Source organism: Azolla caroliniana, unplaced genomic scaffold, assembly GCF_043228905.1.
Source record: "Azolla caroliniana isolate FFs.n. ecotype wild unplaced genomic scaffold, voAzoCaro1.0.p SCAF_20, whole genome shotgun sequence".
NCBI classification, from domain to species: domain Eukaryota; kingdom Viridiplantae; phylum Streptophyta; class Polypodiopsida; order Salviniales; family Salviniaceae; genus Azolla; species Azolla caroliniana.
The window spans coordinates 93,344-165,432 of NW_028230455.1; the positions used below are offsets into that span (position 1 = coordinate 93,344).

The 72,089-nt window shown below is 42.5% G+C and overlaps 2 protein-coding genes across 3 annotated transcripts; both read right to left on the minus strand.

Annotated features, from left to right (window-relative positions):
- Positions 1 to 1,978: 1,978 nt before the first annotated feature.
- Positions 1,979 to 18,501, minus strand: LOC147850670 (plant/protein). 2 transcript variants are annotated; one of them, XM_087336021.1, is made up of 11 exons: positions 17,983 to 18,501; positions 17,205 to 17,301; positions 17,086 to 17,099; positions 16,666 to 16,974; positions 16,309 to 16,380; positions 14,708 to 14,812; positions 14,568 to 14,612; positions 3,280 to 3,384; positions 2,975 to 3,140; positions 2,338 to 2,456; positions 1,979 to 2,258 (listed from the first exon to the last, which is right to left on the minus strand). In XM_087336021.1, exons 1-11 carry the CDS (start codon positions 18,418 to 18,420, stop codon positions 2,154 to 2,156), a joined length of 1,575 nt encoding a protein of 524 aa, XP_087192147.1. In that variant the 5' UTR covers positions 18,421 to 18,501; the 3' UTR covers positions 1,979 to 2,153. The 2 variants fall into 2 exon arrangements, with proteins under 2 accessions (XP_087192147.1, XP_087192148.1); XM_087336022.1 differs by lacking the exon at positions 17,983 to 18,501 and adding an exon at positions 17,646 to 17,912.
- A 5,206-nt stretch (positions 18,502 to 23,707) lies between these two features.
- LOC147850671 (PHD finger protein ING1-like) lies at positions 23,708 to 30,311 on the minus strand. Its single transcript, XM_087336030.1, has 7 exons — positions 30,153 to 30,311; positions 25,872 to 25,943; positions 25,308 to 25,486; positions 25,145 to 25,208; positions 24,904 to 25,000; positions 24,684 to 24,807; positions 23,708 to 24,279 (listed from the first exon to the last, which is right to left on the minus strand). The coding sequence occupies exons 1-7, from the start codon at positions 30,178 to 30,180 to the stop codon at positions 24,169 to 24,171; spliced, it is 675 nt and encodes a 224-aa protein (XP_087192156.1). The 5' UTR covers positions 30,181 to 30,311; the 3' UTR covers positions 23,708 to 24,168.
- Positions 30,312 to 72,089: the final 41,778 nt, after the last annotated feature.

Below are 72,089 nucleotides of genomic sequence, written 5' to 3' on the forward strand. Positions count from 1 at the left end.
ATGACCTCACATCTTGTGAATCAACAACAAACATCAGAGAATTTGTGAATCCTTTAGGGTGGTTTTCAATCTTGTGAATAAACAAAAAACATCAGAGAATTTGTGAATCCTTTAGGGTGGTTTTCAATCTTGTGAATAAACAAAAAACATCAGAGAATTTGTGAATCCTTTAGGTTGGTTTTCAAAATGCTCTGATTTTTTTTTGAAACAACAGCCGTTTGGGTGTATCATATGCATATGGCTCTCAATTCGCTTTACATCTGACGAAAGGATGCAGGAAATGCATCCAAGGTGAATTTGCATCAACAATGCAAGAAGGATATCGAAAATGTGTCTCAATGCATCATTTGCGCGATTAGAAGTCTTAGAATTTCAAGAGAACCAGAACAAGTTCTTGGACTTGCTATGCCCCACGAATAATTTGGGTTCATGTTTCTTATAGTTTAGGTAATACATTGTATAAGTATGTTTAGTGAAGGAAAGAAATGAAGGAATAGTGAATGTTGGCTTTGATCTCATTCTTTATACTAGCAACATCAAACATAAAAGAGTAAAATATAGAGAGCTTTTATGCCCTAAATGTGTGTGCCAAGGGTTTATCGAAAACCTATCGTGTCAACCTCTCAAGGTGCTTGCTATGCCAAGATCTTTATCACCATATTTTACTATGATGTTTCTATCTGCACTATGATGAGCATGTGCCTTTGTGCAATATATTAGGTTTGGTTTGTCACAGATTTTTAGGGTTGGAGTTGGGTGTGCACTGTGGAATTAGAAGCCTTGGAAGTGTTTCCTTTAAGCTCAGACCCGAGTGCGAATGGTGGGGATTGTAATAGTGCGCATGTAGACAAACTTGTAGAAATTTATAGGTTGAGTTGAGGACATTTGGAATTCATATTTTAACATGTAGAAATAAACTATTCCTCGCATCTTGTGAACACCATGTGATGTTCAAGTCGATGGAAGGTCACTCAAAACTCTCAACATGATTTCTTATTGTGAAAGTAACATGGGCTTTGCCTAAAGAATAACCTTTTGAAGGATATCTGGAGCTCGAACAAATCATTTTCCCCACACATGATAAATTGCACACATCACTTTCAATGAGACGTCCAAGAGACGACGCCCTTTCAGTGTTATTGGTTCCTTTACTTTTTTGAGACTTCAAATTATTTGGAAAATTTGCATCCACATCGCTATCAATGTAACTCCAAAGGTGCACCCTTTCATTATAATCCCTAGTGCACGTCATTAGCATGGGCAATGTGCCATTAAAGTATGGGCGACATGGTCAAGGAAGAGAGTGAATCAATAAATCATCATTGTCATGTTGGATTAGGTTTTGGGCCCTACAAGATATAATGGAGATTTGATTTAAAGCCATCTCCATCTTTTAACCATGTACCCAACTTCCAAATTTATGAATTTTGTTTAGTACGTAAATTGTTTAATTTTTGTCCAAATTTGCACATGGCTTGTTATAGGTTGAACTTTTGTGAGCACATCTTACAAGAGTGCGATGGAAGACTCTCATCTCAATTGAAGTATAAAAGAATCTCGTTGGGTAGGTGGGGCAGTGGCCCTCATGGTTCCATCCCTCTAACATGGGTCTACATGCATGTACGCATATATGGATATAAGGATGTATGCATGCATGGATGTATTGTAAGGCATCTCATGAACTTTGTATATAAACATGACTATGCTTGTAATAAATAGTACAACATGTTTCTTGTACTACATGATACATCAATGTATTTTACGACATTAACATTTTAAGTGGACAATGCCCTTATTTTTGCTCTTTGTGGGCTTTCTATATGTCGCAGAAAATGATGTTAATTTCAATGTTGTAAAGCCGTTATGTTTATGAGGGAAATTGTTAGTGCGCATAATGTGGAACCAAAATTATGAAAGCGTTCCCTTAATGAACACAACATCAAACCCATTGCTAAAGCCATTAACCAACAACGCGATCTTGCAAAGCACTACCTTGACCACTACACTTTGTAACCAATAATGTAACTTGGCATTGATCTTTAAGCAATAATTGGCCAACCAAAGCCTCTGATGTAATGTATAAAGGCAATGCTTTCAAATTTCAATTATGCTTTAGCATGTAATATAGACAATGTGACACTATTTAATGAGTATTAGGTTTTCTTACTACTAATAGTGCATGGTATAATTGTTGGCTTTGACAACGATGTAATATCATGCATGCACAATAAGCTTGTGGTGTTCACAACACTTTCATCCTAACAAAAGAAAACATAAGTCAATAGGAAACCTCAATAAAAATATTACAGTGCACATGGAGAAACAATCATCACTTACCATGGCCACGTTTCTAAAATATGTTGTATCATATCCATCTTCAATAGTCGTCGGATAGAGAACTTCTATAAGATCACGTAGCACCACTTGAGGTTGTGCAACTGCCCCCTCAAACCAATCTGTTTTAAGAAGAAACTTTAAAGGCCACACACATACACTTCCCTTCTTTTTGTATTGGGTTCACCTTACTAGTAAGTTGTTAGGCTATCAACTCAAGGTAGTAGATTTTCATGCATCTTTGTTACACCCTTGGCAATTTCTTTTTAACCACATGTCACATAGGTGTATACAACTAATGCTTTCATGATCTCTAAACACTTTAGATGGTTGCAATCTCTGCTACGGTTCCATCAATGAGCATGCACACACATACACACTCACTCACTCACCTAGGGCATGTGTTGCCTAATGAGTTTCAAATTCTTACTTTCACCCATCTTTGTTACACCCTATCCTGTTTCTCCTAAACTACATGCCACATTGGTGTATGCAACTAATTATTTCATGACCTCTAGATAATTGATATTTTTGTTATCTCAATTAGGATCCAATTGACTCTCTCTCTCTCTCTCTCTCTCTCTCTAAAAGTAGTGTATATATTAAAACTACTTGACAATGCAACTCCAAATCTTTCTACCTAGTGCATTATTGGAGCCAACACGTTTGTCGTAACGCCAACATCTCTTGTTGAAGATAAAGGGAATTCCACTTGTATTTATGAAATTTGTGGAGCTCATGAAATTTTCAAGCATATACTTTGAAGGATCAGCTGCATATGTCTCATCAATGACAACATCTAATTCCTGTAATGCAATAGCGGGGAATGTATTTAGTTAGTTATTCCATGTTGTAGCCTATGCAAATTATAGTTTTTTTCTTCATAAGATCAACACAAACTCCAAATCCACATAAACTCAACAAGTCGCATACATACATTCATACCATAGCTATATTGTAAAAAGAATTGATGTCTTTGGGGTTTGACATGTTGAAAGTCGTTAGTAAAATAGATTGGTCCACGTTAACTCCACCTGCATCCAAGATGAACTGTAACAAATCCAATGAAACAAATTTTGCTTGTAGTGAATAGAATTATATACATATCAAAACCTTCTTTTTGGGCTATTTCCCTTATATTATCAGTAATGAAGAATTGAAAAATCAAAATCATTTGAGGTAGGACTACTGTAGGGATGATTAGTGTAATTTTTTTCCTGTAAATAATAATTGTATTAAGTACAAAATCTACAATTACATTAGATGTGGGTGCAATAACAAGGAAGCGCCGTCTAATTCTCACTACATCCTTATCACTTAATTCCTTTGGGTGGACCTCCTCCCTCATGTTACCTAAAAACCTGTTGGGAAAATAGGTCCCTCCGGATAGAAAGAGCACAAGTCAAATAAAATGGAATCGATAGGTAAACTTTGCCGAGGCCAAAAATCGACTAATCGACAATCGATTGATAGTCAATTCAGTTATTAGCCAAATCGATCGAAGCTGAATCGGGAGGGGGGCTATAATTGCAAAGAGCCTAAATGTGCCCTTAGTGGGCCATAGTTGTAAATAGCCCATATTGTATATGAGTATATATACACTTAGGGCAAGTAGTTAGTTCAATAGTGTTAATCTATTGTTGTATAGTTACACGGAGTACTTGCCTCTGTAACTAGAGAGTGAGAGAGAGTGTGTGTGATGGGGTAGTATCTCTGCTGCCGTCTGTCAGAGGAAGACGAGCTCGAGGTCGTTTCCTTCGAGTCTCCTTGTATTCCTCTCCATATTTAGTGATTCGTTTCTTGGGGTTTGTGGACCCCTGTGGTTTTTCCCTTTTGGGTTTTCCACGTAAATATTCTGTGTCTTTTCTACTTTCTATTCTTGGTTGTTGTCAAGATTCGAACTCTTGACATGACCATGTTATTATCGAGTGTTATGTGTTAACCACACATCTAGCATATAATCATGTATATACTTCCTCATTGTAGGTTTTAGCTAGCATCATGTGCATAATTTCTCCCTTGTATTATTTACACTTGGCACATGCATGCGTAGCTATTGCCTACATGCTCTATTGTATCACATGCGTGCAACAGGTATGCATGCCACTTTGTATAAATAGTTGGGTTCACCTTGAAGGAATTCAAGGTGAACAACGCCAGTCATGGACATATCAATCTAGTATTCTCGTTTTGCCCATCTTCTCGATCTTTGCACCCGCATACGTATACGTGTTAACCGGTTGTGGCCGGGTCGATTCTCAACACAACCAATGCAAGGGTAGTGCAATTGTACCACATATATCTCACAACACTTGAGGGGACAAAGGTGGCATCCTGCTAAAAAACATTTGACATGTATGTGTTCATTTACCCTTGAGGAATAAATAGTTTAATGAGTGAGAGTGATTATGGGGGTTATACCACATGAGGACGAGATGATTTAGTCACGTGGTACATGCAAAGAAAAATAAAAAGCAAGCATACAAGAATATACTAGATGAAATATTAGATTAACTTTTGCAGTTACTCTTGATCCATAAAGCTGGAACCCTCAAGCCTAATCCTTCATCTCTACTTTATCCAAGGTATTGTTTCACATTTTCTTCGTAATAGAACTCTTAGCTCATATGTATATTATGAAGTAATTGATCGTCCACAACATTGTTCATTCATTATACAATTGTGTTTGATTATCTCCATTTTGTCTTTGTAACTATGTTGTTGTGAGCATGCTTCAACCCTCTTTGAGGCATACACCTTGGGCACACCCACCTTTCGTCACCCCTTTTGTTCAAAAACGTTTTTGGTGGTGTTCTTGCTATATAAAGTTTATAGTTACTTGTACACATGTTTCATCTAAACCCTAGTTTGTCTAGTAACCTTTTATTTGGTGATAGTGGATAGTTTTCGATACTTGGTTCTATAGTTTTTATCCCTTTGAGAGGGTGGTTTTCCACATTAAAAAATGTGGCGTATTGTGCATTATTTTTTCTTTTTTGTTATGTTTGTGTTGTTTACCATAAACAATTGGCATAAAATTATTTGTGTTTCCTTTCATGACATTTCTAATAGGAGGTGCGAATTAGCTAGTGAGGAGAGGAGAGGGAGATAAAATGATAGAAGAAGTGAATATGTATATCACTTGGAGGTTAGGCAAGAGGTCAACTAAACATGTAAGGGGGTGAGTGTTGAGAAGCAACCTCAACATAGGTCAGATCGGTTGAAGGAACTGAGAGCTGGATCACATGAAGATCAATCGGCTAGGCCAAATCGGCTGGAGAAACCAGCAAGCCATTAGCACCGAAATTCCTATTCATAGTAATAGGAATATTTGAGGAGTTAGTGTCATAGGATCTTTATAGGCATTCAAGTACATGTTAGTACTTGTGTCAGCCCTTTTGAGGAATTGTATAAAGAGTGCTCCCTAAGCACATTTTGATGCACAGAGTATTATTATTTTTGTATTGAGTTTACTACTTTTCTGCTCTCTCTGTCTCTCCCTCTACGTACTATGAATCTATCTCTGTGTTTACATATTGTTCTTTCTCCCTATTGTCCGGCAAAGTCGATTGTATTCGGTGTCCATTGTTAAGCTTCCACATAATTTTTGTTTACATGGTATCAGAGCACAAGTGTTGAGAAGAATCCTTTGCAACTGACTTAGCTTTCCGACACGAGTCATCAACAAGGTTCCGAAAAAGGAAAGAACAAGAACATGGACAAAGGAATGGGTAGCACTCTTTCGACAAAGAAGTTGGACAGAAGTAACTACACATCTTGGGAATACAAGATGCACCAGTACCTGCTTGGGCATGGCTACTGGAGTTACATCCATGGAGAAAATGAAGTAGTGCTAGAATCGGCACATAAGGATTTTCCGGTCTAGGAGCAGGCGACAAGTAGATTCTTGTACTACCTTGCATCTTGTGTGCATGACCAGATGTTGGGCTACATTCATAAAGATAAAATGCCGAAGGAGACCTAGGAAAATCTGAAGAAGATTTTTGCCGCGAGTACCATGGCCCACAAGTTGCAGCTTCGGCAAGAGCTTAACAATATCCAACAGAAGGATATGATAGTGACTGACTACACCACAAAGATCAAGGAGATATGTGATGCCTTGGGGTCCATCAATGTGACGGTGGACGAGGAAGAAATGGTACAAATCTGCCTTGGTGGTCTAGCTCAGAGGTACGGGCTGATTAGGACGACAATTTGCATGAGGGAGAAACCGCCGACCTTCTAACCACGCAGGTGTGTCAAGCAGCACACACTCTGATAGCTAGATGTTGTACACGGGGGCAGATAGGCCTCGTGGCCGTGGAGAACGCGTGGATCGACACGCAATGGTAGTGGCCGACAAGAGTAGAAGCAGAGGCACAAAGGAAGTGCCAATTGCAGTGGACCCTCCACAAGCAAGGGGAGTCAAGGTGGTGCCGGATGTCGGCAAAACAAAGCCACCGATTGTTGGTATTGTGGCTGGAAGGATCATAGGGAAAGTGAGTGCTAGAAAAAGAAGGCCGATTCAGAAAAAGTCGAATCAGGTAGAACCGAACAGGGAAATTGGTAATGATCGCACTATGTAGAAGGCTCGAATCGAGTCGGAACGGGTCCAACCTTCATAATGAAGCACAAGGCCAACTTGATGAAGATGAACATTTCGAAACTGAATATGGTGTGGTACGTGGATTTCGCCGTGTCCAATCACATGCTAAACCATGAAGAGTGGTTCTCATACCTCAAGAAGCCTGAACAACTAGGGGTCGTCGAAACCGGCGATGACACCCCTCAGCCCATCGAGCATATCAGAGATGTCCCCTTGAGCCATGTCGCCTAGAAAAGGAGGTTGAGGAACGTCCTACACGTCCTAACGATCACCAAGAACCTGGTGTCAGTCAGACAAATCGTCGATCAAGGCATGCAAGTTTGGTTCACCCACCACGGCCACTTCATCGAGGAAGAAGGTTAGATCATCGTGCAAGGGTGCCGAGAAGGGAGAATGTTCATCCTCAAGACGAACAACGTTGGCACCACAATGTTTTCCATGGGATAGAAGGTCGAATTGTACATCGACTTGTGGCACAAGTGGATCAGCCACGTCAACTTCCAAAGGCTTAAGGAGTCACAAACGAAACAAATTGTGTATGGCTTGCTGAAGTTCAATGGCCGGAAGGCCCAAGTTTGTGAAGCATGTTAGCTAGGGAAGCAACACCAACTTCCATTCCCTAATGAGCGTAATCGGAGCCGAAACAAGCTCGATTTGATCCATTTGTATGTGTTGGGACTGACATAGAATGTGAGCCAAGGCGGGGGTCGATATTTCGTCTCCTTCATCGATGACTATAGCGACACACCTAGATCTACCTCATAGAGAAGAAGAGTGACGTCTTCTCTTGTTTCTTGAACTTAAAAAGCCTAGTGGAAAGGGAAACTGAGAGGAAAATCAAGTGTGTGCAATCGGACGGCGGAAAGGAATACTTTTCTGGCCAGTTCAATTGTGATTTGTAGGAGATGGGAATTTGCCACGAATTCACCTGCAGATATACATCGGAGCAGAATGGCGTAGCCGAAAGAAGAAGTCGATCAATTATGGAAGTGGCACATGCAATGCTGGAAGAGAAGAGCATGCCCAAATTTGACTGGGTTGTAGTTGTTTGGACGGTAGTATACATTTAGAATCGGATTTCTGCACACGGAGAGGTGTCAATGCATGAGTTGTACTTCAGGCGAAAGCCAAACGTGAAACACCTAAGCGTATTCGGCAACATTGCATATGTGCATGTGCTGGATGGGAAGAGGAAGAAGATGGATGCCAAGGCAGAGAAGTGCATCTTGGTCGGCTACTCACATGAGCAGAAGGGGTACACATGCTACAACCCCCGGAAGAAGCAAGTGCGAGTGAGCCCGGACGTCATCTTTGAGGAATCGACGTCTTGGTATTCCCTTTCATCTCTAAGTCCCGAAGACTCTGTGTCGATTGCTGAGTATCAGACCAGTGAGGCCAAGATGATCTTGGAAAAAGAAGAAATCGACACTCAGGAAGTGAGTTTAATTTCATTCCGACTAAGTGGGACGAATGAAGAGTTGGACCGCGACAGTCAGCCAATTGACATGTCGGCAAGTGATGAGGACTCAATCGTGCAATACCCATGGAGAAAGCCAACGAAATGGCTTACCCACAAAGAGAAAGGGAAGAAGAAGATGTCGAAGCTCGGAAATCTTGAAGGCACGTCGGATCTGCACGAGGTTATACGCTCCTCGTAGATCGATTTTTGTAAAAAACTTGGCACCATTAACTCGCTCTAAAAGACTTGATATAAGAGGAAGTGCATACCTATTCCAGATGGTGACCTTATTTAAGCCGCGGTAATCAACGACAAGACGAAGTGAGCCATCTTTCTTCTTGACAAAGAAGATGGGTGCTCCGGCCGGAGATTTCAAATGACAAATAAACCCGTTTGCCAAGTTCTCCTCTATGTAGGCTCGAATGACTTCTAACTCGGTGGGTGACAAGTTGTAGATTGGTCCCCATGGTGGCTCTGCTCCTGGTTGTAAATCGATGGGACAATCGTAGGGACGATGATGAGGAAGAGTACTGGCTTTTACCTTGTCAAATACGTCGGCATAAGGATGATATTTCGCCGGAAGTTGCACTAAGGATTCCTCCTTAATATTGCTGGAAGGATGTACTGATATGGCAAATAGGAACATTGCCTCCTTGTGTCCTTCTTCGCGTAGTTGACGTAATGAAATGGTCGAAACTCGATGAGTAGATTCTTGGGGTTGTCGATACCAGACTTCTCTTGTTCTCCAATCTATGTCTAGATTGTGTAGTTCAAACCAAGGTAATCCCAGGACAATGGGATGCTCTGGACTACAAATAATATTAAATGATACTACACACACAAAACTACCTAGGACAACCTGAATGGGTTCTGACTCCTCTACAATTTTCTCGGAAGCAATGGGACGACCATCAATGACTACTACAGATGCGGGGCAAGGAAGTTTTCTTAAGGATATCTGAGAAGCTTGGGCAAAATTTCGATCCATGAAACAGGAATTGGCTCTGGAATCTAAAAGTGCTAGGACTTGTACTGGGGGAGTACTTTTAGTACTAACTATGACTTGGGCTAGGAACACATTGCTAACTTGCTTGGAGGGAATGGAACCACTAATGGGTTGTACAAATCTAGGGTTGTCCAACCAAACGACTCCTATTTTGGCTGGACTCAATCGTTTAACTCTTCATCTAATTGACTAAGGATTTCAAATTTGTTTGAGATACTTGGGCTATTAGTACTATTAATACTATCAGACACTCTATTAGTACTATTAATACTATCAAACACTCCTAAGGGAAAATTTGACTCGGGTTTAGTACAAGCTACGATTTGATTTACCTGTCTTCTTGGCATATGGGGACAATTGATTGCGATATGCCTTGGTCCACCGCAATACAGACATAATCGATTTGCACGACGTCGTTGATTTTCTTCTTCCGATAACAGGCCACGTCGACGCATGGTGCCAATCTCCATTGGTGTCGGAGTATTTTCTTGGGGTACGTCATGTGTGAACACTTTAGCCGCGATTGAGGCATATGTGGGCTCCGACCTATAGCGTGGTATTTGTAATTGACATTCGGAACGTCGTTCGAAAAGGCGGTTGTCACATCAGACCGCTCGACTGATTGCCTCTGTAAGAGATTTTGGTTCTTTGGGGAAGGTTAAAAGTAAATCTTTTACATTGTTTCACAGGCCGTAGCGAAACTGCTCCATTAGTGCCTGATCATCCCGGGGAATATCAGAGGCGAGTAGACGGAAATCCGCTGCGTAGGTAGAGGCTGGACGATCGCCTTGACTCAATCGTCAGATCTTGTTGATCGTCATCCTGATGTTGTCGGTGTCTCCAAAGCAGGCTTTAAACTCACTAATAAAATCTTCAAAGTTATTAAGCAAGGGCGATTGTTTTTCTAGAAGCAGAGCGAACCATGCTAAGGTTGAGCCGCTAAGCAACGTGCCTATTAGGTCGACTCGGGATGCATCAGTGGGGTATCGGGAAGGATGCATTTGGATAACTAATCGTACTTGATTAAGGAATCCCCTGAATTGTGATCGCGTTCCATCAAATTTCACAGGAAGTCCAATCTTCGACTCTTTATGAAATCCTTGGGGACTTGATCCTTGTTGTTGCAATGCTGCTTCAAGTTGTTGTGCCTGTAACGCTAACTCCCCATGTTGTTGCTGGGTTTGTTGTTTTTCTAGAGCGATTTGTTGCAGATCCCCTATCAGCCGTTGGTTTTCTTGTTCCAAGGCCACACATTTTTCTTTTAGGCACTGTAGCTCAAAGAAAACGGATTGATATTCTTGGGCGCTAATAGTAGCCATAGTATAGGGAAAAGGGTAGGAGGATGAGGGAGAACGACAAGTAGGCTGGAGGAAGAAAATTGGTTCAAACTGTCAGGAATAGTACTAAAGCAAAGAGGGAATTAGTACTAAAGAAGAGAAGTACTATTAGTACTAAGAGGATGGGACTGCGTAAGATTCCCGAGAGAGAGAGAGAGAGAGAGAGAGAGAGAGAGAGAGAAGAGAGAAGAGAGGAGAGAGAGAAGAGAGATAGCGAGGAAGAGAGAGAGAGAGAGATGATGATAACAACTAATATATTATGTGAAGGATAAGTACAAAATGGCTAAGAGGCTTAAGACAGGCGTTGAACCAATTTGGTTCAACATAAATGCCTAGTGCCTTCTTTTATAGTGTTCTCAGGAGTAATCCTGAAGCTTCTAGAATGTTCCAGAGAAATCTCGAATATACATTAATTTCCTATAATAAAACTTAAGTGAAAATAATATCCTACATATTACAATAGATGGTATAATGGTCAAGAGCTCGACCCATATAACATAAGGTCATGGGTTCGAGTCTTGCCATATCATGACAGAAAGTGGTAGAAGTCTATGAGCCAGAGAGCTACACAAAGGCATCACGGGATGCCAAATGGTAATCAACCATGGAGGAAGAAATGTAGGCACTAGCTGCTGCATTTGAACTGAAGGATTTTGGGGGAGCTTCATTACTTCCTCGGGATCAAAGTGATCCACACCCTCGACGGCATATTGCTCACTCAACGACATTATGTCTTGAATATGTTGTACAAATTCGGAATAACGGATTGCCAATCTGTCACCACTCCTCTCGATCGAAACTTGAAGCTTTGTCATGACTCGGGAGCGGCCTGTGATGAGAAACAGTTCTAGCAAATTGACACAATGGATCACCGTTCGACATCAGGATTCGTGTTCTCTCTTCGGAGTACCAATATCATGGAGCAGCAAGAAATAGCCAACAGTCGAGCATTGCGGTTGAATATCGAGGAGCCACTATCGCTACTTGCGAAGCCATATGGCTCAAGCGGCTATTGCAACATCTACAAGTGGTGGTTGTTGATCTGATTCCAATATGTTGTGACAACATCGGTAGCATACAACTAGCAAAGAACCCCGTCTTCTATGCTCGCACGAAGCACATAGAAGTGCATTATCCTTTTGTGCACAAGTGGGTCCTGAGTGGTGAAGTCGAACTGAGGTACGTTCGATCCGATCAACAAGTTGCCAATATTTTCACCAAGGCATTCAGACTAGACAAGTTGCAACAGTTCTCGGAGATGCTTGGGCTCCAACATCTCGACGAGCCACACTTGAGGGGAAGAACAATTGGGAGCTCGGGAGAGAACAACAAACGTGATGAGCTGGAGCAAGACCCAACTGAAGGTAAGAGGAGCGTTGAAGAAGAAGACAAATTGGAGAGGAGAGCTGACGAAGAAGACGAATTGGAAACAACCGGTTCGGGTAATGGAAATGATTCAGACGAGATGAATCATATAGACGCCAAACGAACAAGAAGGCCAAAAACAATGCCGATGCGGGAGTACCGACGGGTCAGGGAGCACCAAAATCGTAAAGGTGAGAAGAAGGCCGACATAGGCCTAAGGAGTAGACAAGCTGACCGAAGAGGTTGAGGAGCATGTGCTAGGAGACAAGCTGTCAAGAGGAGCCAAGGTGAAGAGCCGACAAAGCTTGAGGGGGAGTGTTGAGAAGCAAGCTCAACATAGGCCAGATTGGCTGGAGAAACCAGCAGCACATTAGTGCCGAAATTCCTATTCATAGTAATAAGAATATTTTAGGAGTTAGTGTCATAGGCTCTTTATGAGCATTCAAGTACGTGTCAATACTTGTGTCAGTCCTTTTGAGGACTTGTATAAAGAGTGCTCCCTAAGCACATTTTGATGTACAGAGTATTATTATTTTTGTATTGAGTTTACTACTTTTCTGCTCTCTTTGTCTCTCCCTCTATGTAGTGTGAATCTATCTCTATGTTTACCTACTGTTCTTTCTCCCTGTTGTCCAACAGAGTCGAATGTCTTCGGTGTCCATCGTTAAGCTTCCACATCATTTTTGTTTACAGTGAGAGGATAAGTAGATGGGTGAACGAGGTCATGTGGCTTTGTTAGGAGGATTGGGATATAAGAAAATGGACGGGTGGAATTAGACAAGCATGACTGGAAGAGGTGAGGGAAAGCATAGAGGGGCTAGGTGCAACACACGTGTTTGTGGCGAGAGACAAGGGAATTAGGTAAATTAATGAGGCAAAGAACAAACATTAGCGAGACACATAGGAAGATAATGAATTAACACACCACGATTGATCTTGATCTACTTGAAATCAGTTGGTATGTAACACATGAACTATGCTTACAACTACTCATGATTTTACAATCACACAATTCATATGACTTTACAACCATGCATTAGGTTTACACTACAACCTCACAATCAACCCACCCTCACAACCTTACAATACTCGACAACTTGGTGGCCATGTCATTATTGACCTATGGTGAGTGAGGTTTCCCCTTTTGATCTACAACTATATCTGTTTCTCACCTTACAAATGTAATTGCTTAACTTGCAAGGATATCTAACATCTTATGTAGTTTCCTTAAACTAGTTGTTTCTATTTTGTTATATGCATTGTGAGATGTTCCTAGCCCTGTACGTTTTCATGGTTCATGGTTGAGATACACCTAGAACCAAAACAAATGTCTATAAAAGTGATTCTATCCAATGGCTCATGGTATTTACGCTTCCTTTCTAGCAATTACATTATTAATTTGGAATGTAAATGTCCATGAGTAGGTATCTCATGCCTAGATTTTGGGCATTGTGCACCAACTCCGTTGAGGTGGAGCATATTTTTATGCAAGATCTAAAGAATTCTAATGGGCCAATTGCATGTTTTGTGCAATTAATACAACTCGAATGGAAGATACCATGGTTGTTATTGAGACCCCAACATCCATATGTGGTAGTTTGAGATTCTTGGATCATTGATATATACAAGGCTGTAAAAGTGACTCACACATTTCCAAAGTAATGTGTTCAAATTGTTATACTAGTAAACATTGCCCAAGTAATGTTTTCAAAATGTTCCCTTACACCAACATAGAATACCTAAATTATTTAATTATGTCAAGTGTTATATAACAAACTTAACCGATAGTACAGTTATTACACCTATAGTTCATTGACATTTTATGACCAAGTTCATTAATTTAGTGATTGTAGAATCTTCAACGTTTCTATGTTCAATTTCAAATATATTCCCATATTGTTAGGAATGCCACTATATTAGAATTCAATGATAGTGCATTACAATCATCTTGACTCGATTTCCAAATCTAGGTATGCCACTATGACCGATGAGATTATTGTGAATGATGACATCAACCACATTGAATCACTATCATCTTGGTAATAATGGCCCAAACTCTCTATCGTTGCCATGACCTCCAACTCTCCTTTGTGTGTGAGCTCAACATAAATGAGTAAAACTACATATGACCATGGTACTCAAAACCCTTCAATAATACTACATACAGTTAGAGTCTTGTGTTTGTGTTCAACTTGTGTTAACAACACTACCTATGGCCAAAGTGTCATGTGTGTACGCAACCCAAGTGAGTAACATTGTCTACTAGGACTAGAGTCTCCCATGTGTACACGAAGTCACGTTGGTGACGCTCCCTATTAGGAGTGTCTTGTATACTCTAACCCAAGTCATCAGCAATCGAGCAAAGAATTGGATCACAAATGTTCGAGTAATGTGTGAAGTGTATGGCTAACAAACAGTAGGATGAGAGAAAGACAAATGTATAAGTAAAAGTTGGCATACCTGGAGCTTGTATGGAGTGTCGGAGAAGGTCCACACGCCAAGGTCCTTTTCATATGGGAAGAGAATAAAACTAGAGTTTGAATGGTGGAAGGACATGATATATTGGGCATTGGAAACAAACATCCACATGAATTACTCACCCCATTATATCTCAACCAACCCACCAATGGCTTCTTGGATGGCTTGTTGGTGGACTCATGTAATGACATTATCCTTGAGCTCAAGCACTTGTAATTGCTCTCTATCTGTATCATTCATGTCATACAAATTGAATATAAACAAAATTCAAGTGATTCTAATCCACAACCCAAAGTAGTTTTGAATTTGAATACAATCTACAAGTTACCTAAATTAGTTTTGAATCCAAACCCACAACCCAATTTAGTTTTGAATCCAATCTACAACCTAAATTAGTTTTGAATCCACCCGGAAACGCAATTTAGTTTTGAATCCAATCTACAACCTAAATTTGTTTTGAATACAATCCACAATCCTAAATTACTTTTGAGTCTAACCCACAACCTTAAATTAGTTTTGAATCCAATCCACAACCCACAGTTATTTGAATCCAACTCACAAAACAAATTAGCTTTAAATCCAATCTACAACCTAAGTTAGTTCTGAATCCAATCCACAACCCAAAGTAGTTTGAATCCAACCCGAGACCAAATTTAGTTTTAAATCCAGAACCTAAAGTAATTTGAATCCAAACCACAACCCAATTTAGTTTTAAATCCAATCCACAACCCAAAGTAGTTTGAATCCAACCCACAATCCAAACTAAATTAAATCCAATCCACAACCCACATTAGTTTTGAATCCAATCCACAACCCAAATTAGCTTAAAATCCAATCCACAACCCAATTTAGTTTTAAATCCAATCTACAACCCAAAGTAGTTTGAATCCAACCCACAACCCAAACTAAATCGAATCGAATCCACAACCCAAACTAAATTGAATCCATTCCACAATCCAAATTAGTTTTGAATCCAATCCACAACCCAAATTAGTTTTGAATCCAACCCACAACCCAAATTAGTTTTGAATCCAACCCACAACCCAAATTAGTTTTGAATCCAACCCACAACCCAAATTAGTTTTGAATCCAATCCATAACCCAAATTAGTTTTAAATCCATCCCACAACCCAAACTAAATTGAATCCAATCCACAACCCAAATTAGTTTTGAATCCAATCCACAACCCAAATTAGTTTTGAATCCAACCCACAACCCAAATTAGTTTTGAATCCAATCCATAACCCAAATTAGTTTTGAATCCAACCCACAACCCAAACTAAATTGAATCCAATCCACAGGCCTAATTAGTTTTTAATCCAATCCACAACCCAAATTAGTTTTGAATCCAATGTACAACCCAAATTAGATAGATTTGAATCCAATCTACGACCCAAACGAGATTGAATCCTATCCACGCCCCAAATTAGTTGAATCAATCCAACCCACAAACCCAAACTAATTGGCGTCCATGATCCAATCCCCACCTAGATTAGTTCTACATCAAAATTTAGATATCAGCAGTAGAATCATACTCACAATGGTATGTAATTCCAAAGGACTAGACATTAACTTTTAAGGTTAGCCATTAATGGCGATGGAGTAGTTTTATCTGGTTAGCCATTAACTTAAAATAGTGTGTGAATCCAAAGGATTAGTTTGATTAAGATTGCCACAGTTAATGACAATGGTGGAAGGAAGTAATTAAATTAAGCAGTTTTGCCTGGGAGTAGATAGCATTTGCGGGCGCCTCAAGATCGAAGAATGCAGCCACGAATTTAATCCACTCCGCACGCTGCATCCATTAAACATTCAATCTCATCTGAATCTCTACTCTTCCTTTCATCCAATCTAAATCTGTTCTTGAATTAAAAACTCTACTTAGATTGGGCTGAAGAATTTTGGAGAATTCGGAGGTTAGGGATCGAAAAAAGAGTAGAAATTAAGGGTTCGAAAGACCAATTAATTCCGAATTGGATTTGATTTTTGGATTATGATTTATGATTGATTTTGAATATGAATCGAAGATGGGATCGAAAAATGGATTAATGATGGATAAATCTTTTCTTTTTTTATAAACCTGGAGGGGTCCTCGATCGTCCAAAGCATCGAAGCTAATGAAATTGGATCGATTCAGATCCGAAGAATAAGTGGGCAAATGGATCGAACCGAAGAGGGCATCTAATCGATTCAAATCATCATCATCATCATCATTGTTTTTTTTGTCATCTGATCGAATCATCTGCTTAGATTTAGTAGTGTTGTGAAATTGGGCAATGGTAGCTTCAGAGAGGCCTACTGCAGAGGAGATTATGCAAGCAGAGGCCACTGAGACACTGCCGCCATAGCTCCCCTGAATCAGCTTCAGCTTGCCAAGGCAGCCCAACAACTGCAACAGAAAGAATGATTTAAAGACGAAAATGCAATTAATTATACAATACATTTAAGATGGATGAATTAAAATGAAGCTCTCAGCATAATTTATTTTTTTTGTTTTTACCTCTAAGAATCCCACTGCAAAAGACATAAAAAAAAACAGGAAAAAATTGTCAAAAATTATTTTAATGAGACAGAAAGAATGAATGGATTGAATATATGTATATATAAATTTTGAGTTACCCAGAGAGCTTGTGGCTATGGTGTAATTGGTGAGAGGGTCTGGGAAAGCACTCACATTCATCTCCGGATCCTTACCCCGGTAATCATCCTCCCAACCCTTCACCGATTCCAATCGAATCGAATGAAACACAAATCATTAACAAGATCAAATCACTTGACCATATCATTAAGCTAAGTTTGATTGATTTGCATGAAAATGTATATGTATATGCCCATGATTCTCTAGTACACCTTAATTGCTAGATTACATCACGATGATTAGCAACCCTTAATCACACATATGGAATGAGATTTAATGATGATGGGTGTCCTTAATCATGTATTAAATCTAACGAAGTGGTGATTAGTGAACCTTAATCACATACGACACATTACATATTTGTGAACCGTAATAACCCATATTACATCAAGCTAAGAGATGATTAGTGAGCCTTAAATTACATATGACATCAAACATAATGAAGATTAGTGAACCTTAATCACACATTTGACCATGATGATTAGTGAGACTTAATCACACATTTGCTCATGATGATTAGTGAGCCTTAATCACAAATTTGCCCATGATGATTATAACCTTTAATCACACATTTTCCCATGATTATTAGTGAGCCTTAATCACACATTTGCTCATGGTGATTATATATAAGCCTTAATCACAATTACATATAAAAGAATGATGAGAAATGAGTTTGAAAAGCAATGTTTAAAGGCATTGCTTATAATGTGGACACAATATGTGAGGATTTGTGTGAGAATGCAAGTAAAGTGTGAGTACATGTAGGAGAAGGTAAGTGTAGTCGGAGGCGAGGTTCCTAATGACTTTGAAATCGGTGCCGTAATAGAGGGAGAATGCGGCCCCGGACTCGACAGTGGCCGGGAGGGCGAAGGGTTGGTCCGCGGGATTCCGCGGTTTCACACTTGGACTAGGAACTCTAGCACCAGGACTTGTTTTCTTATTGGGATCATTATAATTGGGATCATTATGGATGAGAGAAGTATGAGGAGCAAGACGAAGAGAATGCTCCTTTATTGCATTTGAATTGGTACCATGACTTATACTAGACTTGTCTCTCGAGGTTATTGGCAAAGCACTCGACACCATGACCATCTCATTCTTAATATTACCATTTGGACGCAATTCATATGTCGGCATTGCCACTAGTAGCCACATATAACACAATGTTGCTCCTAAGGTTTGCTTAAACCATGCCATGGAGAGACTCAACTCAACAAACTGATTAAGCACCTTGTTAAATGTGAAAGCTCAAATGTGTTGGAGATTCATGAGTGATGGGGTTCACAATTCTATCTATTTGTAAGATGAGATGGGAGGAGCTCACTGTACCAAAGGTTGTTACTTGATTGTCGGAGAGTATTGAACTACAGAGGTCTAAGAATATATGGTGGTGAGTGAGTGTGAGCACTAGCTTCAAATGGTTGTGTTCATGTTCATGAGGTTCGATATGATGGTTCCAACTTCCATTATGTCGGTACAAATCTAGAGAAAATAAAGCGAGTTGACAAACCAAGAGAGTGTGAGCACTAGCTTCAAATGGTCGTGTTCATGTTCATGAGATTTGATATGATGTTCCAACTTTCAATGTGTGAAATGTACAAATCAAGTGAACGTAAAGTGCGCCGACAAACCAAGAGAGGCACTGACACTTCACTTTCAGTGCGCACCACGGAGAAAGAAAGCCTTAGTTTTTACTAACCCATTTACACTATCACATGAAGCAAAAGACAAAGCAAGACTTGAGAGAGATAGAGACCATGTGTGTCACACCCACACATTGGATGGTAAATAATTGTCACAAAATGTACCTCGTGAAGAGTTTCATTATTTACTCTCACAATATTCATGAGTACGGAACCAAAGAATAAAACTTCCAATCCTACTTAAAGGAATCCAAAAATATGCAATACCATATAATAGACCTAAAGTCTTCGTACTTCACCGGTAACTTGATAGTTCAATCAAAGAAAGTCCTTTGTAAATCAAGTTCTTTGATTCTTCGAAGTTGAAGTTATTGTCTAGCAAGAAACCGTTTTATAAGAGGATGTAGAGTGTCCCATTTTTATAATTGTTTTACAAGATATTACGAAAATTAACATGCTAATATTTGAGTTATTGGGCCTCTACGATGAATGAAAATTTTACCAACATTGATGAGATCAAGACATATATATTATGGAATGAATCGTGTTTAGCAGACCTAGAGTTAGTCCCCCCAACCCCTCTTATTAAGATAAATCAGGATCCCTTTGTTATATCTCTCATGTTATTCTTTCATAAAGTATCTTAGGTTTTTGTTCTCATTTTCACTTATCTAATAGATTGGTCTTTTGTTGGGAAACAAAAAAAGTATCATGACCAAGGACAAGTTGATTGTCGCAATTGGCACAAACTTCCTAGGTGTGTAATTGCATTGCATTGGCAAGCACGTTTGTGCCCTACTCTATGAGTGCCAATAATCGAGCAAATTCTCTCATGATGCTTTTCATTTTTCTTTGAGGTTTCACACCATTAATATAATGCAATAAGTGTGTGTGTGTGTTGATTGTCTTCAAAGAATCCTAGGTATTGATTATTAATGTTTTTGTTGGATTTGGTTTACTACCTTTTTTCCAAGGGAAGGTATTAGTAGTTAGAGAAGTTGGTTTACTACCTTCACATGGATAGAAATGTGAGAGTTTGTTCTGTACAATGGATTTCCAGTCCAATATGCCCATATCTAGATGGGCTTGAGTCTTGACAAACCCAACTTCCCTATACATCATTGATCTTACCTTCGCAAATAAATGTATGTAGGTGTTAATGGCAAAATGTGGGATTCTTCGCGTATGATATCAACTAGAACAAGCATAACAAAGAGGATGAGCTAAATAAATAAAACGAAGCAACAAAATCTCATGTAAAAAGTGGATTTTTTATTAACAAGTGTACAAATTGATGGATTATATATTATTTTGAATTTTTAAGTTTGAGTAGATAGTGATTAAGAGTGTGAGTGTTAGTGAGATTGTGATAGAAACTCATTTCAATTAAGGAGTATTTGTTTTAAAACTCTCCAATTCATACTTCTGTAGTTAATCTGTTATTTTTCTATGCTCAATAATCATTGTTGATAATGAATAACGAACTAGATGGTGTGTCACATTTTGGTACATACACAACATCTCGTGACATTTCTAATCATCTCCCACAATTTCTATAAACCTTGAATAATCAAATAATCTACCTAGGGTTCACGTGTAACTTAAGCATGGTTACTATTTACACCTTTGAAAACTTGATGTTTTTGGGAGTATGTGTCTGCAGACAAAAATGTACACTTGTGAAGAATCTATATTCTTATTGTCACGAAATCGGTTCTATCAGTTACAATGATAATGTTACGAGACAACTTGGAAGTTTCAAGTTTTTCAACACATTCTATAGGCCATATTTGACCCCTTTCACGGTTGAGAGTCGAATTTAGCATCTTTATTTTAAGTGAGACAATATAGACACTTTGTCAGAGAAGACAAAAGACTCACACATTTGTGTTTAACTAACAAGATACAATGGTATTTGAGTGATACACATACATATGCAGTTGAAGTGATACACATATGCAATAGGAAGGCATTCCTTTGTACAATATCCACTAACAAAATGTTACATGAAAAGCATCACGAGAACTCCATGACCATTAGGTGTCCGTCATCCTCTTTAGATTTAAGTAAACTAATGTGTCTCATCTTGCTATAGGAGCCACATTTGACTATTTTTTATGATTGTTTATATATTAAATAACACTTCTTTCTAAGAAGTCTTCATTACCCTATGTTAAATTTATCATAATAGATGTCATGGGAGTGGTGTTCTTCAATCGTTGACGTTCCAATGTAATATGTTTGAAGACAATGAAAGTGCGACAATGTGGAGTTGATACTAGAAACAAAGTGGACTTTGATTGTTGATGTTCCTAATCCATATGTCTTAAGGCAATGGAAGACCAAATTTGCCTCACATTTAGCTAGTTGGACCAAGGTCAATGTATACTTGTAGGTGGTATGGTTATGGCACTCTCAAGTGGGTTGTCTTTCATACAAAGATAGGTATATGGAACCAACCTATGTGACGATTTAACTTCCACTTCTGTAGATTTGACCTTTCCATGCACTCATTCATTAGCTATATGTTACTAAGAAGCATGAAGAGCTCCAATAAAACATCAAGGACAATAATCATGAGTAAAAAGTGAAGTAAACAATGACAAGATTTCTAATAGACCTCGCACACATATGTAAACATCTTTTATATGTCTTTTATACCTTTCAAACATTTGCAAAGTTGCCTTGGCAATATGTATTGTTCAAAACCGGATTAACACTCTAAACAAATGATATATAAGATGTTGGCAATAAAGAAATGGCCTAAACGTGTGGTGTCTAAACACAATCATGACATGATGAAAAATGTATGGTGTGATGACAATAATGAAAAATGTCAATTAAACACTCTAATGGAACATTGTTAAGAGGCACAACCATAAGGTTTCGATGTTAAAACATAATGTGAGGCATACATAATTTAAAGAATTAATCATTCAAAAAATTGGATAATATTCTATATATCATATAAAGAAAAGTCTTGATCCATTATTATGTTTTACCATAATTTAAATGGAGGCTTGATCCATTATTATGGTATTTGTGCTCTTGTTTCATCATAATCCAACCATGATAGTGTTTGACTCCTTGCATTATTGATGTGATGGTGAATCTATGAGCACAGAGAGTTGAAGAAAACGATGCACAAAACTATCTACATTTTGATATTATTCTCATTGTTTACATCCAAACCATGCTATTCAAGTTATGTTTTAGTTAGTTGGGCCTATCTCTAGGCTTCATTTGAACCTAGAGCATGGTTACTAAACAATTATGTCTTTGTTTGTAACATGGCTAGGGAGAGATCGTAAGTTTGTCATGAGGCCTATGATTATAATAACACAACAAGACAACATACATGGATCTCTACATATGATTCATCTAACAATGCTTGAACTTGCGAGCTAAGTCACATAATGTTCCAATATGAACATGTCCCTACCATGTATGCATCCTCCTACAAATGAGCTTGTAAGCTAGACCACATAAAGATGAAATGATGTAGTTGTCCCAAGTTTAATGACCCCATACACCCAATGGGGTGAGCCAAGAATGTAGTGTCGTGCAAAATTTCACACTAGGAAGCCCAAGCTAGTGTACAAGCTCCAATCCAAGGCCATCATAAGGGTTGACTTAACAAATGCTATTGAATGAAAGAACAACCTAAGACAATTTTGTTGAGGTGTAACCCACAACAACACTAGGATGGTCTGCCCAAGTGTTGATGCATTGACTAGCTTCTATCTATGATTCAACTAACGACACGAAGCACCTAGGAGTGTTACTATCAAGTCCATATTTCTTCAAATGTGCAAGCATGGAGTCATATAACAAAGGGCAACCATAATATCATGAAAATTTTAATGCATGGAACAATCGTTGTTGGACATGAACAAGTACATACCCACCTAAGCTTGACTAAAACTCGATATTGAAAATGGGCTCGAGTCCCATTCATTAGGAATGGCATCAAGATTAACGGTCCATAGCTTGTTATGACATTAGGCATATCAAAGTGAAAACACTTGATTTATTTAGAGGTTCACATGGCATATGGTATCATCTACCTTTATGCATCTAGAGAGGCTTAATAGATAACCAAAGCATATCATGTAGGTGTTGGCAGCCATATTGGGTTCATACATACAATATCAATTTGAGTCAACTAGATCTTAGAGAATCACAATATCATGATTCAAGGTCTGTGTTGCATGAAAAGTCCATTCAAGAGAATTCATCTAGGATATGACCACTTAAAAATATGAATTAATGCAATTAAATCATAAATGATCTTCCACAATATGTGTACTTGTGACTTTTCTGATCTCTCTTTTCCCCCTTTTCGTTCTACTACCCAAGTCCCACCTTTCTATGATACTCAGAAGGATAGAATTGTTTGCATTTTTTTCAGTCTTGAAATTTGGACTGCACATGCACAATATTTGTTTAAATGCCCATCAAAGTAGCTTGGAAGTGATTAAATAGATATGGATAGTTTGTAGTGAGATGGTATTCCAAACTAATTTCCATTTGCCTACATGGCCCCATCATCACAAAGCCCTCTATTCATTATAAGTCAGAACCACCAAAATACTGCAGACTAAAAAATAATCCCTCAATTTCTAAAACTTAACAGAATACCCAGAATACAGTACAAACAGTTGCAAGTTACAACCAGCAAAGGATATTCTAGTATGATGGCTGATGTTTACTAATCAATGGGAGCACGAAAGGAGAAAAATCACAAACTAATCTTGACTTATTAAAATAATACATGAAAAGACCCAGGTGGAACCTAATGAATCTAACAATTGTACACGGTGTCTCATCAACAAAGAGAGAATACAAACACCCATTTCAAGGGATAAACATTTTATATTCGTAAGAGATAGGAACCATATAAACTGGTATCAAATGCGTAATGAATGATACAACTTTTGAGCTTCGGAAGATGAAAGTGTATGTTGGGGTGCCATTTTTCAAACATGATCATTCGGACTGTTGTCTCTAAATTATGACATAAGTGGAATGACAATATCATACCGAATATGGTGCAAATCAACCAAATCCCCTTCTCTCTTCCTAATATAATGTAACGATATACTTTCCGAATCGCTTTCTCTTCTCTTGCAAACAAAACAATGTGATAAATAAAGGCCATTTGCATCGTTCTGAAATCTCTTTTATGAGCCTCCCTTCCCCAACTGAAGAGTTCATATTTACTTGTGACAACGCATCAAAGGCCATGGCTTTTGATTTTGAATTTAATATCTTTTTCCTGCCAATATATATAATACAAACATCATCCTCTTCTACGATGCTTCATTTTTGGTGCACAATCTGGGCAATACCATTTACCCTTTGGTTGGGATGTCATGCCAATGCACTCGAAATGGAACCATTCTATTTTACACTGCAAGACACAAGACGTACCAAGGCCTTAGGGTATAAACTGTTACATCTAATAGCAATTACAATTACATATAAAAGGTATAACATGTCATGGTGTAGTGGTATAATTCATGCTTTGTAGGGTTTAGGGTTTGGGGTTTACGTTAAATTCTTGAGTCTAAACCAAAGGGTTGTTATTTGAAAAAAAGTGGAAGGCTACATTAACAGTTAACTAGCACCTTTCGTCTAAACAAAATAAACAAATAATGCAGGGCAAAATGACTAGCATGCACAAATAAGTCACAAACATGTTTTACTTGTCTTGATACACTCCAAACCTTAATGAACCCTGCCCCTAATAATGTAGTTATGTGTATCATCATATATACCAATACCCTGTAGGATACTAAGGGATAGATAACTTACATTCTCATTGTCACATGCTATCATGTTTCCAAAAGAGACCCGATTACAAATACAATATGTCGGCTCGTTCGGATCGATCGGCAAATCAAGGTCCATGCTTACAGGCTCCTCTACTGCTTGCCTTCTGTATTAATTAATTTAGCAAGGCCAGAAAACAGGCTTTTGTTAATATTCCATTTATTATTATTATTTATATATGAATATGGGAAATAGCATTTACTTTTTACGCTTTGTTTTCATGTCTCCTTCCTTCCCAGTGGTTTCAGAGGTTTTAAGCTTTTGATCAATCACAGATGGAGCTCCCATGTTCTCGCTCTCTGCCATACACTCAAACACAGACATCAGAGAAATATGGGTTTACATGTGATAAGAGTTTTGTGAGGGACACAACAAATTATACTTCTAAATTGATGCAATTAAGATTTTGTTGATGAGTTTTTAAAGGATCATCATGCACACACCACGCTTAAGCTCTTGATCAAATTTACGTAAGTACTTATCCAATCGACGAACATGACCATCCACCTACAATACAAATATAAGAATTTAGTCTCATCATAAACTTATGAATGCTATATCCATAGTGAAACTAATGTATATTAGAGACACAAATTATATACTAACTCTCTCGTAAGTTTGAGTTGCTAATCGAACTTTATGTTCAGCAATTTCTTTGCATCTATTACTCATATCAATTACTTTCCTTGAAAAGGAGAAATCTTGTAGCAAATTGTCAGACCCTGAATTCTTCTTTGCATCTTCCAGCTCCTGTTCATATTGTTCTTCCAATTGTTTTTGGGTCTCTTCATTAACCAGACAGAAGAATCTTTTAGTGCTTCGAAGGAGATTCTCACATATCAACACATACATGAGTATACATTAATGTTGAAAAAATAGCTTCTTTCACATTTTTGGCTTTTGCTAATCATGAAAATACAAAGTTCTATCATTAATATGTCTACCTGGTTGCATGTTATTATCATAAAGTGTTGAGAAATAACCAAAAGGAAAGAATGTAACATAGGGAAATGGAGTGGACTGGAAAATGGCTATTTCTTGTGAAAATTATGTCGATATATTAGAATAGAACACCCCTAATTTCTTTTTATGCACATAATGATCAATGTTACAAATTATAAAACAAATATTTCCATAAATTGGAACCATGTGATCTGAAAAAACAAGTACCTTGAAATTGTTCATCAAGCTTCCATATTTCTCCATAGTTATCCTTCAATTCAGAAGGCAGTGATGCAATGCCTGTTACATATAAATTTATTTAGTAACGAATCAATAGCAAGGTAAGCACAACTTCTATAGAACCTAAAATTGAAATTGAAATGGATTCCATATTTACATAAGTGATTTACAACTTGCCAGAAAAAAACCTAGTTGTATCACATTTTCATATCTCTTGTTAATAGTGCATATGAGCATGCCATGATGCTCCGCACTAACAACACATTGTGCCAAACATGTTGACATCATCACAAGTCTTTTCTTTAAGCTAGACACCCTTTTCTTGAAAACAAATCTCAAAAATTTGGAGAGTATCAAATTTTGAGACTCTTGAAAAGATTGCTACGTGCTCTTGGTATCATATAACAAAAGGAAACTATAAAAGCTTAAATGACGTTAGATGAGTTCTTCCTACTTTGAGGTTACATTGTATTAACAGTAAATGGTAAACCCTATAGGCTAAGGCAAGTTGGAACTTGATTAAAGTACAAAGTGGGTTGGTATCAACTTCCCATCCATTGGCATCAAATCTTTAACAAGAATGACGATGATGACATATTAATGTCCAGAATGCGCCAACGTGGTCCGTAGGACAAACAATTCTTACAACGAACTCTCTCCAGCTAGGGGATTTTTAAATGGTCGATGTATGTTAGGATTGTTTTCTTCTCTAAGTGAACATCTTTACTCTACAACATGCCATCTTGCAAACCATTCCAGACAAGTTGGACACAATTAGATATATGGAATCTACTTCAGTGCTTTGTTGTGAACATCCAATTTACCATGCTGCCTTGGGAAAGGAAACTTTGAGGCATTGTCCTTATTTTTAATATGTACTTCTAAACTCTCTGAAGGGCATAAAACGCTATTGGCCTTCTTCCAATTTGTAGAAGCGCCAGAGGGAACAGGGTTGTGTTCTTGACCCCTAAATGACAGCATAAATTTTCTTTTATATTTTCCCTATTTCATTCCCTGAGTTTGCTGAAATACTGCCTCCCAAAACCTCAAGTTCATAAAGCATAGTTTACACCATGCAATTAAATACTTTTTCTCTGATCTCCCATCCTTGGGTTGTCCTCTAATGGCAAATGTTCTAAGATTCATACTATTGGGCTGTGGCGGCTTCCATTCTCCTAGTTCGACACCAGTTCCAAGTGTGTTAACTAGGTATGTCAATTCAGAGGTATTTCATACTGTGAGCCACGTCAATTGCCTCCACTTCATAGTACACTACTGTCTGCTAACTTTCATAACTTCCAGGTTTGACAGTGCTTATAGCCATGACTTGGGTCTTGGCCACAATGACTGCGAGGCCACATTGTGCACCATATCTATCAGCTTTTGCAATCTAACCTGAGAATATGCCAAAAATACAGATCATCTGATTAAATCAGAAGTAGAACTGTTAGATACCAAATGGATGGTTGTTCCTCATGTTCTCCCAAGGCCTATAGTATCTGTGTTTCACTCCCATCATTCTCATGAACGTTCTACAGAAACTTTCATCTGTCAACATGCATCTCTTACTAGCTGGTATAACCTGTCTACTGTAGCTTTCATGCAAGACCAACACCTATGGTGCTCAACCATTGAGTTGATGATTTATTGACCAGTTCCATTGAATGTTCATTTGTGCATGAGCTGATTTCTACGTTCTCAGCCCAAATTTAAGCCATCACTATTGCACATGTTGGCTGGAAGTGGATGAAGTGTAAGGACAGCTGAGATGAACTAAAAAATGAAAGCTGATCTGAAAGTTTCAACACTCAAGAGTCTAAAACAACGGAATACAGTCGGCAAAAGATCCAAATATGGTCCATGATGAAAACATAGGAATAAGCTGTGACCTATAAAGATAGCACCCAGAACCTCTCACCTTTGTTCAGACAGCAAGCAATACATTATGGTCTATGATGAAAACATAGGAATAAGCTGTGACCTATAAAGATAGCATGCAGAACCTCTCACCTTTATTCAGACAGCAAGCAATACATTATGCGATAGACAGCACACAATTAGCTCCATGCACATTGTCATGCACACATTGAAGAGGGGTGGTCCTAGATTAGGAAGTCAGCATGAGTGCCCAACCAAAGGGGCTGAGACTGAAAGGAATGGGACACAAGGTCTATGGTTACTATACCTTGCTCTCAGACATTAGCCCTAGGACAGGGAACTTACCAGACTGGCTATTTTTGAGCATTTATGCGACTTACATTCTTAGGCAGTCTTGTAGCTAGGAGAACACCTCAGGGTTTCTTTTCATGCAAACATTATTGTGACACCACCACTGCTCACAAAGATGGTTTTTCCAGACTTTGGATTGTCTATGTCGACTACAGCTCAATTTATTTTCTCTCCAGCTCCACCACCCCAGCTTGGTGTAGTACTTCTATGCACTGTCCTATCTTCCAGCTTTTCCTGGAGATGATGTTTTGGAGGAACCATTTGGGATGAATGCTACACTTGGAATTTACACCTTTGATTTTGGGCATGCTCCCATCTATGGAAAGGTACTCTTCCTCCTCTGTTCCCTTATTTTTCTTGTTCATGTGAGCCCAGTCAACATTCAATCCCAGTGTGTCCGTAAACAGCGATGTATTACGGATTACAGGCATCCTATTCAAGGTGTCTGCATCATAGAAGATCTTGATTAGATCTTCTTTACCTTTCCAAATCTGTGAGCAGTTCCAAGTTGACATTTCGCCCTGGTTATAAAGCCGGCTATATGCAACTAAGTTTTGCATCCAAGTTGGCATCTTTGCATCATCAAGTGAGACTTCTCACTTATAATGGTGCCACGCTCAATGAGGTGGGCTACTCCTTTGCTTTCTTGACCTCTTGTTCCATTTCTATCATTCATTTTTTTCTATGCCTTCGGGGCCATAGCTTTTTGCATGGCTAAAATTCATAATTTCACCTTCATTAAAGTGCTCACTCTCTTTGTTGGTCGTTTGGTCTTTTCCAGTTTCGACATCAGTGATTATCAAGGTGTGAAGTGCCCTAGTGATTCACCTAGAATCTGACATTGTTGGTCATTTGCAGTTTTGACATTTGAAAGTACCTGCCAGTGATTACCAAGGTATGAGATACCTCAGTGATTCACATGGCATCTTGTATTACATAGACACATTATTCATTTACTAAAAAGTCATGGTCATTAAAATCCATTTGTCCCAAATGGTAATAAACCTTCAAATTTCGACATATCAGAATTTGAAGGTTATTATTCTAAAACATCTCAAACTTTGGAGGCACTTATACTTCCACTTTCCCAAAATCTAAAGGGAGTTTTCAAACATTGCAAACAGTAATTACAGTGAGCTCAAGTTTGAAGAGAAAGAACTAATGCCTGGCAGTATGAATTTGATGGAACTCAGAAACTTTCATTGATTGCTTACTTTTCCCTTGATGAATGACATGAAATACAATGGAGACAAACTAAACTCTCTCTACCCTGTTACAAAATAATCAATAGTGGTCTCCTCATGAGCTTTCATGGCAATATTTCATCTCATCTCAACCTTTGGAGAGCCTCACTTAACAATTTGAATGTTATATGTCTCTAATACAACATTAACCACATTTTCTGATAAAGAGTCCATGCCAGACGTTATAAATTAGAAATCTAGAGGCATTTCATCTACTCTTTTTTTCACAGTTGGTGAACTATTTGAAAATTCATCAAAAAAATTTGATCTGATTCCTTCCAATAAAATCCTTCACCATATATGAATTTTTTGACCCACTTGTGAATTAAATTGAAAATTCGCAGAAATAAAGAAAAGAAATCTTGCTTCACTTATAAAACAGAAAAATGATCTAAAGAAGCGAGTCTTGCTTCGTCCTAATCTAAGTGTTGTCAGATTGGAAACCCACTTATTTTCTGCATCATTATCCATGTTTAAACAGCACAAACAAGAAGACAAGGTAAAAACAATCAAGGAAAAATACGTTCTCCATATCCAACAACATCAAGGGAAAAAATCTGATAAGCAGGGGCAATAACACAAAGGGAAAAACTTGTTTGGGTATTTACCAGGATACCCCTCAATTTTCTGAAATTAAAAAAATGCCCCCCTGTAGTACAAAATTCATTGAAATTTTTTTCCTAACCAGGGGACCACTCTTGTAAAATACCCAAGAAGCTAGGGTTATCTTTCTGCTCTGCCCTAAAATGAATTATCAGAAAACAGCACAGAGAGAGTGGGGGGGGGGGAGACTTACTCTTCACGAATTCGTCAAGGTAAGGCATTATCTGCAGAAGAAGAAGAAGAAGAAGATCAGAGCCCGCATCAGTAAAGAGGATCTGTTTTCTTGGCACGTGACTTAGTATGTAAATCCTGAATTGCAGATTTCTTGTTTTTTGTTTTTAGCAGATCAAAGAATGAGACCAAACCCTAATCAGGGTCAAAGCCACATGATTGTTATTAGAACACCAAATACATATACATATACTTGATTGACATATTTTCATACTCCAAATTGCTGCATATGGTTGTTGTGTTTTGCAAAATCTCGGCCGATACCCCTCATGTACTCTTTATCAATAATTTCTGTACGATTGCGTGGAAGAGTTGTTGTGGCTACTATTGGAATGGCTACTGAAATGGCTACTCAAAGGCATGCATCTGTAGGCCCCATTGAACCGTATGAGTTGTTGTGGCTACTATTAGAATGGCTACTCGAAGGCATGCATCTGTAGGGCCCATTGAACCGTATGCTCGAGCAAATAGATGTGTGTTCGACAGGCAGTTAAGAGGGCTTCCTTCTATACACCTCCAAGATCAAGGAGATTTGTGACTCCCTTGTCTCCGTCAACGTGAACGTCGAGGAGGACGAAATGGTGCAGGTTTGCCTCGGAGGGTTGGTGTCGAAGTTCGGAGCATTCCGAATGGCGGTCTGCACGAGGGAGAATACGCCTTCATTTTTCGAGCTACAATCGATGTTAGTCGTAGAAGAAAACCACTCGGGTGCATCAACGAGTACGCACACCAACAAGAAGATGTTGTACACAGAGGCGGATCGGCCCCATGGTCGTGGTGGACGAGGCGGGTCGGCGCACAATGGAGGCGACCGACAGGAGTAGAACTCGAGCCATAATCGAAATGCCGACATTAGTTCTGGACCCTCCACGAGTAGGGGGAGTGAAGGCGGCGTCGAAGGTCGGCAAGGAAAGGTCGCGATGTACTGTTGGTATTGTGTAGAAGGGCCACACAAAGAGCGAGTGCTGGAAAAAGCGAGCCGATTCGAACAAAGCCGGATTGAGCCGAGGAGACGCAGATAGGCGTCAAAGATCGCACTACGCCGAAGGCTCAGGGCGAGCCGAAACGGGCCCAGCCTTCGTAATGAAGCACAACGCCAACTCGATGGCGGCGAGCACCTCAAGGTCGAACGAGGCGTGGTATGTGGATTCGGGTGCATCGAACCACATGACGAATCACAAGGAGTGGTTCTCAACTCTGGAGAAGACGAAGCAATCGGGGGTCGTCGAAACTGGCGATGACACCCCTCACCCCATCGAACATATTAGAGATGTCCATTTGAGCCATGTCGATTAGAGAGGAATAATGAGAAATGTCTCGCATGTGCCAACAATCACCAAGAACTTTGTGTTGGTTGGACAAATTGTCAACCAGAGCATGCAAGTTCGATTTACTCACCACGGGTGTTTCATAGAGGATGAAGGTAAGATCATCGCGCAAGGGCACCAAGACGAGAGGATGTTTATCCTCGAAATGAATGACGTATGCACCACTATGCTTGTGAAAGGTCAAAAGGACGTGTCGGACATCGACCTATGGCACAAGCTGTTCGGCCATGTCAACTTCCCCCGGCTTCGGAAGATGCAGACAAAGAACATCATTTTCGGCTTACCGAAAGGGCCAAGTCTACGAAGCCTACCAATTAGGGAAGCATCACCGATTTCCGTTCCCAAATGAGAGAAATCGGAGCCAAAACAGACTCGATTTAATCTATTCGGATGTATGGGGACCAACACAGAACGTGAGCATCGGTGGGAGCCGTTACTTTGTAACCTTCATCGATGACTTCACTCGGCATAGCTAGGCATGTCTGATCAAGAATAAAAGCGAAGTCTTCTCTTGCTTTCAAAGGTGAAGAGCCTTGCCAAACGGGAGACCGGTCCAAAGATCAAGTGCCCAAGGTCTGTTGGCGGAAAAGAGTACTTTTCCGACCAGTTCTCTAGCTATTTGCAGAAGGAGGGAATTTGACGCGAATTCTCTTGCAGATACACACCGGAGCTGAACGGTGTGGCCAAGCGAAAGAATCTGACGATCGAGGAAGCGGCAAGGGCAATGCTCGAGGAGAAGCATATGCCGAAATTCTATTAGGCCGAAGCCGTTAGGACGGCAATATACCTGCAAAATCGGACTTCTGCAAATGGAGGAGTGTCTCCACACGAGCTGTACATTGGGAAGAAGCCGAATTTGGCACACTTGAGGGTATTTGGTAGCATTGCATATGTGCATGTGCCAAAGGAAAAGCAGAGGAAGTCAGACGCGAAAGCCGATAAGTGTATCTTGATCGGCTACTCGGATGAGCAGAAGGGTTGTAAGTGTTATAACCGTCGAACAAAAGATGTCCAAGTAAGCCAAGATATTGTTTTCGACGAGTCGGTTTCGTGGTACTTGCCTTCACCTCCAATCCCCATCCACTCCATTCCGCATTCTGAGGAAGAGGCCAGTGAGGCCGAATTGCCCCTGGATGAGGAGGCAATCAGAGCTCTGGGGGAGAGCCCGATTTCGGCTAAGAGGACTGAATTGAAAGGACTAGTCAAATGAAGAGTCGGCGAGTAGTGGAGAGTTGGTCGTGCAGTCCCCGCGCCAGAAACCAAGCAGACGGTTTACGCACAAGGAGAAGGGGAAGGGAAGATGCCGAAATACGACAGTGAGGCCGATGCATAAGATCGAAGCAAATTCGATATGGCCAGGAGCAAAGAGGGATCTCCAAAAAATAGGTCAAGTTTGTGCGGAAATAGTGCACAGCCACAACAGAGTCTTAAACTCACAATGGAAGAAAACAAAGAATAGGAATAAGACGATTAGTGCACTTACACAGAATGAGACGACATCAGATGTTTACATGGAAAACCCTAATCGGGAAAAACCACGGGATCCCATAGACTCCAACTATCTCTATGAGAAGAGGATACAATCTGAGACACACACTCTCTCTAATGCTCCCTCTTATCAAAATGTAACTAATTTGAAGACATGCAAAGTATGCAATGAAGACATGGTAGAGGATGAATGTCACTTGCTCTTCACATGCTTGACATATTGTGCAATTTGTTCAAGATATGTTGACATACTAAGAGGGAGTGATAACTTAAGTGCCATACTTAAGACACCACCGAGAAGGTTGAGCTCATATGTGTATGCTTTATTCACACATAGAGACTTTGTGCTTCAATGTATGAATACCCCTTCTTAGGAAGGAGACATATATCAAGAACACATGTATACTTTGGTCCCATAGGTCAAAATTGGCCTCTTTATGAAAGATAAAATTTTTAATTCTAATTCTAATTCTCTCTATGTCTATACAACAGTAATAATGACAACAACTCTACCAAAGTGATTGCCCTAAGTCATATTTATACTTATATGAATTTAGGGCTATTTACAAATATGGCCATCACAAGCACACTAGAAACATATTTACAGATATGTCTCTGGATCCGGTTCACACCGGATCCGTCTGATACGTCTCATTCGGATCCCGTCCAGAGGGGCTGAATTCCCAACAAGCTCCCCCTTCACTCCGGCATGGGATATCTTGTCAATCCGGTCCGTCTCGTACACACGTCCAACTTGTCAGCTGACAGCACCTTGGTTAGCATGTCTGACCCGTTCTCCTCCGTGTGGATCTTTAGTAGCGTGAGGTCTTGATCTTCTACTCTCTCTTGGAGCCAGTGGTATCTACACTGAATGTGCTTCGTCCTGGAGTGGTAGGTTGCGTTCTTCGCGAGGTGGATGACACTTTGACTATCGCAGTAGAGCCAGAATTCCTCTTGTCGGATGCCTTGCTCTCCAATGAAGTCCTTCATCTAGATTACCTCTTTGCTGGCTTCCACGGCTGCCATATACTCTGCTTCCATTGTCGACAATGCAATGGACTGCCACGATACGACTCCCCCTGCATAAGTTACGTCCGGATGGTATCCGCATCAGCCGACATATCCGAATCCGTGAATCCTTCAAGTTGGGGTTTTTCTGAGCCGAATCAGAGGCACATACTCGAGGTGCCTTTCAAGTACCAGAGTATCCACTTGACTGTGGTCCAGTGTTCTCTTCCCGGATTGCTCATGAACCGGTTGACCACTCCGACAACATATCTGATATCCGGCCGGGTACATATCATTGTGTACATCAAGCTTCCGATGGTAGAAGCATATGTTATCTTCATCATCTCTGACTTCTCCTTCTTGTTCTTCGGACTTTGCTTTTCGGACAACTTGTAGTTTGCCGAAAGTGTCGACCCGACCAGCTTAGCATTCGACATGTTGAACCTTTGAAGCACCTTTGTCATGTACTTTTCACGTGACAGCCACAACTGCTTCTTTGATCGGTCCCGGATTACGTGCATCCTTAGAAACTGTCTCATTGGACCCATATCTTTCATTGCGAATGACCAACTCAAAGCCTTCTTCAGCATTCCGATTTTGATACGGTCCCGGCCGACGATCAACATGTCGTCCACATATAGTAGTTGTATCAAGAAGTCTCCTCCATCGAACTTCTTCACAAATACGCAGTGGTCGGCCTATGTCTTGTGGTATCCTTAGTCGGTCATGAAGGAGTCGAACTTCCGATACCATTGTCGGGGATCTTGCTTCAGTCCGTATAAGCTCTTCTTCAACCGACATACCAGGTGCTCCTTCCCTTTCTTGATGAATCCTTCTGACTGTCGCATATAGATCTCTTCTTCGAGGTTGCCATGTAGGAACGTTGTCTTGATATCTAGTTGCTCTACCTCGAGGTCCATGCTTGCCATTATGGTCAACACAGTTCGAATGGATGTCATCTTTACTATCGGGGCAAAGATCTCATTGAAATCCACTCCTTTCTTCTACTGGAAGCCCTTCAACACAATGCAAGCTTTGTACCTTGGTGGATTTCTGGTGTCTCCCGGTTTCAGCTTGTACACCCACTTGTTCCAGAGTGCTCTCTTTCCTTTTTGTAGCTCCGTCAATTCATATGTGTGGTTTTCATGCAGTGAATCCATCTCATCCTACATGGCACTTAATCACTTGCGGCGGTGGGTGTCTTTCTTTGCTTCTTCAAAGCTTTCCGACTCCCCCTCGTCGGTCAACAGCACATGCTTTGCATCCGGAAATCTACGGGGGGGCCTTCTCTCTCTCAGAGGGTATCTTCTTCCTTCGTTCACATCCACTAGTTCCTCCGTTTGCTCTTCATCTGAATCCGATTCGGGGTCTTGTCTAGTCCCGATTGGTCTTCTTCTTCAGTCGGTTCGGTTTCTTGTCCAAATTCGACCGATTCTTCGAGTGTCATCCGGCTTCCGACCAGATGGGACCTTGTATCCTTCAACCAATCTCTATCGATTGGCCCGGAGTCCATCGTCTCCTTCTCCGACTCCCAATCGACAATGTTCTTGTCTTCCATAAAGACTATGTCTCGACTCCGGAAGACCTTCTTGTCGACCAAGTCCCACACTCGATATCTGAACTCATCATCACCATATCCCAAGAATATGCATGGCTAGGACTTCGGATTCAACTTTGCTCTCTTGGCCTTTGCAACATGCACGTAGGTGAGACAACCAAACACCTTCAGATGCTAGTAAGACACGTCTTTACCGGTCCATACTTTCTACGGTGAGTCTCCTTCCAAGGGTGCTGAGGGTGATCTATTTATCACATACGCCGCCGTCATCAACGCCTTAGCCCAAAACGTCTTGGGTAACTTGGAATGTGCCAGCATGCTCCAAACTCTCTCCATCACAGTCCAGTTCATCCTTTCGGCCAATCCGTTCAATTACGGCGTCTTCGGCACGGTGAATTTGAGCCGGATTCCCTTTGACCAGCAGTACTCCTCGAACTGCCCCTGGTATTCTCCTCTGTTTTCAGTTCGAACTGCTTTCATCTTCCGGCTGGTTTCCCTTTCCACCCTCGCATGGAATTCCTTGAATATAGACAACACCTGATCCTTCGTCTTCAACGGTGATAGCCAAAACTTCTGACTGTGATCGTCTATGAACGTAATGAAGTACTGCGAACCGGCATGTGACTTCGTGTCCACTTGGCATACATCGGTATGCAGAAGTTCCAGTGGGGCATTACGTCTCATCAGTGGTCTTGATTAGAAAGAGGTTCGGTTTTGCTTGCCGACCAAGCAGTCAGTGCACTTCTCAAGATGCATGTCTTTCAACTCCGGAATGAGGTTATCTTCAGCAAGTCTTCTCATCCCTTTCTAGCTCATGTGACACAACCTCTTATGCCACAACTCACCGGTGTCGTGAAGATCCATCACTACGCGCGGATCGTGAGGCGGAATCGCCGGGGTTCTGGACCGGAAGGATCGAAGTTGGCGCAAGCTTAGCGAGAAAGTATTTAGGATAGATTGAGAGAGAGAAAGAGATTAAGATTAAACGCTTGATTTTAGATTTTAAGAAACAAGTTACACCATCAATTCGATAACGAATTCTCTTCTTCTTAATTTCATAACCAAAACAGCCTAACCCTTCTTCTTTTTCATCCCTTCTTTTATAGATGCTCTCATGCATATGATGCATGCGAGGGTACAAGAAATGCATAAAATGCATGTTTGCCATTTGGCGTTCATGCATTACATGTGGTGTATGATAACCATGTCACTCATTTTAGCTCTCATGTATGAGAATTTACATGTAAAAGTACAATGATAGAAATTTAAATTCAATTAAATGTCATGGCTTAGTGGTAAGCCAATTGACTCCTAACTTGGAGGTGCAAGGTTCGAATCCTTACTTGCACTCCTTGTATATGTATATATATATGTGTGTGTGTGTATATATATATTTATATATTTATTTATCAAGTCGTCGGATGACGCCGGTTACTGGTGGCCGCCGCCTCGTCGGTGCGCCGCTGGTTACCGATACGCCGCCGGATGTCGGTTCCGCCGGATCACGGGTTGCTGGTGTGCCACCGAATCACCAGCTCCATCACCGGTTCAGTTTTGGTTGGCCAAAAACCTTTACGAGTAGCTAGGCCACCTCCACTCTTAGTTCAAGTTACCTTGAACTCTCTATGCTCCACACATAGACACAAAGATAATAGCTTTTGTTCTACCTTATATATGATGAGAGCCGTATTTGTCATGCCTATGTGAGATATCTCACAGTTTTCTCTTTTCCTTTCACAAACTTTATTCCCTCATATCTTGACATTTATTTGTCCGTTTCTTGTGTAATAAAGTGCATTCGAAAGCTCTTGAAGACCTCCATCATTTTGTACTTAGATATTAAACTTATTTAAAATGTTATCTTCACTATTATTGTTTTATGTGATTCATACTCGATTTTGTATGTTTTATGTGATTTTCACACTATTGCCGAAAATCTTCACGACATCTCCACCCCCACCAAACTGCACGTCCTCCGGTACGTGCCAAGAAGAGAGAAAGTGAGATTTCGGCTACGGTGATTAATCAGATTCCTCCATGTCTTCATATATATCCGCCCTATTATGTTCATCGTCGAGGTGATTGAGGTCAGGATTCTCGTCTTGTCTTTTCTTGAAAATCTTTACTCTTTTTCCCGCAATGGGTACGACTGTCTTCATTTATATCCGCCCTATTATGTTCATCGTCGAGGTGATTGAGGTCAGGATTCTCGTCTTGTCTTTTCTTGAAAATCTTTACTCTTTTTCCCGCAATGGGTACGACTGTCTTCATTTATATCCGCCCTATTATGTTCATCGTCGAGGTGATTGAGGTCAGGATTCTCATCTTGTCTTTTCTTGAAAATCTTTACTCTTTTTCCCGCAATGGGTACGGCCAACCTTGATCCGTCTAGCTCCGCAAGGTGGTATGTGGCATTATCGTTGGCACTTGTCACCACATACGGCCCGAACCATCTTCTTGCGAACTTTCTTGTTGTACTGTGTTGATTGTGAAGGTTGCTGTCGTAAACCAAAACCCAATCTCCTTCTTCAATCTTCTTGGGACGAAGTCGATGCATGTTGTCGAACTGAACTTTGTTCTTTACTCGGGCTGCCTCCATCATCTTTCGCGCTTTTTCTAGATCTTCAGGTCTTCTTTCAAGTTGCCTTATCCGCACCGCTAATAACTCTTCTCGGCTCATCTCATTCTCCCACGGTATCGCTACCCATGAGGCGATCGTCCTTTCGATGGGCATTACTGGCTTTTGTCCATACATAAGCTCTGTCGGCATATACCCTGTCACCGAGTTGTGTGTCGTTTTGTCGGCCCACAAGGCATAGGGTAATAGTCGTGGCCAATTCCCGACTCGACCATTGCATGCCCGTACGATGGCTTTGACGATAGGTCCATGCCCTCGCTCGATCTTACCATTTGCTTCCGGATTGTAGGCGGTCGTGAGGGAGAGCTTCACGCCTAGTCGTTCGAAGAGCTCCGTCACTTCGTGCGCATCCAACTCCCCTCGGTCGGCCACTATCTTCCCCACACATCCGTATCGGCAAACAACCTCTTCAAGTAGAAATTTGCAAACGGCTGAAGTCGTCTTATTTGTCAAGGCTCGTCCTTCCACTTGATTTGTCAAGTCTTCCCTTGTCAGCGCTAAGTACTTCATTTGTGCCACTTCCATTGGCATTGAGACCAGATCCACCATCCATTTGAAGTGTATGGTGAGTGGGTATGTCGATTGTAACTCATCGCGATGACGTATATTTGAATATATTTGGCAAGTTTCGCATGTGGACACGAAATGGAGTACATCTTTGTACATGCTTGGCCACCAGTACTTCTCCTTCAACTTTTCGAACGTCGCCCATGTTCCTCTATGACCTGCCCAAGCACTCTCGTGGAATTCGGTCATCAGCGTCTCTTGCTCTTCTTTCTTCACCACCACTCGACGTGGTATTCCTGTCCTTCTTTTTGGATGTCGCCAAAGGGATCCTCCCTTCAAGAAGTATCGATAAGCTTTCTTCCGGATTCGTAGGGCCTCCTCCTTTGTCAACGAAGCATCTGCCATCAATGTTCTTAGGAATCTACCAATCAGTAACCACTCTCCTTCGTACTCGTTCTCGTTGAAGGCATGGAGGGTTTGCGTGTCCTGGTCTTCTGCCGATAATCGAGCCGAGGGCGACATCTTCATCTTCCGAAACCATGTCGCTTCCATTTTCAAATCTTGCCCTCGACAGCATGTCAGCCATGGCGTTCTTCTTCCCTGCAATGTGACGGATCTCTGGGTTTAAAGACTTGATGTAGGCGATCCACCTTAGCATAGCAAGATCTGGGGTCGCACATCCCGAGACCATTCCAAGAATTGGGAGACAATCTGTCTCTATTATCACTTTCGACCCGATCAGGTAATCTTTGTCCGTCTTCACTGCCGACACAATACCCCAAAGTTCCCGCTTGACTTGGGCGTATTTTTGTTGCCGTTCGTTGAGAACCTTCGCTCCGAACCGGATGGCATATCGCGCATTATCTTCTCCTTCTTGGTTGATGACCCACCCGATTCCAGTTGGGCTCGTATCTACAGTCACATAAATCGGCTTCCCTTCGGCATAGTCGGCCTTCCTCAGTGCCGGAGCTTCAAGAAGCAGTTTCTTCAATCTTCGCATCGCATTTGTGTGCTCGTCTCGCCATTCAAACTTCATTCTTTTCTTTAGTAGTCCATATAACGGTTCGGCGACATGAGCATAGTGCGGAATCCAGATATGATAAAATGCGCATGCTCCAAGGAACCTTATAACGTCCGTTTGATTTTCGCATTCTTCTTTCATGTCTTGGATCGCATTCACTTTGTATGGCGAAGGCTTCCGGCCGTATGCCCCACATAAGTGACCTACCACCATGCGGGCATACGGCACATCCGATTCTCACCGAGTCTTCACCATCTGGCTCTTGCCAGGTACTCGTCATCCGGCGCTTGCCGGGTACACCACATCCGGTTCTCACCGGGTCTTCCGTAGCTGGGTACTCTACATCCGGTTTTGGCCTCGGCCGAGTTTCTCATCAACCATGTTCTTCTCACTTCCCATCCGGAGGGACCTGTTTCCTAACACTTTCTACAACCTTCCTTATCTTTCGATTCATCTTTCTCCTCATCCGAACATCCTTTTATCGGAATATCATCCAAGAATGGCATCGTGATGTCCGGGATGCAATCCTTCAAGACTTTATTCATGGCATTCACCATATGAGCCACCGAGTTCGTTGCGCCTTGGGGTAAGGTACACATCCGCACAAGCCCGATCGGAGTCCTCATGGTTGTAATGTCCCGACTGTCGATCGCCATTTGGAATTGGTCATATCCTGAGTAGAGATTGCCAATGGAGTAGATGGACCGGCCCGAAAACGCTTCGGCAAATTCGTCCACGCTCGGACCGATTCCGGCATTTCGAATTGTCACCTTGTTGACGGGTTGAAGATCTTGGATGAATCGCAATGATCCATTCTTCTTCGGCACCGTGTACCACCTATTGGAATAAGGAGCATTCGACGGTTCTAGAATTCCCATACTCACTTTCTCCTTTAAGAGCTCGATCAACTTCGGAAGGTGTGCTCTCGGAACCGGTATCGGTTTCAAATTCCAAGGCACATGAGGCACCGTGAAGATCACCATCGGCTCTATAACCTTTGGGTTGGCACATCCGATTTCTCGTGGGAAGAATACGAAAGCCTTCCCATGTCTCTCAAGCATATCGCGAAACATTCGCTCCTCTTCAGGGAGAAGGAAGTCCTCCTTTCCAACTCATAGCTTCCCCCTCGTCTCTTCGGTGAAGACATGACCTATCGTCTTCCGATCTCTTAAGCTTGGATCGTTAGCGACTTCCTTCATCTTTTGCCAGCTATCTTCCAGTAGCGAAACCGCAACTGGCTTGATCTTCTTATCCACCATTTTATATTTCGTGTTGATGTCAGCTTCCTTCACCGAGATGCCACGACGGTATTCATCGATGATAGTGTACATGTTGACGGAGTTAACCGAAATCACGTATTGGTCATGAAGATAGCTCAAGTCCACGACGTCCTCGATTTCGCCGATGGTGTCGTTAAATGAGGCTTCTTCCATAATATGAGTCACGAACTCTCCTTCTTCTATTATGTTTTCTTCTTTCAGCATCTTCTCGAATTCTTGTATCTGACGCTTGTCCTTCTTGTCGGGTAGTACTAGTTTACATGCGCCACTAGGTGTGACACATGTTGCTTCTCCTCGCAATCCACGCACTCTTCTTACTTGTGGGGTCTTGTGATTGCTCGGACTATTTGTGCCCCATGCTTCAATAGTCCGCTCTAAAAATCCGAGGATTCGCCTCCGAGACTATCTCGATTCCTTTCATGATTGGCTCGCACCGTTAGGAATTGGACCGCTCTTTCGTTGTCAAGACTCTTTATTCGTGCGAAGGCTGCTCCATTATCGAACACTTTGGTCTCCATCCGAGATGATGTGATATAAGGTTGTCCTAGGATGACAGGATGCGACGCCGATTCTTGTACAAAGAAGTGTTGATCCATCTCCACATCGCCGATCGTGACTTTGACATTGTGACAAGCTCCGTACAAGTCCTCCGTAGACTTTGTTGCCGCGCGAATCTTCCATCCGTGGTTTGTATTGATTGGCCATCTTCCTTTTTTGTAGAAGTCGGTTCACATGAGGTTGATCTCCGAGCCGTGGTCGATCAAAGCTACCACGGTCTCTTTCTTCTCCCTGATCTTCACCGGCGTCTTCGTTGTCGCTCGTACCCAATGAGGTCGAGTATAGTGGTTGTCCATCATATCTTCATCGACTTCGTCTCTTGCCATCGTTATGGCATTCGTTTTTGCCTTTTGCGGCTTCTCTTCTTCCTTGTCTGATTGTTGTCTTTTTCTCTTTACAAGGTCCACGATCGTGTCATGGAACTCCTTCTTCGTATTCCCTCAAGGACAAAGTTACGTGGCTATCAATAACTCGTTCTTCGAGAATCTTCTTTAGGTCCATCGTCTGCTCTATGTCCGACCTTAGCTTATAGGTAGGCATAGTCCTTGTCCTCCGAGCAGGGTCTTTGACACCAACCTTCACGGGCCGAACCGTTTCTTCAACTCGTATGCTTCGCTCCCCTTTTCGGCTTGATTCTCATTCCTCCGTTTGTGAAGGTCGACTCGTCTCCTCATCGTCCTTCTTTTTCGCGTTCCTTGTTTCATGTCTTTTTGATGGGCCTTGCTCTTCTATTCTTTTTCTCTTTTCTTTGACGAACACCTCGTGGTTGTCACTCATCACCTCCGCGAGTATGGTGTTGTCGTCCACCGGATCCGACCATCCGGTTATACTTTGTACACTTCGATTCGCAAGCTCTACTTCATTCGAAGTGACTTTTCCCTTCTTCTCATATTCGAGAACGGAAGTTCAAAACTTTGCTCCTGCTCTAGCAGCTTCAGTCTTGTCTTTCCTGACTCTTATTCCGGCCGACGCAGCATAGTGCATCACATCCACATGAGTCGCATCAACATCCTCCATAGCTTTCTTCATTCCCCCTCTTCCGAAATTCACCTGTAGGGGTCTTCTAGTCTCGCTCGAGCAGATCATGTTGTCATCTATGTACACGATATTTTGTCGGATCGCCTCTCGAAGCCTCGCGCAATCCCTTCTCATGTGGTCCATGTTATTGCACCACACGCATCTAAAGGGCTCTTTTCCTTTGGGCCCCCGACGATTCATGTTGGCTAGCGTGACCTTCTTGAACTTCTTCGCCAGTTCTTCGATGACGTCATCACCAATCTTCTTTTCTTCCACGTCACTTTGTTTTGGTAGCTTAGCTACTTTCGGCGGTCTTGCTTTCTCCGTAACAGTCGATCCCGCCAAGTTGGTGTCATCAACCCACTGACGACGTTGTCGAGCCTATTGCATGGTCGCTTTACTGCAACCCAGTCCGCCACAAGCCCGTTCGCTTGGGTATCATCTTCGAGAAGAGTCCCCAACTCCCGTCTATCCTTCATGTCCACGGCCTTTAGGAAGTACAAAGTCTTGTCCTCTTCAAGTAGCACTTGATCCGTGTTGGGGAGATGGCTAAACATCTGGTCGAATTCGTCGTACACCCTCGAGGCACTCATCTTCTTATTCTTCTTCTCTATCCACTTCATCAGGGCATGTCGAGTCATCCTTGTTGAGTCTTCACTCGCGAACTCCGCTAATATTGTTTTCTCGAACTCGGACCATGTTGTCTTACCTTCTTGAAGTTCGATGATGCGTCTTTGAATGTTGTTGGCGACAACTCTCTTGAAGCTTGCGATTTGACGTGCTTCGGACACGTCCCTCTGATTCATTTCCCTTCTATATGCATCAAGGAACTTCGTAACGTTCCTTCCATCGAATTGGCCCTTGAGCTCTACGACACGTTCGACAACCTTCTCCACGCTCGCGTCGTTGTCTCGAGATCTCATCATTTGCTCGACGATTAGCATCATCCTTTCGAGTTCTCCCGCTTGATTCCTTGAGGACGCCATCTCCAAATATCGGTTGATCCTCGACTTGATCCTTCCTACCGCCTCTTTCACGTTGGGTTCACCACTTTATTATGTCGTGAAGATCCATCACTACGTGCGGATTGTGAGACGGAACCGTCGGGGTTCTGGACCGGAAGGATCGAAGTTGGCGCAAGCTTAGCGAGAAAGTATTTAGGATAGATTGAGAGAGAGAAAGAGATTAAGATTAAACGCTTGATTTTAGATTTTAAGAAACAAGTTACACCATCAATTCGATAACGAATTCTCTTCTTCTTAATTTCATAACCAAAATAGCCTAACCCTTCTTCTTTTTCATCCCTTCTTTTATAGATGCTCTCATGCATATGATGCATGGGAGGGTACAAGACATGCATAAAATGCATGTTTGCCATTTGGCGTTCATGTATTACATGTGGTGCATGATAACTATGCCACTTATTTTAGCTCTCATGTATGAGAATTTACATGTAAAAGTACAATGATAGAAATTTAAATTCAATTAAATGTCATGGCTTAGTGGTAAGCCAATTGACTCCTAACTTGGAGGTGCAAGGTTCAAATCCTTACTTGCCTTCCTTGTATATGTATATATATGTGTGTGTGTATATATATTTATATATTTATTTATCTAGTCGCTAGATGTCGTCGTCTCACCGACGCCGGATGCTACCGATTATCGGTGGCCGCCGTTGGATGCCGTCGTCTCACCGGTGCCGGTTACCAGTGGCTGCCGTCGTCTCGCCGTCGGTGGGCTGCCGGATCACGGGATGCCGGTGTGCCACCGTCGCTTTGCCGGCTGCCACTAGATCACCGGCTCCATCGCCGGTCCGGTTTTGGTTGGCCAAAAACCTTTACGAGTAGCTAGGCCACCTCCACTCTTAGTTCAAGTTACCTTGAACTCTCTATGCTCCACACATAGACACAAAGATAATAGCTTTTGCTCTACTTTATATATGATGAGAGCCGTATTTGTCGTGCCTATGTGGGATATGTTATAGTTTTCTCTTTTCCTTTCACAAACTTTATACCCTCATATCTTGACATTTAGTTGTTCGTTTCTCATGTAATAAAGTGCATTCGAAAGCTCTTGAAGACCTCCATCATTTTGTACTTAGATATTAAACTTATTTAAAATGTTATCTTCACTATTATTGTTTTATGTGATTCATACTCGATTTTGTACGCTTTATGTGATTTTCACACTATTGCCGAAAATCTTCACGACACCGGCATTTTCGGATGCCACGTTTACTTCCTCTCGGTAGATTCGGGCATACATCAGGTACTGTGTGTTGATATTCCAAGCTCGAGCCATGATCAGGCTCCCTTTGCAAAACTTCATGACTCCATTCCAGATGCTGCCCGTGTAGCCTTCATCATCTAGCCGACCGAACGATATTAGGTTCAACCGAACCTCTGGAACGTGTCAGACATCCTTCAACAACAACTTGCACCCGGTTAACGTCGTCAACCACACGTCTCCTATATTGACAATTCGGCATCCACCTTCATTTCCCATCTGGACAGAACCGTGATCTCCAGCTTAGTACGATGAGAAGCACTTCCAGTCCAGAGTCAAATGGAATGATGCTTTGGAGTCGACCACCTAGGTCGTTTCGTCACTGACAAGATGCAACTCACTCTCCTTAGTGATTAGCAGCAGTTCTTCTTCACTTGTCGCGATTGCCGACGTTCCTTTATGATCCGAACTCCTCCAGTCCGGACCCTTCTTTGAGTCAGCATTGTCAGTTCCTTTCTCCTTCCGGACGTGTTGGCAATTCTTCTGAAAGTGCCCCAACTTTCTGCAATAAAAGCAAGTGGGCCTCCCCCTTGACTTTGACCTCGTCCCCGATTTGTCGTGGTTTTGGGGACTCTGATTCCGGCCTCTTCCCCGGTTATGGTCATCTTCCATGACCAAGGCCTTTGGAATGGTTTCGGACTCCCGATCCTTCCGGTGAGCCTCATCATCCAGCAGGCTTGATTTTACCCTTGCCAAGGACGATTGTTTTCCTTCTGGCCTAGCGTTGCCCAAGGCGACAATAATGTCTCCCAACTCTCCAAGAGAGAACCGAGCAGGAGCAACGCAAGTACATCGTCGGCTAGAGGTACTTCTAGTGAGGTTGTTTGATTTATGAGCCCCTAGAATGCATTCATGTGCTCTGCCATGCTGGATCTGTCTTGGTACCGGAGTCTCACTAACTTCCGGAATACCAAAACTCGATTTACGACATTTTTACTCTCCAACATGGTGCCGATTTTCTCCTAGAGCACATGAGCCTTGCTTTCTTCATTGATGTTGTTGTACAGGTTCATATCGATGAAGCACCTAATGTACGCCGTCTTCTTCATATGCATCACCTCCCATGTCATGGCATTGATCTTGTCCAGTTTCTTGTCCCCGAACTGTACCGGCAACCAAAGATATTTGACCATGAGCATGTCCCTCATCTTCGACTTCCACACTAGGTAATTGGAGCCGGTGAGCTTGAACATGCTTTCGAATGACTCTTCCATTTTTTCTTTCTTTGTTCGAAGTTTACAACTTCGCTCTGATACTAGTTTGTGCGAAAATAGTGCTCGGCCACAACCGAGTCTTAAACTCACAATGGAAGAAAACAGAGAAAAGGTATAAGACGATTAGTGCACTTACACAGAATGAGACGACACCAGTTGTTTACGTGGAACACCCTAATCGGGAGAAACCACGGGAGCCCACAGACTCCAACTATCTCTATGAGAAGAGGATACAATCCGAGACTCATACTTTAGTTGAGTACCTAATTAGCTAAGTGGTAGCTAATTCTCTACTACCATAGTTTAGTATAGTATCTAATTAGCTAAGTGGTAGCTAATTAGCTACTACCATAGTTTAGTACAATAGCTAATTAGGTAAGTGGTAGCTAATTAGCTACTAACATAGTTTAGTACAATAGCTAATTAGCTACTACCATACTTTAGTAGAGTAGCTAATTATTTGCTACCATATTGACAAAGAGTAGCTAATTAGCTAAGTGGTAGCTAATTAGCTAGTACCATACCTAAGCGAAGTAGCTAATTAGCTCAGTGGTAGCTAATTAGCTACTGTCATAGTCTAGAAGAATGTTGGCCGGTCAGAGAAGGCAAATGGGAAAGCAAGGTCGGATCGGATAAATATAGAAATAGGAATAGAATTATTAGGAGGGACGGATCCGGTAGTTGTAACCGATCCGGATCCGAACCGATTCGGTTTCGGTTAACGGTTGCCTACCGAGCACCGATTGTAATCTGGCCGGATGCCTATAAAAGGATCCGATGTTTTGTAATGAAGTTGCGAAGAATTAATATAGTTTTGCTTATGCTTATTAATCTTGTCTTCGTCTGTGCTTAAGTGTAATTATCATACGCGTGTATTAACATCCTATCCCTACCACCCCTTTGGAGAAGTGTCGGATAGACACCTGTGTTGCGGCTAGTCCAGCCAGACATACAACACTATTGAAGAGGCCGGAGAAACAGCCGGAAAAACAGCCGGAGCTAGGCACGCCTGCTGACACCAACGAAGGCAGAACAAAGGCACAATGGCTAAGGTGGTTGTCAGGGCAGTTGTCGGGAGTAGCAGACCAGATGGAGAAAGAGGAGGAGCAAAGGGAAGAAGTGACTAGGACGACGACTAAGGATATGGTCATGCTCCGGGCACAATTACATGAGCTGCAAGAAGAGCTAGCACAGGCAAAAGAAGGCAGCCGACAAGCACAAGATGGCACCGAGCCGGTCGGGACATCAGAAAAGCAAGCCGAACCAGAAACGGAGAAGGCCTTGCAAACCGGCCCTGAGACCGAGAAGTTAATAGCAACTTTGAAAGAAGAATTACAGGCTCAGGAGGCATTGAGAGATAACGAAAGAGAGCAGCGGAAGTTGGTAGAAGACGACAGACGGCGAATGGAGGAAGGCCTTCGCCGAAGCAAAGCCACCAATGACCGACTACAAGAAGAAAACGGGACGCTGCAAAAGGAAAAAGATAGGCTGCGCCGACGAATGGAGCAGGAAATCGAGCGGTTGCGAGAGGAACTCCGACAACAAAAGGACCGGGATGATCAGTTGCGAGCTCAGGCGAACCGACGCCTAAAACAGAAGACGGAGGAATTCGACCGACTATGTAAGGATTATAAACAGGCCACGTCGGACATCAAGAATCAGGCAGCAACGTACGACCGACAGATAGAGAAGCTGAAAGAGCAGCTCAAGGAAAACCGCTTGGAATTGTCCAAAGCAAGGGAGGAAGTATCGACGGAGAAGACCTTGACGTCGGAACAAAGAAAGGAGATGGAAGTACTTCGGCAGAAAGTAGGGGAGCTGACAAAGAGCAGGAACGAGGAAAAAGTGAAGTCGACTTTCGAAATCAACAAATGGCGGAGTACCTGTGACAAGCAAAAAGCCGACTCTGAAGCTCAAGCTCAGTTAATGGCCGACATCATCAAACGGATAAGGAAGGAAAAACAAGCAGCTTCGGAACAGGCTAAAGCAGGGGTTGACCGAATTAAGTTCATCATGTCAAGTTGGAGTACCCGAGCTCAGGCCAGCATAAATGAAAGCACGGAGAAACTCTGGAGGGAATGGGCACAACAGGCAGCTGAACTGCAGACACTCCGAGCTGATGCAGAAAATCGGAAGAAAACCGGAGATGGGTTCTATAAAATGGACGAAGAAAGTATCGTCAACATCCGGGAAGAATTGTCGGAGGATTTCTATGCTCTAGTAGAACAGCATCTCAAGGAAATCCGAGGGTTAGTAGAGAGGTTGGATGACGGGCAGCTCGAAACCCAACTAGAATTGGAAGGGTACGAGAAGGACCGACTGCGACAGGAAGCCGAGGGACACACAACGCCGATCTCCATCAGTGAGGGCGAGCGACCGGCTGAAGAGGACCCAACCAACAATGCACCCCGACAAGAATTACCCGAGGAAGAACTTCCGGAGCAAGAACAGGTTGATGCCGGGGATGATGCAGAGTGGAGACAGAGAAGTACCGAATCCGGGGAGGAAAGGACACAACCAGTGGAAACCGGAGAGAGCGATACCGGGAACGGAACGGAGGTAGAGCAGGACAGACCCGGACAGGATACAGAAGAAACACCGGTACCACCGGTACAAGCAGAGTCGGAGCAGCAAGATGCGAAAAGGCAGCCAATCCAATCGGAAGTCGGAGACGGCACAGGCAAGACAACACTTGAAACCTCTGAGCGGAGTTTGCTGGATAATTTGGAGGAAGACTGAAGCCGGCTGTGGGTTCGAAGTGCAATGCACTTTCCCACGGGCGTGCCATGTGTTGGCCGGTCAGAGAAGGCAAATGGGAAAGCAAGGTCGGATCGGATAAATATAGAAATAGGAATAGAATTATTAGGAGGGACGGATCCGGTAGTTGTAACCGATCCGGATCCGAACCGATTCGGTTTCGGTTAACGGTTGCCTACCGAGGACCGATTGTAATCTGGCCGGATGCCTATAAAAGGATCCGATGTTTTGTAATGAAGTTGCGAAGAATTAATATAGTTTTGCTTATGCTTATTAATCTTGTCTTCGTCTGTGCTTAAGTGTAATTATCATACGCGTGTATTAACATCCTATCCCTACCACCCCTTTGGAGAAGTGTCGGATAGACACCTGTGTTGCGGCTAGTCCAGCCAGACATACAACAAAGAATAGCTAGTTAGCCATGATGTAGCTGAGTGGCTAATTAGCGAACATGTTGTTGTAGAATCTTGTGGATTAAGGAGGGCGCATGAGGTGTCCGATGTTGATGACATTGCAACCGATGAGGAGATAACTGCCAACAGGGCTAAAAGTAAGAGTCCTGCTATCACATCTCCTTTAGATTAGCTCCACCCTATTCTTTTAGAAGATTGTACTGAATTAGGCAACGATGTGAAAATCCATGAAATATTGGAAACAACATGTAAATCTAAGGTTCACAACAATAGTGTTTTTGAACACTTGATGCAACATTTCTTTGAATCCCAAAACCTTGATTCCACCCCACTGAGCCCAACTACTGATAATGTCCAAACAGATCCCATTGTACTAGAAAAGCTAGCGCAAGATGCGGTTGACGTGCAAGCCGTTGCTGAGGTGATGGAAAGGTTGTCGGAGGAGGACACACTTTCGCAATGGGTCAAAGAAGCAAGGCTAAATGGGCAACCGGCTAGAAAAAGGCAAAAGAAGGGGCCACGATCGGGGACAAGACTAATTACTCGGTTAAGGGGCTCTTGAATTAGAGTGAAATACTTATTAGTGGGATATGATTGTTAGCGATTTTCCTAGGGTTTTATGAAGTTTTACTATGATCTATTTGGACAAGTAAAACCTTAGATTGGTTGTTACTTGATCCACATTATGTAATGGAACTCTATGATGTTTCTCCAAGATAATTATGTTCATGTTGTTCTATGATGGAAAATATTTCATGTTCATTATGTTGTTTTGTGAGACTATTAGTTACTTTGTGAGTGTGAATATGTTGGTGTTTTCTGATGTTGCAGAGTCTAAAGGGTTTGAATCTATTACTCCTAAGGCCGATGGCAGTGTGGAAACTGTTGATGTTGCTATGTGTTTAGAGGGCCACATCTTGAAAGTAGATGTAGCAACTGACACAAATGATTTGGTCACGCAAGTTGATCAAGCATGTTGCACAGATGATCTAATTTTGTAGGTAGATCAACATGTGATACTAGTGGGCTGATATCGACCAGATCAGTATCTACATGCACCGAGCTAATGAATAAGTCAACAATACAAGAGCACTAGAATGTGAAGCTAGGACCAACACTGTCGACTAGGGGTTTGAAGAGGAAAAGGACACAAATTGTGCCGACAGAACCTAAGTTGATTGAAATTGATCATGTGCTACCAGTAATTGGTGTAACAGAGGCTCAGTTATAGGAATGGAAACCTAAACCATTAGAAGTCGAAAGAATAGCCTTGTTCTTGGAGATTGATAAAGTCCTGATGAGTGTGCGATATATGACACCAAGGAGGGACGCAAATCAATTTCTAGAATGGGTTGTGCAGTACTTTGATTTGTTTATATTGGAGTGAAAAACAACGTACAAATGTGTGGAAGTGTGTAGAAAGATTCTTCTCTAAGTGGTGACAACATTTCAAGGGTCAGTGGACATGAGAGAATTGTGAGCAGAAGGATGTTGCAGAATTCAAAAAACTTTTTAATTTTTGGGCCACTTGGCCAGATTATAATGCTGACAATACATTGATTCTGGATACAAAACATTTCCGGCATTACTTCAACATTTGCAGATATTGTCTCATTCTACCCCAGGAAATGCCTGAACACTACTTGGTGAAAACATTGAGCTGCCAACTAACTGCATGGTTGTGGACTCCATACTGAGCTCGGTATGCAGATCATATACGTAGAGAAGTTTCACTGACCAGCAAAAGCTTAGCTGTTTATAGGCGATTTGAAGACATTGCCAATGGGATGTTATAAATATGTAATTTGATGACAGATTAATCAATGATGAATTAAATTTCTTGTTTTGAGTAACTTATCTACTATGTAGCTTTAAGAGTATGTTCAAGATTGTTGATTTCATGATAGTGTTTTTTCTTAAAATTATGCAAACTATTTTAACTTGTACATGGTTCACTTGAGTAAATCTGTATATCAGAAGGAAGAACCCTAAACGATATTATTAAACTAGTTTTTAAGAAAGAAGAACAGAAAGAAGACTGTATATAAAAAAGACACAGGATTTTATTGAGAAAGAAGCACAAAAAGTAGACAGTATATAAATAAAAAAAACTCCCAAACAGGTCCATTAAACTGTTTATTTGCAATACATGTGCTTTGTTTGTTTTACAAGAAAACTGGTAATTGCTACTAGTAGCTACAAATTCCATGGCATACTATTGTAAATACATTCATACACATTAGCACTAACTGTGTATAAACCTGAGCAGCTATTGTATTGCGACATTGGGACATTGATGCACCTGACCAAATGAGGGTATATGTACGCCACTGGTTTGTCTTCTAATAGCCTATACACATAATCATAATAATCTAGTCTTGCATAAAAAATACCTTCGATGTAGAATGTCCCGATAGATACAACATTTCCCCAAGCATCTAATATATCCTACGTTGCACACTGTTTACTAATCATGCACTTCAATATATAGAAATCAACACCCTCTGAATCGCCTTCTTCTGCATTTATAGTGAAATTATCCCCAACATTTAAGACATCCCTCAGAGTATCTCCACGTCCTTGATATGTGAAGTCAACATTCTTTTTTGTTTCTCCATCAATTGCTTCCTTATCGTTCAATGTATGATACTCCCAATTCCGAATATATGCTTTGTTTAGCTAATAACCATTGTTAATGTAAGTTAAAACAATGTTGGACGAACAAGGTATCTATCATGCTTCTTATCATCAGAAATAAAAAACTGAATTACTTTTTTAACATCACCTGAAACTCGAAAATATGTTATGTGCACAAAAATGGTTACTTGTGCTGAACACCAATGCATAGATTGAATTTCATTCTGTTGCTTGAAAGTATAATTCTCTAGGAAATCTACTACTGAGACTACTACATCATTTGGAAAATCAGATATGGAAGTCTTAAACTGATGGGCTTGCCATGAATAAACGAAGTTGTGTTTAATGAACTTTCCTAGAGATACTACAAATAGAGACGCCAAATCCCTTGGTTTAAGCGACTTCCTAACTAGATCCTTTCTTTTACACACCTTTCCTTCGAAATTGTTGTCAACTGATTCAAATAACTTGACAGAGATTAATATTTCACTACTCAATTCATTTGGACACCACCTAAACCTACTAGGGCCACAATCTTGAGATAAACCTATGACACATTTATGACTGTGGAAGATGGCCTCAGTTTCTCTCAGACACAATACTGAATCTAAAAGACAACTCGTGGAAGAGATAACATGCTCAGATGATTTACGGTGCTCTTGCGAGCTCGATCAACAAATTGGGCACTCACAAGTGCAAAATGCATTAGTTAGGGAGGCGCTATGGTGACGTAGTAGATTAATAGAGTCCTTGAGAAAACCTATTAGTACATGGTAAATGCAACAACATGTGTATCGATCCTTCAAGCGTCTCACAAAGTGTGGCTTAAGAGACTCGAATGTTCGTAGTTGAACTTTGATATTTGGATGCATTCGCCTGAACCTAATAAATAAATCGACCTGCGTAATAAAATGGACATATTGATTAGTTGATTAGCTATGCTCCAAACCTGTTATAGCAGCTAATAAGCTATTCTAGTAGTTAATTAGCTATCCTAGTGTCATGAACAGTACTGAGACAGAGAAGGAATCAGTACTAAACGAAGGAGTAGTACTACGAGAGGTGTGAACTTCTTCGAGAGAAGGGAGAAGTGAGTGAGACAGAGAGAGAGAGAGAGAGAGAGAGAGAGAGAGAGAGAGAGAGAGAGAGAGAGAGAGAGAGAGAGAGAGAGAGAGAGAGTGATGATAAGAAAGATATTTATTATATGAAGAGAATATACAACGGCGGCTAAAAGGCTTAAGACTGGCGTTGAACCAATTTGGTTCAACATAATGCCTAGTGCCCTCTTTTATAGTGTTTTCAGGAGTAATCCTGAAGCTTCTAGAATGTTCCAGAGAAATCTGGAATATACACTAATTTCCTATAATAAAATGTAAATGAAAATAATATCCTACGTATTACAATAGATGGTCTAATGGTCAAGAGCTCGACCCATATAACCTAAGGTCATGGGTTCGAGTCTTGCCATATCATGACACTATCCCCCCCTTTAAAACGACGAGTGTCACGAGTCGTCTTGGATTGAGGACCCGGTTTGTGTGGATATTGACGATGGAAGTCTTCAAGAAGAGCACGAGCATTGGTTACATTCTCGATCGGTTCCCAAGTACGTTCGCTGGGACTATAGCCTAGCCAATCGACTAGATAGTAGAGCTTGTTGCGAACAATCTTGGAATCAAGGATGGCGGCAACCTCGTACTCCGGCCCATCTTCAAGCTCGATCGGGGGTGGAGGTTGGATAAGACGTTCTGGGATGGTGCTCTCGTGGTAGGGTTCGAAGAGAGAACTATGAAACACCGGATGTATCCGAAGTTGAGGAGGTAGATCGAGACGAAAAGCGACATCATTAATCTTTCCAATAATACGGAAAGGACCTAATCGCCGATAATCCAACTTCTCACATGGGCGAGTAGTCTTGATGTGTCGTCGTAGCAGCCACACCCGATCTCCAATATTAAAACTAGATGGAAGTCGATGACGATCCGCGTAGACCTTGTGTGTTTGTTGAGCTTGCTGGAGATGAGTAGATAAATCCGCTTGTATCTTGCGTAACCGCTCCAAACGATCCTCCGCGCACGGATTTGTGGACACCTCTGGGGTTTCAAGTACACTCCACCGGGGGTGACATCCCGTATAAGCATAAAATGGCGTAACTTTAGTGGATGCGTGGATAGAGTTGTTATAGGCAAATTCGGCGAAGTGGAGAATATCTGCCCAGTTGTCCTGATGATAGCTGAGAAAGCACCGTAGATACTGCTCCAACGTTTGATTTGTTCGTTCAGCTTGGCCGTCAGTTTGTGGGTGGTAGCCGGAAGAGAGATTACAAGTGACCTTGAGCATGTTAAAAAGGTGCTTCCAAAATTTTGACACGAACTGGGGTCCACGGTCGCTGATGATACTATCGGGGAGTCCATGATGCCGACATACTTCACGCATGACAATTTCGGCAGTGTCTTCACTAGAGATCTCCTTAGTACATGGCAAGAAATGAGCCATCTTCGTATATCGATCGACCACCGTTAGAATTGCATTGAACCCCTTAGAGACTGGAAGATCTGTGATGAAGTCTAGAGCAATGGATTGCCACGGCTTGCTTGGAATTGGTAATGGTTCTAATAAACCATATGGATGATGCTTTGGCATTTTCGCTCTGCAACATGTATCACAAGTCCGAACAAAATCCTCGACAAATTGTCGCATACAGGGCCACCAGAATGATCGTTGTACTAAATGTAATGTTTTAGTACTACCAAAATGCCCAGCTGTATATGTGTCATGACAGTTTTGTACTACTCGAAGGCGGCAAGAACCATTAGGAACATACAAAAGTTCTTTAAAGAAGAGTAATCCATCATGGTATTTGAATTGCCGATAGTCCGTACCTGGTGGTTGCGACTGTGAACACGACGCTCGAGAGGGATCAATTTGTGCTAGTATAGCTTGGGCGAACGCATCTGTCTTCAAGTCTTCACGTATGGTATCGATAACGCGGGAATCCATAGGCATGTCAAAGATTTGTGTTGCTTGTAGTCGTGCCGGTCCCAAGATGACTTGTTTTTGGTTATCGAAAGCTGGCTCGCCAGGACGGGGTGCTAGATACGAACGCCGTGATAATGCATCTGCCTTCCCTTGGTGCCTCCCCGGACGATATGTAATTTTGAAGTCGAAACGCGTGAGGAAGTGGGCCCACCGAGCTTGACGTCGATTCAGCACACGAGCATCCTGAAAGTAGGCAAGATTCTTGTGGTCACTAAATACGGTGACTGGATGAGAGGATCCCTCCAGAAAATGCCTCCATTGCATAAAAGAATCCACTATTGCCAATAGCTCCTTATCATGAATTTCGTAGTTGATTTCGGCGGCATCAAACTTGCGTGAGTGAAAAGCCACAGGATGTAGCTTTTCATCATTCCCCTGTTGTGACAGAATGCTCCCCAATGCAAAATCCGATGCGTCAGCTTCGATAATGAATGGTTTCTCCGGATCGACATGAGCTAGAATTGGAGCCGATGTAAATGCTTTTTTAAGACTCTCGAAAGCCATGTCCGTTGCTTCAGACCAGATGAACGGTTGTCCCTTCCTGGTAAGTTGTGTGAGAGGTAGAACGATCTTTGAGTAATCTTGTATGAACTTCCGGTAAAAATTGGCAAAGCCTAAGAAGCATTGCACATCCCGTACCGAACGCGGAGTCTGCCATTCTACCACCGTTTTGACCTTAGTTGGGTCCATGGAGATGCCTTTTGACGAAATGATGTAGCCGAGAAATTCCACTTGGTTGCACCCGAAACTACATTTTTCTAGCTTTGCATATAGACCATGTTCTCGAAGTCGTTTTAGTACTAATAGTACATGAGAATCATGTTCTTCTTGGGTCTTTGAATAAACCAGTAGATCATCCAAATAGATGATCAAACAATCATCCAATAGATCTCGGAATATATCATTAGCCATGTGCTGGAAGACTGCCGGCGCATTAGTGAGGCCGAACGGCATGACAGTATACTCGAAGTGCCCATATCTGGTGCGAAACGCGGTCTTCCATTCGTCTCCTGGTCGGATCCGTACGAGGTTATATGCTCCCCGTAAGTCGATCTTCGTGAAGAACCTGGCACCATTGATCCGTTCTAAAAGACTTGAGATAAGGGGAAGAGCATACCTATTCCTGATTGTAACCTTATTTAAGCCACGGTAATCTACAACGAGACGAAGCGATCCATCTTTTTTCTTGACGAAGAAAATGGGCGCACCGGCTGGAGATTTCGAATGTCGAATGAAACCATTTTCCAAATTCTCCTCTATATAGGCACGAAGGACTTCCAGCTCGGTTGGTGACAAATTGTAGATCGGTCCCCATGGCGGCTCTTTTCCCGGTTGTAAATCGATGGGGCAATCGTACGGTCGATGATGAGGAAGTGTGTTGGCTTGTACTTTATCGAACACATCGGTGTAATGACGATACTTCTCGGGAAGTTGAACGGTGGATTCTTCTTTAGTGGTGTTGGAGGGGTTTACTGATATTGCAAAGAGGAACATTTCCTCCTTGTGCCCTTCTTTACGCAACTGACGTAGCGAAATGGTTGCCATCTTCTTAGTTGACCCTTGGGTTTGTCGACACCGGATTTCTCTTGTTCTCCAATCTATGTCAGGGTTATGTAACTCGAACCACGGTAGTCCTAAAACTATAGGATGTTCTGGGATACTAATAATATTAAATGATACTACACATGCTAAGTTATCTAGGACAATATTAATGGGCTCTGACTCTTCTAGGATATTTCCGGAAGCAATGGGACGTCCATCAATGACTACTACAGAGGCTGGACACTGGAGTTTTCTTAGGGATATCTTATGAGCTTGAGCAAATTTCTTATCCATAAAGCAAGAGTTAGCTCCGGAATCTAGGAGTGCTAGGACATGTACTGGAGGGGTACTTTTAGTACTAATTATTACTTGGGCTACAAATACATCACTAACTTGCTTAGAGGGAATGGAACCACTAATGGGCTGCACAGATCTAGGGCTGTCCAACCAAACGGCTCCTATTTTGGCTGGACTTAGTCGTTTAACTCTTCTTCTAACTGACTAAGGACATCAAATTTGTTTGCTAGATCTGGGATATTAGTACTATTAGGACTATCAGATATCCCTACTGAAATAGGCTCGGATTTAGTACAATTAGAACTAGCGACTATTTGGTTTACCTGTCTTCTTGGCCTATGGGGGCAATTTATTGCGATATGTCCTGGTCCACCGCAGTAAAGACATAGTCGATTTGTACGGCGTCGCTGCTTTTCTTCTTCGGATAATGGCCCTCGACGACGTGTAGTGTCAATCTCCATCGGAGTCGGAGTATTCGTTGGAGGCGCATTATATGACTCCCTCGGAAAAGGTCTTGCTACCACTGAGGCGTAGGTGGGCTCTGATCTTGCCCTTGGCATCTGTAGCTGTCGTTCCGAACGTCGCTCAAAGAGGCGGTTGTCACATCTCACCGCGCGACTGATTGCTTCTGTTAGGGACTTTGGCTCTTCGAGGAAGGTCAAGAGTAAATCCTTGACGTCGTTGCGTAAACCATAACGGAATTGCTCCATCAACGCTTGATCATCCCAAGGGATATCGGCGGCGAGTAGGCGAAAATCTGCAGCGTATGCGGAGGCTGGACGGTCACCTTGGCGTAATCGCCGGATTTTGTTGATTGCGGTCCTGATGCTGTCAGTATCTCCGAAACATGCTTTAAACTCACCTAGAAACTCTTCAAAATTGTTGAGTAACGGAGATTCCTTTTCTAATAGTGGAGCGAACCATGACAACGCTGAGCCACTTAACAAAGTGCCTACTAAACCCACTCGTGATGCATCGGTGGGATATCGGGAAGGATGCATTTGAATAACTAATCGTACCTGGTTAAGGAACCCTCTAAACTGCGATCGCGTTCCGTCGAATTTTGTGGGAAGGCCAATCTTAGGTTCTTTATGAATCCCTTGTGTTCCGGGCCCGTGTTGTTGCATCGCTACGATGGTGGCTTCGAGTTGTTGCACGCGTAACGCAAGTTCCCCATGCTGTTGTTGCGTTTGCTGCTTTTCTAAGGAGATTTGCTGAAGATCCCCCAGCAACCGTTGGTTTTCTTGTTCCAAAGCATGGAACTTCTCCTTCAAGCATTGAAATTCCGAGAAAACAGATTGATATTCTTCAGCGCTAACAGTGGCCATGGGATGAAAGAAAAGAGGAATAAAAGATTAGTAGGAAATGAGAGAGACAGAAGGTAGGGAAAATTGGTTCAAACTGTCATGAACAGTACTGAGACAGAGAAGGAATCAGTACTAAACGAAGGAGTAGTACTACGAGAGGTGTGAACTTCTTCGAGAGAAGGGAGAAGTGAGTGAGACAGAGAGAGAGAGAGAGAGAGAGAGAGAGAGAGAGAGAGAGAGAGAGAGAGAGAGTGATGATAAGAAAGATATTTATTATATGAAGAGAATATACAACGGCGGCTAAAAGGCTTAAGACTGGCGTTGAACCAATTTGGTTCAACATAATGCCTAGTGCCCTCTTTTATAGTGTTTTCAGGAGTAATCCTGAAGCTTCTAGAATGTTCCAGAGAAATCTGGAATATACACTAATTTCCTATAATAAAATGTAAATGAAAATAATATCCTACGTATTACAATAGATGGTCTAATGGTCAAGAGCTCGACCCATATAACCTAAGGTCATGGGTTCGAGTCTTCCCATATCATGACACCTAGCAGCTAATTAGCTGGTAATAGCTAGTTAGCTAATATGGTAGCTAATTAGCTATAGTCATAGACAACTAATTAGCTATTCTAGTAGCTAAATAGCTATGATTGGTAGCTAATTAGCTATTCTGGTTGCTAATTAGCTATCCTAACAGCTAAATTAGTTGGTAATAGTTAAATTAGCTGGTAATAACTAATTAGCTATTGGGAATAGTTAGTTAGCTATTCTAGTAGCTAAATAGCTATGATTGGTAGCTAATTAGCTGGTAATAGCTAAATTAGCTATTACGAATAGCTAGTTAGCTAATTAGCTATAGTCATATGCAACTAATTAGCTAGTTAGTAGTTAGCTATTTTGGTAGCTAATTAGCTAGTCATACACAACTAATTAGCTATTCTGGTAGCTAAATAACTATGCTCATATTCCTAGGTAGCTAATTAGCTATAGTCAAAGGCATCTAATTAGCTATTATGGTAGCTAATTAGCTATCCTAGTAGCTAATTAGCTGGCAATAACTAAATTAGCTATTAGGAATAACTAGTTAGCTATTTTGGTAGCTAATTAGCTATAGTCATACACAATTTATTAGCTATTCTGGTAGTTAAATAACTATGCTCATATTCTTAGGTAGCTAATTAGCTATTCTAGTAGGGGATTAGCTATTATGGTAGCTAATTAGCTATAGTCATAAGCAACTAATTAACTATTGTGGTAGCTAAATAGCTATGATTGGTAGCTAATTAGCTATTCTAGTAGCTAAATAGCTATGTTCGATGTTCTTAGGTAGCTAATTAACTATTCTGGTAGCGAATTAGCTAGTAATAGCTAAATTAGCTATTGGCAATCGCTATTAAGCTATTACTAGTAGCTAGTTAGCTATGTTCATATTCTGAGGTAGCTAATTAGCTATTCTGGTAGCTAATTAGCTATTACTGGTAGCTAGTTAGCTATGGTCATATTCTGAGGGAGCTAATTAGTTATTCTGGTAGCTAATTAGTTATTACTATTAGTTAGTTAGCTATGGTCATATTCTGAGGTAGGTAATTAGCTATTCTGGTATGGTCATATTCAGAGGTAGCTAATAAGCTAACTAACTAAGCTCAAAAGTCAAAACAAATGTTGAGATAAATGTAAATACCTGAGGTACATCAAGAAGATGAATGGGATGCTCCTCGTATTGACTTCTTCCAACACGTTTCCTGCATAAATCCTTCTTATTGGGTGAAACCCTACTCTCATTAGTCCAAAATATTGTGATTATATACTTGATTTTTTATGTTATGGGTGTCATTGGCTTACATCTTGTTGTCAGCTTTATTAGACTAGTTCCTTCACCCGAGGAAACTATCCTGTTCAATGTATTGTACACACTTTTTCTACTAACACCAATTACCTTAGATAGCACACTAATGTTAATATCGTCAACATCACTATTAAGTAACATCATTAGACTAGGCCTTTTTAAGACAAGATCATCTTCTGACCTGCTCATGGATACGAAACTATTACGGAGATTATTTACTAGTACAAATGTTATGTTTGCATTAAGACCATCACAATCAACTAACTCCTTTATCGATGGATCATTTAATATTCCATAAAGTACTACCTTCTTGTCTTCATTGTTGATGTGCTTGGTTTGAACATTGAAATAGTCTACAGCCTTTCTCTCTATGATAGTAGTCTCATTACTTCCATTCTCAGTGATATTTAGACCTATATCGCAACCAATACTATCTTTACCTTTAGTGAGTGTGGCTTTCGTATCCTTTGACAATTGATGATGTTTTTTTTTTTCTGCCCAATACTTTCGTATCGCTTGTTGTGTCCTGATAGCATCATCCTTATCCTAATGATCATTGAGGGGTAATTCTAAATACACTCCTCTTTCCCTTCCATTTGGCTTGATGGGTTTAAACCCTAATTTTCCCGAAAAAAAAGACACGTATTAAAGATGGCTTTGGGCAACAACAATACACAAAAATATTCCGAAATACACAAGATTATACACAACAATACACAAGATAATCAATAGACAGAATAGTTATTGAAATCCAAGACCGAACAATGGCGGTAATCCAAGGCCGAATAGTGGCGGCAACTGAGTGTAGAATGGCGGTAGTGGAGGAGTGAACTCCGTTTGATCGAACAGTTTTGGCAATCCAGGACCGAACAATGGCGACAACTGAGCGTAGAATGATGGCAATGGAGGAGTGAATTCCGTCAGATCGAACAATGGTAGATGATGCTTGGAACACACAATGACGACAACTGAGAGTAGAATGGTAGTAGTGGAGAAGGAGTGAACTCCTTCGGATCGAAAAGTTGTAGCAATACACGACCGAACAATAGTGGCAACTGAGTGTAGAATGATGGCAATGGAAAAGTGGCAGCAATTCGGGATCGAACAATAACGGCAATTGAGTGTAGAATGATGGCAATGGAGGAGTGAAATCCGTTCAGATCGAACATTGGCAGATGATGCTTGGAACGCACAATGATGACAATTGAGAGTACAATGGTGGTGGTGGAGAAGGAGTGAACTCCCTCGGATCGAAAAGTGGCAGCAATACACGATCGAACTGTAGCGGCAACTAAGTGTACAATGATGGCAATGCATGAGTGAACTCCGTCAAATCGAAAAGTGCCAGCAATCCAGGACCGAATAGTAGCGGCAATTGAGTGTAGAATGATGGCAATGGAGGATTGAACTCCATCAGATCGAACAGTGGCAGATGATGCTTGGAACACACAATGATGGCAACTGAGAGTAGAATGGCGGCAATGGAGAAGGAGTTAACTCCGTCGGATCAAAAAGTGGCAACAATATACAACCTTCATAGTAGCGGCAACTGAGTGTAGAGTGGTGGCAATGGAGGATTGAACTTGGCGGATGATGCTTGGACTGAACAGTGGTGTCAACTGAGTGTAGAAGGGCAGCAATGGAGGAGTGAACTCCGTCGGATCGAATAGTGGTAGATAATACTTGGACCGCACAATGTTGGTAACTGAGTGTAGAATGGTGGCAATGGAGAAGTGGACTCAATAGGGTTTAGCAACAGTCGTAGTATTCTAAGCGAGAATACTCAACCAGAGATGGCCCACATGATGTGGCAAAGGATCATGCATAATGGACCGAGGAATTCGGTATATAATTTATGGTGCACATATCAATTTATGTTGCACATTTAGGTGCTCATTTATATAATTAAAACTCTCTACTATTTTCAATAGTAGCTTTTTGCATAGCTAATCTATCAATGGTAGCTTTTTGCAAAAATGACTATTTATCAATGGTAGATTTTTGCATAGCTAATTAGCTATGTCAAGGACATAGCTAATTGTTTCCACTCGCATGCTTTCACCCCTTGATCATTCTTGTACAGTGTCTATGAGAGAGAGAGAGAGAGAGAAAATGTAATAACAAAGCTTCCATTAAAGCTTAAACCGCATATATCTTCTGTCTATTCTCGTGTCTTCCTTCTGTGTTGTTTGTTGAACACTATGACAAATCCTCACACATATGTTTCTGCACATAATCATCCCCTCAAGCGGTATCAAAGCGACCCGCGGCTCGGCGGCAACAAACAACAGAAAAAGCTAAAAGGAAAAAGACCAGGTTAGTAAAATCTCACTTTCAAAGAAGAACGTGGCTTCAACATTTGGAACAAGAGTTAAAATCAGAAAATTCGATGGCAAAAACTTTCCCCTATGGAACGAGATGATGGAGGACATGCTGATCATCAGAAGACAAGTCGAAGCCATTCGACACAGTGAAAAACTTGCCTCGATGACAACCGAAGAGTGGAGATTTATAGACGAAATCGCATGCTCCACCATCCGAATGCATCTTGCCGAAAATGTATACTTCCGCATGGCAAAAGATATGATAATGTTCTCATTGTGGGAGAAGCTACAAGCCGTGTACGAAAAAAAATCCTCATCTTCAAAACTGATTTTGATCAAACAACTGCTCAACATGAAGATGAGAGAGACCGATTTGGTTACCTCCCATATCAACACCTTCAGACGGGTGTTGTTAGAACTCTCCTCACAAGGGATCAACTTCGAAGAAGAAGTGAAAACCCTTGCCCTCCTATCGAGCTTGCCGGTGAGTTGAGAGGTATTCTGCATGTCATATGCCAATAGCCGACCGATCCTAAACTTGGATGAGAAGATTGGCCAAGTCCTCACCAAGGACATTCGGCAAAAATCAATGGGACTCACCATCGACAAGTCGGAAGAAGCCCAACACTTGACTGAGTCGTTCGACCGATTGAGTCGATCTGGACAACAAGTCGATAGATCCGGTCGACACCATAGTCGATCGAAAACAAGGGGAGACCGACAACGGTCGAAGTCGAGAACGGGCCGATCAAGCGAATTCTGCACACATTGCAGAAAAGTTCGGCACAATGTTTCCTACTGCTGGTTGATCAAGAGGAAAGAGAGTGTTCGGCAATCCAAGCGGAATCGAGGACGACCCTTCTTGGACCACTATCTAGTCGGAAACAAAATCTACGTTGCCGACACCCGACCATGACAAATTCTCTCTCTAGAGGATTCAGTGATCGGAGAAGTCCTCTACAGTGCACAAGATGCACACACATGGTTACTAGGTTCCGGTGCCACATTCCACATGACCCTAATATTGAATGGTTTTCGAACTATTCAGTCGACGCCAACGACATAGTCCGACTAGGCAACGGGCATGAGTGCAGAATCACAAGGACAGGAGAGGTTCCCATCTGGTTGTATAATGGCAACACAATAACCTTGGGCCGTGAATGTAGCCGAAAAGACCGACTAAAACCTATGGTATGGCCGACTCGGCCATATGCGTCAAGCCGGACTCGATCGGCTAATGGCGGTTGGCTACATCCCTAAACTCCAAGCAAAGACGAACTTCTGCGAGCATTGTCGATACGGGAAATAGACCCGAAGTCTGCACTCTCTTCAGTATGAGACGGTATGACAACCCCTAGAACTCGTGCACACAGATATATGTGGGCCCATGCCAAAGTGATCAATAGGAGGCTCCCGGTACTGACGGGAATTGCACGCTCCCTATACGCAACGCTCGGCCACAACCGAGCTTAGAATCATACACAGAAAACGGGAAATAATAAACGACACGAAGAAGAGACGAGTACACAGGATGTTTACGTGGAAAACCCAAACTAAGGGAAAAACTACGGCAGCCCACAGGCTGCAAACTATCACTATGTTAGAATGTACAACCGTGAGTTCACGGAGGCAACGACCTCGTGCTCACGATCCTCGCCACAGGCGGCGGTTACAACAGAGGCAACGACCTCTTTCTCTCTCTCTCTCTCTCTGTACATAGTTACGCGCTCTCTCTCCTTGCACCAACAAGAATGACAACAACAACAGTAAGTAAAAGTTTGCCCTAAGTCATATTTATACTAATATGACTTTTCAGCTATTTACAAATATAGCCTCGATGGACTCTCAGAAACATATTTACGAATATGTCTCTTCATCCGGTTCTCACCGGGTCTGCACCATCCGGCTCTCCGTAGCCGGGTACTCCTCATCCGGTTCTCACTGGGTCTGCACCATCTGGCTCTCCATAGCCGGGTACTCCTCATCCGGTTCTCACCGGGTCTGCACCATCCGGCTCTCCGTAGCCGGGTACTCCTCATCCGGTTCTCATCGGGTCTGCACCATCCGGCTCTCCGAAGCCGGGTACTCCTCATCCGGATCTCACCGGGTCTGCACCATTCGGCTCTCCGAAGCCGGGTACTCCTCATCCGGTTCTCACCGGCACTGTTCTTCTCTCTTCCCATCCGGAGGGACCTGTCTCCCAACAAACTCCCCCTTCACTCCGACATGGGGTTTCTTACTAATCCGATCCTCTTCCGGCATGCATCCAGCTTGTCGGGTATCAGAACTTTGGTCAGCATATTTGACCCATTCTCGGCCGTGTGGATCTTTGTCAGTGCGAACTCCTGGTCATCTACTCTTTCCCGAATCCAGTGATATCTTCGCTGGATATGCTTCGTCCGGCAATGGTAGGCCGTATTCTTAGCAAGATGGATGGCAGTTTGACTGTCGCAATAGAGTCGGTATTCATCTTGCTGAATACCGAGCTCTCCGATGAAGTCCTTCATCCATAATATTTCCTTGCCGGCTTCCATAGCCACCATGTACTCCGCCTCCGTGGTTGACAATGCAACCGTCTTCTGCAGCCTCGAGTGCCACGAGACAGCTCCCCCTGCATATGTCATTACATACCCGGATGTAGACCGGCTGGTATCCACATCAGCCGACATGTCCGAATCGGTGAAACCGTCAAGTTGAGGTTTTCCGGAGCCGAATCGGAGACACATATTTGAAGTGCCCTTCAAATACCGGAGTATCCATTTGACCGCGTTCCAGTGCTCCTTGCCGGGATTGCTCATAAACCGGCTCACCACTCCGACTGCGTATCCGATATCCGGTCGGGTACACACCATTGTGTACATTAAGCTCCCGATGGTAGAGGCATATGGAATCTTCATCATATCCGCCTTCTCTGCTTTCGTCTTCGGGCTATGCTTACCGGATAGCCTGCAGTTTGCCGGAAGTGTCGATCTGACCGGTTTCACATCTGACATGTTGAATCGCTGAAGCACCTTTGTCACTTACTTCTCCTGTGACAACCACAATTGCTTCATTGACCGGTTCCGAATAATATGCATCCCTAGCATCTGTCTTGCCGGACCCAAGTCTTTCATTGAGAAAGTCCGGTTGAGAGCCTTTTTCAGCATCCGTATTTTGGCTTGGTCCCGTTCGACGATCAACATGTCGTCCACGTACAGAAGGAGTATCAGGAAGTCGCCTCCTTCGAACTTCTTCACAAACACGCAGTGATCAGCCTGCGTCTTGTGGTACCCTTGATCGGTCATGAAGGAATCGAACTTCTGGTACCATTGCCGGGGGGCCTGCTTCAACCCGTAGAGGCTCTTCTTCAACCGGCATACCAGGTGCTCCTTCCCTTTCTCCACGAATCCTTCCGGTTGCTGCATGTAGATCTCCTCTTCGAGGTCGCCGTGAAGGAATGCCGTCTTCACGTCCAGCTGCTCTACCTTAAGGTCCATGCTTGCCGCTATACTCAGCACCGTCCGGATGGAGGTCATCTTTACAACCGGGGCAAATATCTCGTCAAAGTCCACGCCCTTTTTCTGCTGGAACCCCTTCACCACGATCCTGGATTTGTATCTCGGGGGGTTGCCGGCATCTCCCGGTTTCAACTTGTACACCCACTTGTTTCGGAGTGCCCGCTTTCCTTTCGGCAACTCCACCAATTCGTACGTATGGTTCTCATGTAGGGAATCCATCTCATCCTGCATGGCACTTAACCATTTGCGGCTGTGGGTGTCATCCTTCGCTTCTTCGAAGCTTTCCGGTTCCCCCTCATCGGTCAACAACACATGCTCTGCATCCGGAAATCTCTGGGGGGCCCTTCTCTCTTTGAGAGGATATCTCCATCTTTGGGATTCGGTAGCTGGCTCCTCCATTTGCTCTTCATCCGAATCCGATTCGGGGTCTTGGCCGGTTCCGGTTTCAGCTTCCTCTACTTCTTCTTTTGCCGGTTCAGTATCCTCACCGTAACCGGCTGGTTCCTCGAGTGCTAACCGGTCTCTTGCCGGTTGGGTCTGCTCATCATAGAATCTATCCTTACCAGTCGACTCGGAGTTCATTATCTTCTTCTCCGACTCCCAGTCGACGAGCGTCTTGTCCTCCATGAAGATAATATCTCGACTCCGGAATACCTTCTTGTCGACCAGGTCCCACACTTGATAGCTGAACTCATCGTCACCGTAACCGAGAAATATGCATGGCCGGGTCTTTGGATCTAACTTTCCTCTCCGGTCCTTAGCTACATGCACGTACGCGAGACACCTGAACACCTTCAGATGCCTCTAGGATACTTCCTTACCGGTCCATACTCTCTGTGGCGTGTCTCCGTCCAAGGGTACTGAGGGTGATCTATTTATCACATATGTCGCCGTCAACAATGCCTCAACCCAAAACTTCTTGGGTAGTTTTGCATGCGCTGACATGCGCTGGCATACTCTGGACCCTCTCCATTATGGTTCGGTTCATCCTCTCGGCCAGTCCGCTTAGTTCCGGTGTCTTCAGCACGGTAAATTCGAGCCGGATTCCCTTCGAGCGGCAGTACTCCTCGAACTGCCCCCGGTATTCTCCTCCGTTATCTGCTCAAACCGCCTTCAGCTTCCGGCAGGTTTCTCTTTCCACTCTCGCGTGGAGCTCTTTGAAGACGGATAGCACCTGATCCTTCGTCTTCAACGGTGTGGCCCACAGCTTCTGGCTGTGGTCATCTATGAACGTCACGAAGTACTAAGCTCCGGCATGTGACTTTGTGTCTACTTGACACACATCCGTATGCACCAACTCCAGTGGTGCATTACGTCTCATCGGTGGCCTTGGTCGGAAGGAGGTCCGGTTTTGCTTACCGGCTAGACAATCAATGCACTTCTCCAAGTGCACGTTCTTCACTGGAATGAGGTTGTCGTCTGCAAGCCTCTTCATCCCCTCTCGCTCATATGACACAGCCTCTTGTGTCACAGCTCACTAGCAGTGTCGGATGCCACGTTCACTTCTTCCGGACACAACCGGGCATTCATCAAGTACAGTGTGTTGACCTTCCGGGCCCGAGCCACAATCAGGCTCCCTTTGCTGAACTTCATGACACCATTCTGGATGCTACCTATGTAGCCTTCATCATCTAGCTGACCGACTGATATCAGGTTCAGACGAACCTCCGGAACGTGTCAGACATCCTTCAGCAGCAACTTGCATCCGGTTGGTGTTGTCAGCCACACGTCTCCTATGCCGATAATTCGGCATGTACCTTCATTCCCCATCCGGACACAACCGTGATCACTAGCTGAGTAGGATGAGAAGAATTTCCTGTCCGAGGTAAGGTGGAATGACACTCCGGAGTCTACCACCCAAGTCATCTCGTCGCCGGCAAGGTTTATCTCACTCTCCTCGGTGATGAGCATCAACTCTTCTTCACTTGCCGCGATTACCGTTGTTCCCTTCCGGTCCGTCCCCCTCTGGTTTTTACCGTTCCGGTCCGGGTTTTTACCGTTCCGGTCCGGGGTTCGCTTCGAATCGGTACTGTCGGTTTCCTTGTCTTTTCGGAAATGCCGACAGTTCTTTTGGAAGTGTCCCGGCTTGCCGCAATAGAAGCAAGTAGGCCTCCCCCTTGACTTTGACCGTGTCCCCGACTTTTCCCGGTTCTAGGGGCTACGGTTTCTTTGTCTTCCGCGTTCCGATTCGGTAAGGAGCGGTTTGGAGTCGGAGCTATCCGGGAGGGAACCGAGCAGGAGTAGTGCTAGTACCTCGTCGGCGAGAGGTACTTCCAATGATGTTGCCTGGTGTATCAGCCCCTGGATGGCATTCATGTGCTCCGCCATGCTGGAGCCATCTTGGTATCGGAGTCTTACTAGCTTCCGGAATACCGAAACCTGATTAACAACATTTTTGTTTTGAAACATTATGCCGATCTTCTCCCAGAGCTCATGAGCCTTGCTCTCTTCATTGAAGTTGTTGTACAGGCTCATGTCGATGAAGCACCGTATGTACGCCGTTGTCTTCATGTGCATCACCTCCCATATCGCGGCGTCGATTTTGTCCGATCTCTTGTCCCCGAACTGAACCGGCAGCCAGAGGTCTTTAACCACGAGCATGTCCCTCATCTTCAACTTCCACACTGAATAGTTGGAGCCGGTGAGCTTGAACATGCCGCCAAACGATTCGTCCATTTTCTGTGTCATTTCGCTTTGATACCACTTGACGGGAATTGCACGCTCCCTATACGCAACGCTCGGCCACAACCGAGCTTAGAATCATACACAGAAAATGGGATATAATAAACGACACGAAGAAGAGACGAGTACACAGGATGTTTACGTGGAAAACCCAAACTAAGGGAAAAACCACGGCAGCCCACAGGCTGCAAACTATCACTATGTTAGAATGTACAACCGTGAGTTCACGGAGGCAACGACCTCATGCTCACGATCCTCGCCACATGCGGCGGTTACAACAGAGGCAACAACCTCTTTCTCTCTCTCTCTCTCTCTGTACACAGTTACGCGCTCTCTCTCCTTGCACCAACAAGAATGACAACAACAACAGTAAGTAAAAGTTTGCCCTAAGTCATATTTATACTAATATGACTTTTCGGCTATTTACAAATATAGCCTCGATGGACTCTCAGAAACATATTTACGAATATGTCTCTTCATCCGGTTCTCACCGGGTCTGCACCATCCGGCTCTCCGTAGCCGGGTACTCCTCATCCGGTTCTCACCGGGTCTGCACCATCCGGCTCTCCGTAGCCGGGTACTCCTCATCCGGTTCTCATCGGGTCTGCACCATCCGGCTCTCCGAAGCCAGGTACTCCTCATCCGGTTCTCACCGGGTCTGCACCATCCGGCTCTCCGAAGCTGGGTACTCCTCATCCAGTTCTCACCGGCACTGTTCTTCTCTCTTCCCATTCGGAGGGACCTGTATCCCAACAGGTACTTCATCACATTTGTAGATTACTGTACATAGAAGGTCTAGGCCTACTCAATCAGGTCCAAAGACGAAGAGCTCGAGGTCTTCACTCGGTGGACATCTGAAGTGGAGAATTGGTCGCGATACAGAGTGAAGACACTCCAATCTGACAACGGAGGAGAATATACCTCCAAAGCCTTCAAACAGTACCTGTCCGACAAAAGGACCCGGCATCAAAAGACCGTTCCTTACACACCCATGCAGAATGGAGTGGCAGAATGGATCAACCAAACGATCCACGAGAGAGTGATGACAATGCTCCAACAAGCTGGAGTTCTGGGCTGAGGCATTGCAGACAACAATATACTTGGTAAATCTATCATTGTTGAAAGCAATCAGGCTCAAAGTCCCACAAGCACTATGGTCAGGCAAAAAACCGACCTATGATAGGCTCCATATATTCAGATGCAAAGCCTATGCGTTTATCCCCAAGGAGAAAAGGACCAAGTTAGCACCACATGCAATGAAGTGCATATTTCTCAGTTATGGAACCGATAGGGACTTCGGCTATAGGCTATGTGACCCTAAGAACCAGAAATTAATCGAAAGTAGTGACATAGTCTTTAATGAAGACTCTATCTTCTTTCAGCGGAACCATCAGAAAATAGTTGGTAAAAAGGTATTGTTCGAAGCCAACAGAGATGTCGTAGAAGGACCGTCCCACCAAGCCGACTCAGAGATTTGACAAACAGTCGAACTTGACCAAGCCCGACAACATACCTACTGCCTCTGAATCGGTAGGAGGTTCACTAGTCGAACTCGAAGACAAAACCATCAAAGACAAAGCCGATTCGACAAGAGTCGAACAATGCAAAGTCAACAAGATGCGATTTGGAAACAGATCCGAGTCGACAAAGTTCACAGGGGAGAACGCCATGCCATCGCCAAAATCCTAGCATTGGGGCGGGTCATCTAGCAAGACTCCCGACACAGGTGGCGCAACAAATACCGATAAACCAACTGAGCCGATCAAAGGATATGAACAATCAATCTCAGCACCCAAGAGATCTAGACGAGCTCGAAGGCAGACAAAGTTCTACCAACTTGGCCTCGATTATGTCAACTACACTGATACAGGCGAAGCAAGCACTTATGAAGAGGCTATGGCCGCAACGGACGCTGATACATGGCTACAAGCCATGAAATCCAAAATGGACTTGATTCACAAGAATCAGAGATGGGAGTTGGTTGAACTACCAACTAGAAGAAAGCCGTTACCTTGCAAATGGGTTTTTCGATACAAATATGTTGGGAATATGTCCCTCCAGTGGGAGGATGATCCAATTGTTCGGAAATCCGATAGTCGAAGAGTCGGAAAACAGGAGCCGAGTTGATGAGGCCTCGCCCGAAACCGGAATCGTGTAAATAGCCAACTCGGGAGACTATACTTGTAAATAGTCTAAGTGTGCGCCCCATGAGGGCTACGTATGTAAATAACTAGAAAGTTGCGTAAGTATATATGCAACTAGGGCAAACTTTTAGGTGGGGTGTGATGAACAAAGAACTGTGTGTATGCGCAGAACAGTAGAACGCAAGAGAGCGTGGAGAGAGAGAGTGAGTAGTGTGAGTCGCGTCATAGCTGTGGTTGTAACAGCAGACGCGAAGAGCCCTACGTGGTTGATACACTTGATAGAGTGTTGTATTCCTCTCAGTGTTGTATATCCACTTTGTATAGTGAAGATTCTGTTCACCCGTGGTTTTCCCCATTTTAGGGTTTCCACGTAAATTTGTGTACATTCGTTTATCTTGTCTTTTTTGGCATTTCTGTAATTTGTATTTCAGCATGTAGTTCGTTTATTGTGATCTATTCCGCATCGATTTCTCAACAAACTGGTATCAGAGCTTGAGGTGCAAGCATGGAAGGAGGTGTGAGCGGTTTCCTAGGTATGATAGTTCTCAACTCACAAAACTATGTAGATTGGAAGATCAAGATGGAGGACCTTCTCATAGTCAAAGACCTGTACGAGCCAGTCGACGGAGCAGAAATACCCAGGGGGGTATTGGAGTAAGACTGGAGGCTCCTAAACAGAAAGGCAGTGGCCACAATCTGATAATGTGTTGATGTAAGTGTCCTTCATCATGTGGTGAACGACACGAATGCCCACGAGATGTGGCAGAAGTTGTCTGGTCTGTACGAGAGGAAGAACGCGCTCAATAGAACCTCGTTGATGAGAAAAATCATACGGCTGAAATACAGAGATGGTGAGAGCATCATCGAACACATCAACACATTTATGGGGTATGTAAATCAACTTGATGTGACCAAGTTTCCCCTGGATGACGCAATGCAGGCCATCCTGTTGATGTGCACACTGCCGGAAAGCTGGGAGAACCTGGTGGTTACTCTCAACACCTCATGTCAAGAAGAGAACTTGTGTTTACAAACGGTGAAGACAAACATCCTAAATGAGGAGGCAAGGAGGAAAGACAAAGGAGTCCTGTCCCAAACGGAGTCGAATGTGACTCAACATATGGATAGAGGAAGGGACCGACGAAGAAGAAGTCCGCAACGAATGGACAAATCCCATGCCAGATCAAAGTCCAGAGGTAAACCTGTGTGCTTTTATTGTGGAAAACCTGGACACTTCTAGAAGGACTGCCGACACATGAGAAAAGACAAGAGTGTTGGAAATAATGTCGAACCCCAAAAAATTCCGGATGAAAAGAACAGTTCGGTCATTGGTACGAGCAATGAGGAACTCCTGTTCATCTGTGAACAGACAAGTGCAAACCTTGCAAGAGAAGAGTGCACTTGGGTGATTGATTCTGGCGCATCCTTCCATATTACTCTGTTGAGAGAGTATTTCTCGACTTACATAGCTGGGGATCATGGCTATGTAAAGATGGGTGATAGTGGA

Excerpts from the sequence above, each read along its gene's own strand:
- LOC147850671 (XM_087336030.1), bottom strand. The coding sequence starts at position 30,180 with ATGCCTTACCTTGACGAATTCGTGAAGA. Across the intron at positions 25,944-30,152 it reads CCTTGACGAATTCGTGAAGA|GCATTGCATCACTGCCTTCT; the intron begins GTAAGTCTCCCC and ends TATATGTAACAG. Across the intron at positions 25,001-25,144 it reads TGATCAAGAGCTTAAGCGTG|AGAGCGAGAACATGGGAGCT; the intron begins GTGTGTGCATGA and ends AGTGTATGGCAG.
- LOC147850670 (XM_087336021.1), bottom strand. The coding sequence starts at position 18,420 with ATGGCATGGTTTAAGCAAACCTTAGGAGCAACATTGTGTTATATGTGG. Across the intron at positions 3,141-3,279 it reads CTTTTTACAATATAGCTATG|GAATTAGATGTTGTCATTGA; the intron begins GTATGAATGTAT and ends ATTGCATTACAG. Across the intron at positions 2,259-2,337 it reads ATTTTAGAAACGTGGCCATG|GATGAAAGTGTTGTGAACAC; the intron begins GTAAGTGATGAT and ends TTCTTTTGTTAG.